General features: G+C 33.7%; 1 long non-coding RNA gene across 1 annotated transcript; it reads right to left on the bottom strand.

Moving 5' to 3' along the window:
* Window positions 1–37,515: 37,515 nt before the first annotated feature.
* On the bottom strand, window positions 37,516–39,570 carry LOC115832330. Its single transcript, XR_004027742.1, has 3 exons — window positions 39,547–39,570; window positions 39,354–39,439; window positions 37,516–38,032 (listed from the first exon to the last, which is right to left on the bottom strand). It is a non-coding gene; the product is annotated as an uncharacterized LOC115832330 (long non-coding RNA).
* Between the last annotated feature and the right edge of the window lie 32,519 nt (window positions 39,571–72,089).

A 72,089-nucleotide genomic window follows, 5' to 3' on the forward strand; every position in this document is an offset into this window, starting at 1 on the left:
AATTGTCCATTAAGAGACAACAGTGGGGTTTCTATTCTGGATGGAGGAGTGTATTGTCAGGGGAACAAAAGAGAAAGGGAAGAGTAGGATATTAAAGGGAAAAGAAACGATGAGGAGGGGAGGAAAGAGAGAGAGAGAAAGAGAAAGAGAGGGAGAGAGAGGAAGAGAGGCAGAGAATAGTCTAGAAAGGAAGAACAATGATGTTTAACAAACGACTATTGCACCTGCCAAGAGGAACCACACCTGTGGCAAGAGCCACACTAACAGATAATAAAGAAGCAAAATAACCTCAATGAGTTATACAGAAGAATAGCAGAAATACCTAGTAAAAAAGACATTTATTTTCTCTTTTCAGTGTGCACAAGTTCACCTGGGCATTCCTAAATTTTTTTTTTTTTTTATGGCTGGGGTAGAGTTGTGGTGAACTTAGTAGAAACCATAGATTTTGTATCAGCATGTTTTGGCTACAGTGAATTTGAGTGATTAAAATTACTCATATTCAAATTGTACACATAAGTGCAAACAGGTTCAGTGTGAGCTGCTTACCAACTTGTCTGAGTTCAAGGAAAGAGAACGCCTACATACAAGTTATAGGAAACAGATTCATTACTTACAGATGGGTATCAAGGGATACAAGAAGCCTAGGATTTGTGAACAGTTGGTCTCCATGGCTCAGAAAAGCCACCCAGGAGAGGAATGGAGCCCCACATATGCCCCACTTGCACAGCAGCTGAGGGCCCCTGGAAAGCAGCTGCTCTGGGTTTTATAACCTGGAAAACTTTCCTACTAGGCTAAAGCATTGAAGGACACCCTGTTTCTAGGAGGAACTAGAATAGTTCCAGCTAGTCTCTCCTTGTCTCAGGATGTTGCATTCCCACCACAATCTACAGTTATTCCTGAGAACTGCAAAGCAAGAAAGAGGAAAAAACTGGTTTGGTCTAAGGCCACACAGATAATTTTCCCATGACGAGAAATAAAGTTCTGAGAAGCATGGATTATACTTAATTCCTGAAGAAAAATAATACTCATTCTCTATCATTGAATATGGAATTGGAGCTCTGTGGGATAGGAGAATTGGCATAAACTAAGATTATTTATAAAAGCTCCAAAATGATTGTCTTAAAAAGGATCTAAGTGATTGTAGTAATAGTTTATCTATAGGCAGTCGTCAGCAAAGGCCCCAGATAGCATTTTCTCTAATAGTGTACTGAACAAAATACAAATTTATGGTCACAATAGTTTCTTATATTATTCTGGTTCTATATTAATATATTACCCAGAAAAGCTCATTTACAAAGATAGTCATATTTTTGGCATAGAAAGTATGTATAAGAGTTTCATAAGATACTTTGAAATGGCTCCAAGTTGGCTAAGAAAGCATCCCAAAATATAAATTATTCTCTCATGCATTTTGAGTTAAAATAAAAAAAAATACATGTAAAAATAACATATGGTGAGTAAAATGACTTGCTTTCACAATTAAGAGAAAATGCTATGCTTCAGTCTAAATCCATCCATAAAATTATAAGATACTTGCAAGCAATATACATATTTTTTTTCAACTTTGTGTTGCTCACAGCCTGGCATGGTAACTTCCTTGAATTAGAGGCTCCTTAAATGTGAGTCAGTTCTTTTTGCTGTCATTGATTTATGTCTTTCTCTCTCTCCATATATATATATATATGTATATATATGTAGATATATGTATATATATTATGTGATTATATACACACACATACATATATATGTGATGATTATATATATATACACACATAGGTATATGAATATCTATGGATATATATGTCTTTCTCTCTGCATATATATGTAAGTCTCTGATGGTGTCTTATGTTCATATATATATATATATCAGAGACTTACATATATATGCAGAGAGAAAGACATATATATCCATAGATATTCATATACATATGTGTGTACATATATATAATCATCACATATATATGTATGTGTGGGTATATAATCACCACACATATATATGTGTATATATATCTCCACACATATGTATATGACATATATTACATATATGTCTATATGTATACATACACGTATATATGTATAATTACATATGTATGTATAATTACTTATATACACATATATGTAACATGTGTATGTATATACATACACATATGTGTGTATATATATCTCCACACATGTATATGTATATGTGTATGTATATGTGTGTGTGTGTATATGTGTGTGTGTGTGTATACAGCCAAAATGCAAATAATAGACCAGAAAGGTGTGGCTTATAATGTATACATTGAAAAATTAAAAATTAAAAAAAAACCAACTGAGTGAAAAAAATTCTAAAATAATATGAACATTAGCATTGAGACTCAAATGATTTGAATGATTACAAAGCTACAGGTCTGTATTCTGTGTTTTCTTCTCTTCACAAAACATTCATCGGTGATTTTCTTGATAAACCAAGTGCTACATTGTTAAGAAAATAAATGATAAAAGACTCCGATGCTTTCTTATGTTCAAATCAATAATTCCCAAGGAGCGCACCATTGAAAACTAAAGCATCTGGAGCTATTTTTGTATATAGGCTAAAGAAAGGATATACATAGAGGCAAATGTAGAACCCAAGAGAATAGGGATCACTTATTTCCAGTGTTACAGTAAATCAAACTATGTGGGCCAAGCCACTCCCCACAGAGTGTGTTTTAATTGGAATCATGTTAAAAGTGTACTTTGGGGATATTTAACATCTTAAAGATATGTAGTCTTCCTATTCATGAACAAAAATGTGTCTGGTTTTAATGAAGCCCCTTTATCCCAACTCAATAATATTTTATATATTTTTAATATATACTTTTGGACTTAGTATATTTAATGTAATTTTAAGCATGCTGCCTGTTTCAATAGCACACCTAGCATATTTGACACTTTTCTAGAACCATTTTTAGCACTCCCTTCTATGTTAGAGAAATAATATATTTTAGTAATTTACTATGTTAAAATAATTTTCACATTTTCCAAATTTAAATAAAAATGTTTTCAAATAAGGATATATTTACAATGTTAAATCTATATTTTAGAAAATTTCATGATGTGGGGAAGATAAAGCTGAGAAATAATTTTAAAACTCTCTTCCAAACATTTAAAGACACTATGAATATTTGAGTTACCCATTTATTTGAACTTGCCTTTATGTATGTGAATCCTGTTTGGAATAAATCATTTTCACCACTCAGTCCCACCACTTAACAACTATGGAGCTGATACTAAAGCAGAGGAAGTGAAACTGTTATGGGTTTATTTACTTAAGCAGAAATATCTGAGTTGATAGTCTGACATCTTGAAACCAGAGGTCTTTTTAAATAGATGTATATCATAAATGCCCAGGAAGAAAATACAACAGCCCAGATTTTAAGAAAACGATAAAAATAATTCCCAGGTTAATTCAGAGCTTTATCATTTGATGAGGTAATTGATGAATCTAGCAAAATAAAGTAGTGTGATATTAATCCTACTGGAAGAAGGCACAATAATGTTAGAATAAATATTTTGAAAAGCACAACAAAAAGAAAACATTTAAACATATTTCAAGCATATATTTTAATAAAACTCTAGAAGTTCTAATAAAAATTGAAAAATTGAAAGTTCTAACAAAAATCCAACAGAGATGTTGGATTACCATCTAAGAAGGTGAATCAAATGACATACATAGACTGAGTATTCAGTATTTTATTCTTTTTACTTTTGTATATTTTTGAAAATTTCTAAGCAATAAAAATAAATGCCTATCCCTCTCCATTTGAAAGAAATATATTTACGTTAATTAATGCAACCCCCTCTTAGATTTACCCCTTAAAAGTAAACGTGCAAAATTACTTTTTAGATGAGTCATCTGATTGAATTGGAAACTTTTCCAGCATAGAAAGCCCGTGTTTATATATGTAGCTGCTAACCTTTAGCACACATTATTAAAGGAAACTCACCCTCTCTGAAACATCTTCTAAAATATGAAGTTACTCGACCAGGCGTGGTGGCTCACGTCTGTAATTCCAGCACTTTGGGAGGCCGAGGCGGGTGGATCACTTGAGGTCAAGATTTCCAGACCAGCCTGGCCAACATGGTAAAACCCCGTCTCTACTAAAAAATCAAAAATTATCTGGGCATGGTGGCACACCCCTGTAATCCCAGCTACTTGGGAGGCTAAAACACGAGAATCGCTTGAACCCAGGAAGTAGAGGTTGCAGTGAGCTGATATCACACCAGTGTACTCCAGCCTGGGCAACAGAGCAAGACTCCATCTCAAAAAAAAAAAAAAAAGCAAAATAAAATGTGAAGTTACTCTATTGGCACCATAGGAGATTATAAAATGACATCATGAATACAGGGGCTTTATTAAAACAGACATAATTCAAATATTCTTGTTCAAATGTTTTCAGTTGTGTTTTTCCAAAATATTTAATTCATGCAACGTTTTACGAAAAATATGTTGAAATATTCAACATGTACTTGAATGCTGTTATTGCAACAGATTTAAATTTTCTGACTCTTTCAATATTATTTCTTAACCCTTAGAATTACTTACTATTTGTTGCATCATGAGATACTCTTCATTATTATCATCATGGTTGTCTATATCTGGCTTAATTTGTCTACAATGAAAGTGTTTCACAGTACCAATTTTCTTTAATTTCAGTATAGAAATAATTTTTTTCTTATTATTATAGCATTAGTAATAATTTCTTGAATAAAAAGGGAAATGTTTCTTTATAAATAACTTGTATACATAAAAGGTGGGTTTGAAGATGCGACTGAGTTTCATTATCCTACCTCTCTCTTCTCTTTATGAGAGGTGACAGCCTGCTAGCAGCCCTCGCTCGCTCTCGGCGCTTCCTCGGCCTTGGCGCCCACTCTGGCCGGGCTTGAGGAGCCCCTTCAGCCCGCAGCTGCACTGTGGGAGCCCCTTTCTGGGCTGGCCCAGGCCGGAGCCGGCTCCCTCAGCTTGCCAGGAGGTATGGAGGGAGAGGCGAGGGCGGGCACTGGGGCTGTGCGCGGCGCTTGCGCGCCAACGCGAGTTCCGGGTGGGCGTGGGCTCCACCGGCTCCGCACTCGGAGCTGCGAGCTGGCGCCACTGGCCTCGGGCAGTGAGGGGCTTAGCACCCCGGCCAGCAGCTGCGGAGGGTGCGCCGGGTCCCCAGCAGTGCCGGCCCGACGGCGCTCGAATTCTCGCCGGGCCTCAGCTGCCTCCCTGCGGGGCAGGGCTTGGGACCTGCAGCCCGCCAGGCCTGAGTCCCCCTCCCCCACCGCTGTGGGCTGCTGCCCGGCGCGAGCCTCCCGAACCAGCACCGCCCCTGCTCCACGGGCCGGTCCTATCTACCACCCAAGGGCTGAGGAGTGCGAGTGCACAGCGCTGCCCTGGCAGGCAGCTCCCCCCTACCGCCCCGGTGTGGGATCCACTGGGTGAAGCCAGCTGGGCTCCTAAGTATAATGAGGACTTGGAGAACGTTTATGTCTAGCTAAGGGATTGTAAATACACCAAGCAGCACTCTGTATCTAGCTCAAGGTTTGTAAACATACCAGTCAGCACCTTGTGTCTAGCTCAGGGTTTGTGGATGCACCAATCGGCACTCTATCTAGCTCAGGGTTTGTAAATGCACCAATCAGCACTCTGTATCTAGCTAATCTAGTGGGGACTTGGAGAACTTTTGTGTCTAGCTCAGGGATTGTAAATGCACCAGTCAGCACCCTGTCGAAATGGAATAATCAGCGCTCTGTAAAATGGACCAATCAGCAGGATGTGGATGGGGCCAGATAAGGGAATAAAAGCAGGCTGCCTGAGGCAGCAGTGGCAAGTGGTTTGGGTCCCGTTCTATATTGTGGAAGCTTTGTTGTTTCACTCTTTACAATAAATCTTGCCGCTGCTCACTCTTTGGGTCCACACCGCTTTTATGAGCTGTAACACTCACTGCAAAGGTCTGCAGTTTCACTCCTGAGGCCAGGGAGACCACAAACCCACCAGGAGGAATGAACAACTCTGAATGGGAGGAGCGAAAAACTCCAGACCCGCCGCCTTAAGAGCTGTGACAGTCATAGCGAAGGTTAACAGCTTCACTCCTGAAGCCAGCGAGACCATGAACCTACCAGAAGGAAGAAACTCCGAACACATCCAAACATCAGAAGGAACAGAGTCCGGACACACCATCTTTAAGAACTGTAACACTCACCGCGAGGGTCCACAGCTTCATTCTTGAAGTCAGTGAGACCAAGAACCCAGCAATTCCAGACACATTTACTTCTAAGGCTCAGAATAAAATATAAACACAAATTTATTGATGGCTGGGTAGCACTCTAACACCTTTTGAAGGAATGCAGAGCTCAGCTCATGATGCATAAGCAAGACCTCCAGTAGCCTGTCCCTGGAAATCAAGATTGTGGGCTTTGTATAACAGACTGTAAGTTGAAGTAACCAATCAGCCACACACACAGAGATGCTGGAAGAGAGTGATAGAATGTCTGAACTTTCCTCAGAGTGGCAAATCGTGTTAGTATTTATCACAGAAGGTGGAACAAAAGTGTGTTACACACACGAAGCAGCATGAAAAAGTTTGGAACATGGATTTCTACCTTCAAGGCACAGTTAACAAAGCCACTTCATAAAATGTGCTGCCATTGAAATAACTTAATTGCAAAATTTCTGTTTCTCTTTGGTAATTCTAATTTTTGATTCCCTATGCAATACCTTTAATTTGCAGATACAGGCCCACGGAGTTCAAAATCACCTATTGCCTAACCACCCCCCCAACATAACAGTATTCCACAAGGTTCTCTTGAGCCCTAGATAATTTCCTGATTAATAATTCAAGTCACACTACAGCATCCTTTCCAAAACACTTTCCCTTCACATGTGCCCTTGTCAACAACAGCAAATCAACAATTCATTGAATGGCTATCAGACCCAGACAAATGTTCTAGGTACCTTGAAGAAGATGCTTAAAAACAAACAAACAACAGCAACAACAACCCAAAACAAACAAAAAAATCAAACATTTGGCCCTCATGGAGTTTATGTCATTGTAGGAGGAGATGACGAAAAGAGTCACTTTAGCAAAAAATTAAAGGAAGTGATAAATCACTGGAATAGCTAATGATGGGTACCCCAGGCAATTGTTCAAAGCTGTGGCATGACCACAGCAGCAGGGACAATGATGGCTGGGACAAAATGAAGAAGATAGAGAATAGTTGGAGAGAGATAATTAGTAATGTCTACTCAAATGCCATACCCTGTTTTACCTATCTAAATATTTGTTATACATGTCCCCTTTCCTAAATCTGTACAATCATTCTACATAAACTTTCATCATCTTTTGGTTATTACCATTGTGTCTTTGTTCTGAACCCAAGCCTTACTGCAATAAATCTTCCATTGGAAACTTGCTAGAGCCTTTTACATTTAAAAATTTTAAATCAACATTCATATTTGCTTCTACGGTTCTAGTCTTATTCTCTTAATTAATCTACAAAGATGAAGGTAGAAGACACTTTCAAATAACTATATCTGACTAATAGAAATGTCAGCTCAGAGAAAAACTTCAAGACTGCGTGTTATGGCCTCACCCTCTCTCTGCAGCCCTCTTCTGCTGTTGCTCAAGCTGCTCTACCTTTTTCTCACTATGCTTCAGCCACTCTTTTTTTCTTCAGGGCCTTAGACTTCCTCATCTCTTCTTCCATTCTCAAGCATGAGACGTTCTTTTGCATCATTCCCTCTGTTGAATGGCTTCTTTGCACTGTATTCTATTTTTTTTTCAAAGCACTGTTTAAAAGGCCACCTACTAAAGATATTTTTTCTGATTTCTTCTTCCTCTGTAATCTAAATTAGGTATATCCTATTCAAAAGGCCACCTACTAAAGATATTTTTTCTGATTTCTTCTTCCTCTGTAATCTAAATTAGGTATATCCTATTTCTTTTCAGAACACATTGTGTTTCTGTCACACAACTCACTTAGCAGAATTTGTAATTTTGCATTCATTTTTATTTGTAGGGTAACTGGCCACTAAAATATATGTCTTGAGGACACATCTTGAATATTTTCCTTACCCCTTTTTCTCCCAGTGCCTAACATAGTATATATACATGAAGTGCTCAATAAAAATTTGTGCAAGAATTACTGAATACTATATCACTAATAACATTTATTTCCTGATTACCTGATATGAGTAAGCAATGAGTCAGATACATAGATACAGATATAGAAAACAATTGCACAAATCATATATTAGAGTGCCAATGTTTAAATTCGTAAATTATAAAATTCTGAAATAGAATCTTAAAAATTTACCTAAATCATAAAATTAATAAGATTTAGGTACTATCTCGCTGGGCGTGGTGGCTCATGCCTGTGATGCCAGCACTTTGGGAGGCCGAGGCAGGCGGATCATGAGGTCAGGAGTTTGAGACCAGCCTGGCCAAGATGGTGAAACCCCGTCTCTACTAAAAAATACAAAAATTATCCAGGCGTAGTGGCAGACACCTGTAATCCCATCTACTCTGGAGGCTGAGGCAGGAGAATCCCTTGAACCCGAGAGGTGGAGTTTGCAGTGAGCCGAGATCACACCACTGCACCCTAGCCTGGGCCCTTGGTGACAGAGCAAAACTCCGTCTCAAAAAAAAAAAAAAAAAAAAAAGATTTAGGCACCATTTGAAAGTAGTAAGTCCCCTTCTATACCTTTTCCTCACATTTCTCTCATTTCTCTGTCATTCTCTAAAATCACAGTCTTTTTTCTTTTCATGGGATTGTAAGGATTTGTATTGATACCAAATTAATAGAAAAATTTTAAAACATACCTGTACTGTTTTTAATATTGTTCATATTTGATTTCATGCTAGTGTATTATTTTCTTAGTTCTCTGTTCAAAATTTAAAGTGAGTGAGGTCTCCTGGTTTCTCCCAAGAGACACATGTCACAGAAAACACCAGGAATCTCATATAAATAATTAAGTTGTCATTAAGATTTATTGGTTTCTTTAGTATCCTACCTATTGCTGACACTGACAACCTAGAGACAGGCTGCTTCTCCTAAAAATAATGACATAATTCTTTGCTTTCAAAACCCTTTAGGCTTATTTGACTGCAAAACTTTCCAAGACTTACTGGATATTGACAGTCCACACTACTGTATCTTTCTAAAATATACACTTTACTTAGTCCATCTTGTTTCCTCTAAGAGATCACTGTGCTTCCTTTTCAAAAAAAAAAGAAAATGTTTACATTTATTAAAATTGAAAGTTTATTTTTATGTAATTCTGTTCTTTAAGCACTCTATTGATCTTGTCTGAAAAGCCAATAATGGGCACTTTTGTTCCTTGTAGATTGATATGTCCTTGTCATTAATGGTGTGTTTTTTTCTTTTATAGAAAACAAAAGACATTTTAAACCTCCACTTTACGGCCTTCGTTTCTTGAATTTTCAGCTATACCACTACATTCACCTCTTTTACTCTTTATTTATTGAATCTTTTATCATTTTTAACATTTTACTCATTAGTCTTTTAACTATAAAACAATTAGCATTATCAATGAAACCAGTTTATTATCACTTTTTATGTTAGCTGTATTAAATGCCACAGTTTAAAATGTTTTAATATATATGCAGCTTCATAAGTAATAGCCAGGTCTGACTTGTAAATTTAGGCATCTTTGTTAAATTGAGGTTGTAGCCTTTGTCCTCATCATGTTTCAGAGGGTTCTGTTTGATGGAAATATACTTACTCTGGGGAAATGGTTGTTCTGAAGAAGTTCCCTGAGAGAAAGCATAATGATAAAAAAGTCATGGAATATGATGTCATTCTACATTACATGCTTCTTTTCGCTTGAAATGATTTGTCACTCTTCAGATGTGGACGAATACTGACTTAACTCCCAACATTCTTCAGGTATTCAAACACATCTTCTTCATGTTCGGATGCTTTACCATGGTAGCAGAGTACCTGGCATAGATTCTTCCATGTGTGTTTAGCACAGACCTAAAAAAAGAATAAGATTAAGGATGGCTAGGAACAAGAAAACACCATTGCATTGTGAACTAAGTATAGGGAACGGAGGCTTTAATCTATGACAGTCACTGTCATCTCTACTTATCCTAGAATGTGCCTTAAGCTGACTGCAAGGAAAGGAGTGAGATATTAATGTTATCTCCCCCCCCAAAAAAGTTGATAAAACCTTCTTATCTGATTGTCCATCTTGACCATTGTAATCCTTAATGCAGTAGTTAGGCAGAATTCAACTAGTCGAAATAGCTATTTGTAAGAAGGCCAAGAATTTAAAGCCAAATTTAGCAATTCTCAAGAGATGCTTAATTACTCACAGGTGATGTTTCTAGGCAACCACTTCACCTTCTGATTCCACTGCTTCACCTAAGTGTGGTGCTCAGTTTGCTCTATTGTTACTGAATGTTAAAAGAGATGGAGAAGTGCAGGATACAAAATTTATTTTAAACCATTTGAAAATAGAGAGTTAGAAAAACAGACTTTAAAATTCAATTCTGAATGGAAGATATGCAAGCACATTTTAAAAAACTTTTTCCCCATGGTTTAAGAAATTATTTTTAGTGAACAGAAATTTAGGATAAAATTTTAATAAGAATAGAAAGATTATTTGAAGCAAAGTGTTATGTGTGAAATCATAAATGCTTTAGAGCTGATGCTCCAGAGAGCAGGATCAAAAAGCTGTGCCACTGGACAGACACAGCAGTTCCCACAGTTTCAGGCCTCTGCTATTTCGATAGAATTGTCAAGGACAACATCTCCTAAAAAAAATTACTCAAACTTTCTGAAACAGAATTACTATTCCTACATTGCTTTTAATTTGCAATCATCAGTTCTTGACCTTAGATTTAGAACCTGGAAGTTTTCCTTCTAAGAACTTGTTATCTCTTGCTCGAATTATGAATAATTTACCCATGCCCATGCCCGTGATTTGAATTTTATAGGCTACATAATGTTTCAATACAATCTCTGGGCCATTTTAGCATGCCCTTTCACACACTAGCTTTCTATATTCTCATATCTGTAAAGGAATTAAAATCCATATTGATACTGTTCTTTGAAGTGGCCTAGATGTAATGGGCTTCCCCAATATTTGATACCAAGGGGAAGGTCCATCCTCACGCTCTGCTGGATTGATAACTGCACTTGAATCCACCTCTAAAGCCCTTCCCTTAGGATAGCTAGCTCAGAGAATATAAAAGTCAGTTTGTTGTTGTTGTTGTTCTTGTTGCTGGGTTTTTTTTTTTTTGGAATGAAGTACTTTAAAAATCTAATTTTTTTTTCTTTTGAGATAGAGTCTCGCTCTGTCGCCCAGGCTGGAGTGAAGTGACGCGATCTCGGCTCACTGCAAGCTCCGCCTCCCAGGTTCACACCATTCTCCTGCCTCAGTCTCCCGAGTAGCTGGGACTACAGGCGCCCATCGCCACGCCCAGCTAATTTTGTTTTTGCATTTTTAGTAAAGACGGGGTTTCACCGTGTTAGCCAGGATGGTCTCGATCTCCTGATAAAGGTCAGTTTTATACATGATGGGCATCTATCCTTTGTGCTAATAATATTCATATATTGCCAATATTAGTTCATTCATTCACTCATTAAGCCACTCAACAAATACTAAATATCTAGAGAATGCCAATGGCCATCAGCATTCCACTCAGAGTTTATTATCCTACAAAGAGTACATCTGCCTTTATGTATTATATCCTGGAAGAGAACGTGCCTACTCCTTTATTGTTGTTCTTTAGATTCTTAGTCTTTAACCAAGATGTAACAGTATTTTTCTGTGCTAACTAAAGCAACATATTGAATTGATGTAAAGGAGACTCTCTTTGAATTTCCAGCTAACTGACTTGCCAGATTATCTAGTGTTTCTATTTTATTGTAAAATATTCCATGCTATGTCCATCTCACACCAAAGGCTTATGGCTATTATTGTACTAGATGTATTCTGTATTTGTCCATTCTCACGCAGCTATGAAGAAATACCCAAGACTGGGTAATTGCTAAAGAAAAGAGGTTTAATTGACTCACAGTTCTGCATGGCTGGGAAGGCCTCAGGAAACTTACGATTATGGCAAAGGGGTAAACAAACACATCCTTCACATCCAGGTCATGCTTATGCAAAAGGCAGGCTCCCATGGTCTTGGAAAGCTCTGACCCTGTGGCTTTGTAGGGTACAGCCCCACTCCTGGCTGCTTTCATGGGCTGGCATTGAGTGTCTGTGGCTTTTCCAGGAACATGGTATAAGCTGTCAGTTGACCTACCTTCTAGGGTCTGGAGGACAATGGTCCTCTTCTCACAGGTCTACCAGGCAGTGCTCCAGTGGGGACTCTGTGTGGGGGCTCCGACTCCATATTTTCCTTCCACACTGCCCTAGCAAAGGTTCTCCATGTGGGCTCAGCCCCTGCAGCAAACTTCTGCCTGGAGTTCAGGAGTTTCCATATATCCTTTGAAATCCAGGTGGAGGTTCCCAAACCTCAATTCTTGACTTCTGTGCTCCTGTAGGCCCAACACCAGTTGTAAACCATCAAGGCTTGTGACTTGCACACTCTGAAGCAATGGCCTTAGCTGTCCATTGGCCTGTTTCAGCCACAGGTAGAGCTGAAGCAACTGGGACACAGGGCATCATGTCCTAAAGCTGCATAGAACAGGGGGTGCCTGGCCCAAAATATTATTTTTTCCTTTAAGGCTTCCAGCCCTGTGATGAGAGGTGCTGCCAAGAAAGTCTCTGACATGCCCTAGAGACAATTTCCCCATTTTTTGGTGATTAACATTGTACTCCTTGTTTCTTATGCAAATATCTGCATCTGGCTTGAATTTCACCCCATAAAATGGGGATTTCTTTTCTATCGCATCATCAGGCTGCAAATTTTCAAAACTGTTATGCTTTGCCTCCTCTTTAATGTTTTACCACTTAGAAATTTATTCTGCCAGATACCCTACATCACCTCTCTCTCGAGTTCAAACTTCCACAGATCTCTAGGGCATGTGCAAAATGCTGCCAGTCTTTTTGCTAAAGCATAACAATAATCACCTTTGCTCCAGTTTCCAACAAGTTCCTCATCTTTATCCAAGACCACGTCAACCTAGACTTCATTGTCCACATCACTATCGGCTTTTTGCTCAAAGCCATTCAACAAGTCTCTGGGATGCTCCCAACTTTCCCACCTCTTCCTGTCTTCTGAGCTCTCCAAGTCTCTAGGAAGTTCCAAACTTTCCCACATTTTCCTGTTTTCATCTGAGCCCTACAAACTCTTCCAACCTCTGCCTGTTACCCAGTTCCAAAGTTGCTTCCACATTTTTGGGTGTCTTCATAGAAGCACCCCACTCTCTGCAGTACCAATTTACTGTATTAGTCTATTCTCAAACTGCTATGGAGAAATGCCCAAGACTGGGTAATTTATAAAGAATGGAGGTTTAATTGACTCACAGTTCCACATGGCTGGGAAGGCCTCAGGAAACTTAATCATGGCAGATGGTGAAGCAAACACATTTATTCTTCACAAGGTGGCAGGAGAGAGGGGTGCTGAGCAAAGGTGGAAAGCCCCTTAAAAAACCGTCAGATCTTGTGAGTTCTCACTCACTATCATGAGAACAGCTTGAGGGTAACCGCCCCCGGGTCCCTCTCATAACATCTGGGGATTATGGGAACTACAATTCAAGATGAGATTTGGGTGGGGACACATTAAAATCATATGATATATCTACACACATCTACGGCTACTCATTGAGATGTATGTTTACTAAAAATCTCTTTTTATTCATAATCTATTTATATAATTTTCATTTGATATTGAAATTACAGAATAAGATCAAATATATTTAAAAGTAAGAATAAAAAGCATAAAAGCAAGAGTAGCCTTACCTATGGAAGAAATTTATGATTATGATGTCATGATTTAAGATAAGCCCTATAAATAATTTCACAACATCTATAAAAGACTAAAATTATCAACATCTTTAAAAAATTATCTTCAGAATTGTTTCTCAAATATTTCTGAATTTAAAACCCACAGTAAAGAAAAAGGTGCTGCTAATTTAACACAATAAAATCTTTGTCATTTGTGTGTTTCCTGCAAGTCTTATATTACTGTAATTCAAAGTATAATATTAATTTTTAAATTATTACATTAAAATTTTAAGTTCAATATCAAGAAAAACTATTTCTAAATAATTTTTAATTCATCTTGACTATAAAAATAACATCCCTGGAAGGTACAATACGTGGAGGAGTATATTTCAGACAATTTTAAGTAGACTTCTTTACCTGGTTAGAAAAGAAGGAAAAATAATGGTCAAATACATTTGAAAAATCTCACATGGGGCATTCTTCTCTTAGCTCTGCACCATACACATTAATTTTAGGAATAGTTCTAAAATAAAAAAAACTGTTTAACTAACTTTGTTTATAACTCCACATTCTCCATTATCTTTGACCATGGTTCCTGGTTCTACCTAGAAACTAATGTCCCATGAACAAGTGACTGTGAAACATAGTTTTAGAAATGCTGAGCTACAAAATACTTTATATAAATCTATAGATTTTAGTAGGCTGCATGAAACTCATCACTGCAGATCATGCCAGTTGCAGATGAAAATGTGTTACTAAAGTAATAATGTGAGAGTGACCATATGCAATTCAGAATACTCCTCACAAAATGAGAATTTCCAAACTTCCCAGATTTCTCTATTTATGTTCACAAGTATAGTGCACAGGACACATATTTTATTAAAGCTTGATTTAAAACATTTGGTCTTATATTTTATCTCTCAATTTTTGGTTTAAAAGATATGGTAAATATACCGGTAAGAATAGAGAAAAAAAAGATATGTGTGTATATATATATATACTTTGAATTCACCTTACAAAGAGTAAACTTGGAAAGATTTTATTGTAAAAAGCATGAAAATGAGTTAGGTTTTTTTCCTCCAGTGACATAGAATGCCTTAGGATTTAGAAAGGAGAGAGTAAAGGTAGATGAGGCTTTAGTGTATAAAGCACTAAGAGAAGTATGTGGTGTAGTGTGTTCAGACAGGGATCAGCCACATATATCAATCTTTGCACCCTTCTCTGCATGCAAATGTAATTAATAAGTGTAATGTGCACCAGAATAAAGGCATGTCTTTTACAACTATAAATATTATATTATCGGTATTCAACAAAGAGAATATAAATATGCCAACTCTTATGTCAGGCAGATCCAGGTTGATGTAAAGTGCTTGCCAGAATATGCATCCACTTGAACATAACTACAGCTGTTGTCACATAATTCATATTCTTAATGCAGGACTTGGCACAGGTAGAAGTTTTTTTGATGGGAGGGCATATCAGAGCTTGCATTCTAGGCAATAGTTTTTTGATGGATAGTATAAAATGGAACTACCTTTTGCATTATGGTGAACCATTTAAATGTCCAGGAATGGACAGTTACTATCATCAGTATACAGACCACATTGTAGATGTTTTTTACTTATTTGGCAGCAAGCCCAAATAATATGATTAATCATTATTACATACATTTTAGGTTAAAGCTAATTTTAAATGGAAAATATACACTCCCCTATCTTATTTTATATTATGTTATGGTATAATATTAATATACATTCACCATCTTAAATTCTACCTTAAAAATTGGTAAAAATAAATATGCATATATTTATATGTATATGTGTGCATATATATATACACGTACATATACCCACACACATATTCACATGATTCATGCCTTTTGCCTCACATTTAAGACTAACATTTGGGTAGATATTTTACAAACAATATTCACAATCGCCTACCATAAACTGTTAACACAGCTAAATTTAAGTTAAAAGTGATCTATATTGTAAAATCATCTATGTATAGGAAGCAACAGAAAGTCAAAGAACTACAGAGACTCTGAAACAGGAGAGGTGACTTGGATGTAAGGCAGTTTTAGAGGTCTTAGCAGAATGAGTCCATTGATTAAGCTTTAGTTTTGCATCACTGATATTAGTAATTTACTCTACATGTGTACATTTATCCAGTCTTCCTATCAATGATATATTCTCTTCTATGTTTATACACTTTTATTATTCATAGGCTGATATGGTTTGGCTCTGTGTCCTCATCCAAATCTATTCTTGAATTATAATCTTCATAATCCCTACTTATCAAGGACTGGACCTGGCAGGAGGTGATTGGATCGTGTGGGTGGTTTCTCCCATGCTGTTATCATGATAGTAAGTGAGTTCTCATGAGATCCGATGGTTTAGTAAAGGGCTCTTCCCCCTTCCCTCATTTGTTCCCTCTCATCTGCCACCAGGTAAGGTGTCTGTTTGCTTCTCTCTTGCCTTCCACCATGATATTAAGTTTCCTGAGACCTCCCCAGCTATGCAGAACTGTGAGTCAATTAAACCTCTTTCCTTAATAAATTATCTGGCCTCAGGTATGTCCTTACAGCCGTGTGAGAATGAACTAATACAGTAGGCACTTATTGTTTTACTTAGTCTCTGTTTCTTCATAACCTCAGTTAAAATTGCCACACCATAGCATCTTCTAGCTTATGCATGTTTTAGTTTCAACTTCTGCTAATGCCTGATTAACTTCGTATTTCTCCATTCTTTTTCCTGAGAATAAAAAACTATTATATTTCTGTTTATGTGTTCACAAAATACAATACCCTAATGATGGTGGCAGTGACCTGTCTGGAGCAGTTGCTGTGGGGATGCCAGCTCAGCAGAGGAGGCACAGCTGGGGTTGTGCACTCCACTGAGCCGGTAGGAGCCAGCAGGAGCTAGGAACACATGGGATCCCTGCCCCCTACAGAGTTGGCAGGGTGGGGGTCCCATGCTCCCAGGCACACCTGCAGCTACCTAGCTGTGGCTCTGGATCCAGGCATCCCTGAACTCTCAGGGGCCCAGGAAGCCCCTGCCCTCATAGCCCCAGAAGTCCCTGCTTCCACTCCCTGGGCTCTCTCTGCTCCTGGTGCCTGCTCCGATTTCAGAGCAAAGTTGTGGCCAAGCCAGGGCGCCGTTGTGACCCAGCCAGGTGTGCATGTACTCGGTGCAGTACTCACACACCAGCCCCCTGCTGTCTTGGCCGCTTCTGGATTTTGGGTGCCAATGAGCATGAGGGGGAGGCCAGGGGGCCCTGAGGGCAGCTTGGCATGGGCCTGCAGGCACCTCTCAACACAAACAGCCAGGGTGCCATGGACAGCATGTTGATGGCAGGGGGAAGACAGGTTCCTGGGTGGAAAGGGCCAGATCCCCAGTAAAACCTCATGTTGAAGCCAGGGATAGCCTGAAGACGGCAGGCTGGGCTGCCAGTTCCAGGTGGATTCTTTAGCCCAAAGTGAGAACTTACGGTGCTTTTTCCAGGGCCACCCATGGCCACCCATGGACCAATCAGCACACACTTTCTCCCTTCTGAAACCATAAAAACCCCAGACTCAGCCAGACTCAGACAGATGTTGGGTTGACCTGCCTGTGGAAGGTCTTATAGTGGACTTGTCCCTGCTGAGAGATGGACACCTGTTGGGACAACCTGTCTGTGGAAAGGAATTATCCACTTGGGTCTCCTGAAAGCTGTTCTGTTGCTCAATGAAGCTCCTCTCCATCTTGCTTACCCTCCAGTTGTTGTCCACATACCTCATGCTTCTAGGATGCAAGACAGAAACTTTGGACCTGCCAAATGGCAGGACCAAAACATCTGAAACACAAACAGGGCTAAAACATGCCCCCAGCTCACTGTGTCATGAGTGACAAAAGGGAGAGAAGAGCTGTGGCCATTCTGGGAGCCTAGACCTCGGGATTCTCCAAGCTAAGGCTGTGACATGCTGTAACACCCTCTTTGGGGTTCTGTGGTTCCTGGCATCACTGAGCTCTTGGACACTATCGTGTTTCCCTAGTCCAGCTGCTGGTGCCTGGAGCAAAAGCCACTCGTTGTAAGTCTGGTTCAGCTGCAGCATCACACGGAGCCAGCACCTGTGCCAATGCATGGCACTATCCACCCCACTGGAGCTGGCACACGTAACTGTGCACAGTGGCTGGACTCCACTATTACTCACTCACAAGCCCCTTACAGCTCTGCACCTGGATCACTTTTGGCAGGCAGGGGATCCCGGCCGGTAGCACTGCCCGAACGCAGCCTGCCAGGCCGAGTGGGTAAAACGAGACCAGCAGATGCAGGCAAAACTCTAGAGGAGGCATTGCCAGCCACAGTGGTTTCTAGCAGGTGAAGCAACACTGTCAGGATCCCGTGACACTAATACAGCTTGGGTCACCTGCATTTCCAATGTTCAGTCATATTTGATTGTGAAATGGGGTCATGAGGCCTGTACGCAATTACTCTAGATGAGGATCAACAATTGCACTGGTATCTCTGAGAAATCTTCATGATGTGTCAGGCTCCATAATTAGCAGGTGACCTATAAAATATAATTATTTTCTGCTATAATTATATTCTAAGTTAAGGTGTCTATATAGTATTTACTATCTAAAATGTGATGACTCTGTGTAACTACATGTTAGATACTACTGCCGTGAAATACACATTTCAGTCAAACATTTAAGTCCCTGTAGCACAGACAAAAGAATTTAAGTCTCCGTATGTATTTTCTTCTGAGATATTATTTTGTTATTACTACTGTAATATTTAAAATTCTTTATAGTAAATATGCTCTAGATGGAACAGAATTTTTATAAAGTCTGTGTAGATTAAAGGAATTATAAATAAGTGGTACCTGTATATGCGCCAACTTTATTTGTTTAAAGAAAGTACATCAATTATATTTGTAAGCTCTGTTGAGCTTTCCGTGATTTCATTTCCCCTCTCTTACCTATAGAGCGATCAATATTCTGAGTTTTTTATATATAACAAGTATTTTTTCTTGCTTATCTTCACAGTTTTATCACATATTTAATGTAAAATTACAATACAATGTATTTTAGGTTTTTGTTCTTTGTGAAATTGTAACCATATTACACAAATATTTTTAAGCTTGGCTTTTTGCACTTAGCATTAGGTGTCTGAAATATATTTATGTTGTTAAATGTAGTTGTAGTTAAATTTCTACTGCTGGTATTCCATGGAACAAATGCACCAAAAAATTTATTCATCTATTCTGATGTTGATAGACATTTTAGTAAATTTCTGTACTTTGCTATCACAAAAAGTGCTGCTATAAATAATTTTGTATATATCTTTTCATGGATTTTTGCAAGTTTTTCTCTAGGGTGTATATCTGTATATATATAACCTGAACTCTTTCAGATTACTTAAGACTTTTACTGGGAGTGGAATTGCTGTCTTAAGATATGAACATTGTGAACTTTACTATATAATGTGAATTTCTTTCCAAAAATGCTATGCTAATTTTTACTCATGCTATAGCCATAAGGCTTCCCGTTTTCTACTTTATTGTAAACACTTGATCATGTTGGGTTTTTATTTATGTATGTATTTATTTTTATGTATGTATGTATGTATTTATACTATGTATTTAGTCACCACTAAAATTGGTAAAAATAGTATTTTGTTTATTTTGTTTATGTTATTGTTGCAGTTATCTGATTACCAGTGTGACTGATAACCTTTATTTTTAGTGTTTTTTGCTGTTAGGTTTTTCTCAGAACTTTTATTTTTCCAATTTATTTGCCTTTGTTAATATTTGTTTAAAATATTTTCTAACATTTACTTATACCAATCTATTCTCAGCTCTATAACTAATTACTCCTTACCATCTGTGGTTTGTCCTTTCATGTTTTATGTAATACTTTAATAAACATTATTTCTTAATTTTAGTGAATTAACATGCATCAGCCTTTTTTTGTGATTTGCTCTCTCTGTTTCTTGCTTAACACTTGCTTTTTGAGATATCCTCTTACACCTGTCAGAATGGCTGCTATTAGAGTCAGAAAACCACAGACACTGGTGTGGACAGGGAAGAAAGGAAACACTTAGACACTGTTGGTGGATATGTAAATTAATTCCTTGAGGAACTACAATTTTAAAATATCTCAAAGCTAAAGGGAAATTTCTTATTTCCAATTTTGTTTTTTCTTTTGTTTTTTGGTAAGAAAATGCATCTCTAGTTGGACATTTAGCCTTGTAATACGAGTACAGTTTACATTCTGAGCTTTTTAACTACAGAGAAGAATTATTTATAATCAGGAGTTATTAAAATTTGATACTTAAACCTCTGACTAGCTTTAAAATATCTAATATTTTATTTATTAATTAAATCATTTATTACTCTTTGTCAGTTTTTTAATAAATATTTATTAGTATCTACTGTGTGCACAAGTTGTGTATTTACCAGGGAATCAATAGTAAAACAGATAGATATGTGTCTTTTCTTGTGTAGTTTATATTTCATCAAAAAGGTAGAATTTGAACAAGATTTTATTATGAGAATTGTGAGGGAAAAAATACATGGTATTAGTATATAATTTTTTATTTTATTTACAAATTATAAATATGGTCAATCCTTTCTTTTCCCTTATGACTAGGATAATGTTTTGTACATAGTAGTATTTATGTAACTATTTACTTAGACTAGGTTGGACTTACATCTCCCCATTTTATTTTTCTGCATAAGGGGTTTGAATATATTTATGGACATTTGATTGAAGACATATATGATAATTTTATTTTTCTAAATGTTTTTTTTTAGTAATTTTTAAGTGATTATCTTAAGGATACATCTTAATGGTTATTTTTATCTGTATTATCAAATGTAAATTTTGTAAATGTGGATGAAAACTTACTATAAAGTATTATAGTAGATCTACTAAGCTTTAATAGTTTTTCATAAAAACAATTATAAAATTAAAATAATTTCAAAGTTCTACTAACCTGCTAATATTTCACCAACCTTCATTTTGCCCCCCTCCTTATTATATTTTAATATTCTATTTCAATCTAATTTGAGAGAAGATAGGCTAAAATGATAGATGAATAGATAGAGAAATGTAAGTGTTGGGCCGGCACGGTGGCTCACGCCTGTAATACCAGCACTTTGGGAGGCTGAGGCAGTTGGATCATGAGGTCAGGAGTTCAAGACCAGCCTGGACAAGATGGTGAAACCCCATCTCTACTAAAAATACAAAAATTAGCTGGGTGCAGTGGCAGGCACCTGTAATCCCAGCTACTTGGGAGGCTGAGGCAGGAGAATTGCTTGAACCCAGGTGACAGAGGTTGCAGTGAGCTGAGATCATACCACTACACTCCAGCCTGGGCGACAGACTGAGACTCCATCTCAAAAAAATAAATACATAAATAAATAAATGTGTTTGCTACTCATCATCATCATCATCTTCATCGTCTTTATCATCATCCTATGTCATCTAGTTTGTATTCAGACATTACCTATTTTGTTTTTCATCTTAAATGTCATCATGGCAGGGACAGTAGAGACTATTGATTGTATAACACACACTAGCTCATATTTATTGATGGATTACTCTGTTCTAAGAGAACAATTCTAGGAACTTTCTTTATATTTATTTTATAATTTTATCTTCTAAGCATTAATATGTCTATGAAGGAACTGAGTTACTAAGACATTATGTAAACTCTCAAGGACACACAAGGAATGAGAAGTGAAACTAGGATGCAAAACTGGACAATATTACCAGGAAGCAATTTTATCCACATTCCTCTAGCCCATTGATTATTGGAGACACAGATACGTTTAGACATAGATAAACGTTTTGATGTTAGTTTATTTGTGGTCGTGTCATACTATAGGCTTATTCCTGGGGAAGAAAATAATCATCTCAATGATGAGATTGCATTTAATAGCAGATTATAAATTATTTCTCAATTAAGAAGATAAAATAAATCTAATGAGCACTGCCTAACTACTCACTGTGTGCCTCATAAATTATTGCCTATTGATTTCCTTAAAAATGTAAAAGCTCACAATCCACTGTCTAATTCTTTACTACAGAAAAGGGATTCATAAAGGTAGGGCAGGCAATGGGTTCACACATATCTAAAATAGAAGACAAATGTTGTTGCAGAACTAAAGCTGAATAAATAAGGACCCTTAGATAGCCGTTTCCCCCCATCCTCTAGTTTACCACCACCACCAATAACCACAAAAAGAACTCATCAGTGACATTAGTAGCTTAAGTGTTGAAATAATTCCTGTCCTTTGAGGTTACATCAGTGGTAGAAAATTCAATAATATCTTTTCAAACCTGTCAGTTAAAAGATAATTTTTCCTTCTGTGATGCCATGCCACTATTGTGACTATTTTTTTAATTGAAAATTATTATATCCTGCCTTGTTCTTTAGTTATCTACGCACATAGCTGCCTATCCTAATAAACTTTAAAATGGATGATATCTGAATGTATCTTGTGAATTTTGGGACCTAAAATTATACACAGAGTCCTTAGAAATCCTTAATGAAATGCACTAAATATCATTAAACATTGGGATAATATACTACAGCCATGTATTACACAAAGATATAATTTCCTTGGAAACTAGGCCAGAAAGGAAGTCTTTACAGGGCTTTTTCATGAAGCCAGCCATTTAAAGATTTCCCTTATAGCAACTACAAAATAGATAACTAAACAGCATGACTTTAAAACATGAAAAAACAATCTTAGCAAGATTTCCAGAAAATACATGTAATATATACTTCAGAAATGGTAATACACAAGTATGTTGTTTGTTTGTTTGTTTTATTTTTCAGCCCCAGGTTTTCAATGCTAAATGGAAAAGATTAAAACAACTGAAAATAGGCACTCTGTTTTTCTTCACTCATTTTTGTTACTGTTGTTTGGTTGATTGATTAAACCATTTTTAACTTCAGTAAATAACACATTCCATACGTTTTTGTACTTTTAAAATTACTGTGAAATTCTTCCAAATGATTGATGGTAATATGGCTGAGAAAACGATTTATGTGTATATTTTTAAGTAGGCATTTTTACTTGTTTATGTTTTCATGAAAAATAAAAGATAAAAATGTATGGCAAATTTTAATTTTAGAAATAGTTGTACAAACTATACAAGCATGAGAACATTTACAATGAAATGTAGTATGTTTTTTTTTTCTATTGTACTACATAAAGAATCAAAAGTCTGGTTCTACCACTTATTACCTATATTACCCTGTCCCTCAATCTCTTAATTTATACAATGAAGAAAATAAGAAGATAAAAATTTCCTTACATTCTTATACAAACTTAAATGAAAGTGTATCTGACTTTGATGATTAATTTATGAACAAAATGCACATATACTTATTTAACTTTCATGTTTTCACTGCATTAAACATATATACTCTCCAGGCACCTAATAGGCTAAATTCTACAGTAGCAATACCATGGCTAATATTTTTGTAAATGGTACATATATTTAAGTACATCATCTTGCATAAATATTTCACTTTTATTTTCTCAGGGTTTATTATATTTAAAATTATTTTATAAATATTATATTTATGAACCCTATATCACAATGGCTTGCCAATGGTCTGCCATTACAACTAAGGTACTACTTATTATTATCCTTTGAAGAATACCTGTTCATCATCTGCAAAATAAAACTTGTATTCAAACTGTGAGTTCAGGCATCTTATCCATTTAGTAGTCATGTTATTATTGAGTCATCCAGAAAGAATGGGAAATAAATAAGATACAAATATTTTTCTGCTTGCCAGTTTACTATAGCTATGTATTACAGTACATATATTTATATGTATAATAGTATGAAAAGTACTGTTATAAGAAGGTTATATAATAAGCTCTACTTAGTCTCTTTACAAAGCTATAAGGTGTGTTAGTCGGCCTGGGTGTCATAACATATTACCACATACTGAGAAGCTTATACAACAGATATTTATTTGCTCACAGTCCTGGAATCAAGAAGTCTATGAGCAAAGTGCAGCAAATTTGGTTTCTAATATGGTTTGGCTGTGTCCCCACACAAATTTCATCTTGAATTGTAGCTCCCATAATTCCCACATGTTGCAGGAGGGACCCAGCGGAAGATAATTGAATCATGTTGGTGAATCTTTCCCGTGTTCTTCTCCTGATAGTTGAAAAGTCTCACAAGATCTGATGGTTTTATAAATGGGAGTTCCCTTGCACAAGCTTTCTTTCCTGCTTCCATGTAAGACAGGACTTTGCTCCTCATTCACCTTCTGCCATAACTGTGAGGCCTCCCCAGCCATATGGAACTGTGAGTCAATTAAACCTCTTTCCTTTATAGATTGCCCAATTTGAGTATGCCTTTGTTCGCAACATGAGAACAGACTGATACAATACCCATTGATCTCGGGTAATAACTGGTTAAGGCAATTGTACTTTTGCTTTTGTATACTAACTTGGTGGATCAAAAAGACACAATTCCCTGGATCTCAGAAAGAGTCAGTAAACATGATAATATTTGATTATTTGTCATTTAGAAAGTCATTAGATGATTCCCATGCATCTAAATGTTACAACCTTGGCATTTTGGCTCAATAGTTGCTATACAAACAATTTGTAGCTTTTTGAAGAAAATGAATCCTGGCAACTGACTATAATAAATTTAGCTTCTAAAGGATTAAATGTAATGGTTACATTCTTGATGTATAAACTATTTGTATATTTTCTTTTTCTTTTACTTTACTTTTTTTTAAATTGTTTATACCAGGCAAACCTAATACGTTATTGTGAATTGTATTATCAAAGGATGATTTGGGCCATCCGGTTTTGTAGCAGATGGTAAATATTTAATAAGGGAATGCCCCACACAGTCTCTAGTTATTAAATATAAGCCATTACATGTTTTCAATATCCTCCATGCTTTTTCTTAGTGTTAGTGTCTAGGTAGTGTGCTGTGACACAGACAAAAAATTTTAATACTGTTATTTTCATGTAAAAGTCAGGAAGATGTATTCCAGGGTAAGAAAATTTCATTAGCTAAACAAGATATTAAATTCAGAGTGACTCGACTTAGAAATTGGATTTTTTTTCGCATGTTAAAAACTTGTTCAAATCTGATCCACTATTTAAAATGAATATGGCTGAGTTCCAAATTATTTTTTTCTTTACTGTCAGCTTATCTGGAACATCCTGACAATGGAGTGACCCAATTTATGAAAGCTCTATCAGTCTGAATAATAAATTATGATAAAACTTTTCTTAAGAGAAAAGTATATTTTAGCATTTAAATCTTCAGTACAATTAAGGGACACAATGGTTTATCTTGCTTTTAAGTTTTATTCTATTAATGAATTGACAAATGCTGATTAAACAAAAATTGGCCATGCTCCCAACTGTGCTTGATCACTGGAAGTAAGATTTTCCCATGAACAAATATCCATGAAGGGGGTGACTTCTGTCTACTGTCAAAAGATTTAGCATATATATATATATATATATATATATATATATATATATGTAATTTGGATGCTTTTGTACTGCAGTCAATACTATTAAAATGTTCTTAACTACCAGAAGCACTACAAGCAATAAACAATGTTTAATAAAAATGATAAGGTGACAAATTGGCTATTTCATAGTATATTGGGCAGAATATTAGAGGATATATGAAGATATCGAGTTAGGGCTTGGCCTTACTGAAGACTAGCCTTAGCATCTCGGTTAATCATTGTATGTGAGTGAATGTTTCCTTAGGTGGAAAATTATGGAGAAGACAAGATGAAATTTTATAATTCCTTTCATTTATTCTATAAGTATTTTTAAACTCATTGTTTCTATCAGGAAGAAGTTATGTGTTTCTAGTACAAATTTGTTTAATAAAATGCTATAAAATTGCTTTATTGTGGCCAAAATTAAGGATTTTTTGTTTTTGTTTTTGTTTTTGCTTGAGGAGTAGTGTGTTTCATGTTAATGTCACTCACTATATTTCTAACCTCAAAAAACGTGTATCTCTGACTTATTAAAAAATAAGTTGTATTCAAAGTTGCATTCCTGATGTTTAACTGTGGTGCTATGGAAACTGTGAAGTTTTTAAGCACAGCACCTGCAGATTCTCACTTTCATGAATAAAACCTAAAGGAAACTGTGTTCATTCTCGCATAAAGTGGCACTTCTGGGAGTATATACATCACTCTAATTTCACTCCTTAACCTAATAAATAGTACTCAAGAAAATATGTATCCAGCAAAAGTGTTTACTTTTCATATAATTACAGATTATTCTAAGTAATTTTATTTATTAATAATATAGAGGTAATATTTTATGACTTTCATTAGTATTTCAGAAGTTACCACTTCACATGAATTAAACTCCTCTTTGAGAATAAGGCATACTCATTCTAAAGTCTGAGAATAACGGGTTGTTTCACATATCACAAATTGATCATTCAAACCAACTTTTTAGGTCTTAGGAACTTGATAGTTATAACTTTGATTTATTATGTATTCATAATTTATTTGCTATGAGAAACAAATTAAGTTGGAATCAAAATGTTGTATGAAATGATGGAGATTCTATGTGAATAATACTGTGGAATAAACAGTTCTGAGATGTTTATTTAATTATTTTGCATATCTGTTCATTAAAAAATAAATCTTTTTACATGGTGTTCTTAAATTTTCCACATACCACAACAGGTGAATTCGCAATTTTCTTCCTTTGTTTTCTTTGTATGATATGTTGAATATGACTCTAAAGTAATATGTGAATATGTGCATAATAGATAAAATATAATCTGTAGATAACCTGCCTTGAAAAATTTAGCAAGTTCGGCATCAACTCCCAAATATTAATCCTATCAATTAATTGCACTTTAAAACTTTCTTTTGCTGAGTTTTATTTAAAATACAATAAATCACGGTGGAAATTTCAACACAGTATAATCTGACATAGATACCTTGCAAATTAAAGCAACATAAAGCTGGCCTAAAAATTATGATATTTCTCTTTGTCGCTGTGATTGACTATGACTTGGGGACAGTCTGTAGCAAAAGCAATAGAAACATCTCCAAGTGTCTGGTATTTAAATTTGTCCTTGAGATCAACCCTGTTATTTTTTGTAAACAAAAAACAAAATAGAAAATCTAGTCAGTCATGTAAGTAGTTAGTTGTTTTTAATTCTGTGAAGAAAGAAGGTAGTTTGATAGGAGTAGCGTTAAATCTGTAAATTGCTTTGGGTAGTATGGTCATTTTAATGGTACTAATTTTTCCAATCCATGAGCATGGAATGTTTTTCCATTTATTTACAGCAGAGTTTTGTAGTTCTCCTTGTAGAGGTATTTTACCTCCCTGGTTAGTTGTATTCCTAGGTATTTTATTTTCTTTGTGGCTATTGTAAATGGGATTGTGTTCTTCATTTGACTCTCAGCCTGACCATTATTGGCATATAGAAATACTACAGATTTCTGTACATGATTTTGTATCCTGATACCTTCCTACAATGGTTTATCAGCTCTGTTAGCATTTTTGGCAGTCTTTGGGGCTTTCTAGGTATAGAATCATATCATCAGTTAAGAGAGATATTTTGACTTCTTTTTTTCCTCTTTGGATGCTTTTAATTTTTTCTCTTGGCTGATTGCTCTGGTTAGGATTTCCAGGACTATGTTTAATAGGACTGGTAGACTGGACATCCTAAGTCATACAAGCAGCCATCAAACATATGAAAAATGCTCAACATCATTAATCATCAGACAAATGCAAATCAAATTCATGATGAGATACCATCCCACAACCAGTCAGAATGGCTATTATTAAAAAGTCAAAAAACAACATGTACTGGGGAGGCTGCATATACACTAGAAATACTAGACAGTCATAAACAAGAATAAAATCATATCCTTTGAAGCAACATGGATGGAGCAGGAGGCCATAATCCTAAGCAAATTATCACAGGAACAGGAAACCAAATGCCACATATTCTCACTTATAAGTAAGAGCTAAGCATTGAAGATACATGGACATATGTAATAGACACTGTGGAATACTAGACAAGGAGGTAGGAAGCGGGAAATGGGTTGAAAGATTATCTATGGTGTACTGTACTTACCATCTGGGTGGAATATACCCATGTAACAAACCTGCACATGTATCCCACTGAATCTAAAATAAAAGTTCAAATTAAAAAAAAAAACAAATAGAAATAAAACATACGACAATCAATTTAAGACTATGATTTCTGACAGCTATTGCAAAAAATAAAATTGCAGTGGAATTATTTCCATCATCATAAAAATTGTGCATATATTGCAGTTAGAGTATAAAGTGACAGTAAAAATTGTAAAAACAAAATGAAAATAGGTAGTTAATTAGGTATGTAGCTTCCCATAGCTCATTGTTCTATATTAATTTTCATTGTATCCTGGAGGAAGACCTCATCAATTTTTAATGTTATTTGAGACATCCTATTTTTGTGTCTCTCTCTGACTTTTATATATTTAAATTAGATTTTTTAAAGTTTCAGATATTTAATTTAAAAGATTGTCTTTATACAAATTACACTTATAATAAGAAAAGTTGTTTAATTTTACAATATGTTAAAATATTAAGCATTTTGAATTTATGCCAAAATTGGTGACCTGATTTCAGTGTGTTATTAGAAGCAAATAGATTTAACCTCTCCTAAAGCATAATATAAAACTTTTGATATTTTATATGCTCAAAATAAGTACAATAGTTATTTTTTTAAGATCTAAAAATACAGAACAAACAAGACAACTGGCCAGCATATCATGTAAAGTAGCAGTAAGTTTCAGCTTGTTAAAACTCTAATTACAACTTTTTGAGGCAGCAGTAGGTCTTATTTCATTCAGTACATTCGAAGGTGAGTGCTGGATATGCCAAAAAAAAAAAAGACTTATTGTAAGAAGTATAAGCAAAATGTGAGAAACATAGTTTTTAAACTTTGAAATAATATAGAAAAGTGATATTCACCTATTCATACATACCTTGCTAATTGTGCTGAGAAAAATAGTAAAGGAAATAACACAATACTGAAAAAACAAACATGCAAACTGAAGTTATTATCTCTTAATCTCTGGTTGGTTTAACTTCGGAATGTTAAAGGGTGGTTGGCATCTAAGAGAGTGTTAGAAAAATGAAAAAAATCAGTGTAAGATATTTCTAACAAATATATATTGGAAGTAGAGCAGAAAATTCATTTTTTTCTTCAGAAATTTAGTCTTCATTTACATGCATGAGTTTCACCATGGGACACATAAGGTATTGTCCAGAATAATAGGGAACTGTAAAGCATATAGAGAGGAGTTGAATTAAAGGCTACTAAATATAAGTATCTTGAATTATAAATAAGGGGAGGAGGAAAAAATAAGAAATTAAAAACTAAAATAGTTCTGTGAAAAAAATCATTTTGCAAAAATCCTGCTAATTGCAAAGGAAAAGAATTAGAAATTTCATTAGGACTAGAAAGAAGATGTAGAGGAAAAAAAAGAGCTTTAAAATGTTGTTTCATAGTGAGCCTCCCAAGTTTAAAGATAGAGGTGACATAGTACTCATGGAGTAGACCACTGATTTTAGAACAGAATTAATCAAATATGTTTTGCATAGAATTGTATTGACAAGGTGGAAAATAAGTAAAGACTTGAAGATCTAGTATTAAATCTTCTAATACTAGATCTTCATGTCATTACTTATTTCCTAGCTTGATAGTGGTATCACATGATAGTGGTATCACGCTGTTGTTTTAATTTTCTCTGATGACATATGATGTGGAACACTTTTCTGTATGCTTATTTTCCCTCTGTATATCTTCCTTTGTGAAGTATCTGTTAAGATCTTTGGTCCATTTACTTATTTGGAATGTTTGTTATCTTATTGTTGAGTTTTAAGAGCTTTTGTATATTTTAAACAAAAGTCTTTAAACAGATGTGTCTTTTGTGAATATTTTCTCTCAGCCTATGGCTTTTCTTCTCATTTTCTTAACATTGTCTTATGTATTTATTAAATTTGTACCTAAATATTTCATTTTTGGGAGGGGTTAATGCAAATGATACTTTTTTAATTTCAAATTACAATATTCTTTGGTGGTATATAGGGAAATGATTGACTTTTATATATTAACTTTGTATATTGCAACCTTGTTGTAACTGTTTATCAAACCAAGGACTTTTTTGACTCGAATTTTCTATACAGACAATTATATCCTCTACAAACAAAGACAGTTTTTATTTCTTTCTTTCCAATACATATGCCCTTTATTTACTTTTCTTGTCTTATTGCATTAACTAGGAATTCCATTATGATGAAAAGGAATGGTGAGAGGGGACATCCTAGCCTTGTTCCTGATCTGAGTAGGAAAAGTTCAAGTTTATCACCATTAAGTGTGATATTAACTGTAGGTTTGTTGTTGATATTCTTTATCAAGCTGAGGAGGTTATCTTCTATTTTTAGTTTTCTGAGAGGTTTTTTTTATCATTAATTAATGTTGGATTTTGTGAAATGCTTTTTCTGTATCTATTGATACTGATTTTCGCTATGATGTATCTGTTTGATATTTTTCCTTTTGTATTTTTCCTGCTTGAGATTTGCTGATCTTAAATTTGTGAGTTTATATTTTTATCATCTGTGAAAACTCTTAGCTATTATTTTCCAAATATTTTTTCTGCTCCATTCTCTCTAACTTCTCCTGGAACTCCAATTGTACATATGTTATGAGTAATATTTTATTGGCTATATAAATATATAAATTTGATACATATATATGTACACTAAAGGGCTTACTCCAAAATGTAATGTGAACTTTTGTACTCAGTGATAAGCAAAAGCAATCTAATCAAAAATTGACAAAATATTTGAAACAATATTTCACAAAATGATTAATAAATATTACATAGTATTGCATAATTATTACATAATTACCAACATAATTATCCTTCCAAAAATGCATATTAAAATTCCATATGATACTTAATTCATTAACAAAAATAATTCTATGTTTTGAGTTGGATATGGAGTTACTAGAACACTCAGATATTGCTGATGGAAATAAAAAATGTACAACTTTGGGGAACAATTTAACAGTTTTTCATACAGTTAGACACAAATATATTATAGGACTGAGTTATTCAAGTTCTAGATACTTGCCCAAGGAAAAACAGAACATCTACATACATAAAGATCTATACACTAAAGTTCCTAGTAGCTTTAATCATACTAACCCCTAAAACTAGAAACAACCATAATTTTCAATGGCTCAATGGATTACAAATTGTATATGTATAAAATGAAATACACCTCAGAAATAAAAATGTATAAACTACATGAATTAATCTCAAAAACATTATGATTAACAAAAAAACTAGATTCAAAAGAACATATGATTTACATAAAATTATAGATTAAACACAACTTATCTACAGTTACAGAAACTATATTTGTGGTTTTCATGAGTGGGGGATAGAAGAATGACAGCAAAAATAAACTTTTATGGTGATGGAAATGGTTGTGGTGGTATTTATATGGATATTTATATTTTTCAAAACACTCCTGTACAAATAAGGTAGTTGAATTATACTGATGTAAATTTTACATCGATAGGTATGAACAATAGGAGAATATATTTCTCTATCACCTGTACAGCTACACAAATCAGTCACAGCAGGGTTAGAAGGTTAGAGGGACTGAAATATTTCAAGACAGGAATATAGAAATGTGGTTCTAGACTTTATATGCTTATGACACTGAACACACACACACGCGCGCGCGCACACACACACACACACACATTAAAGCTCTTAGTGGTTTCTATTTACCCCCAGGCACAAAGGGCTTATCTCTTGTTAGCGTTAATATTTTGATTTTTTTCGTTTAATTAGGTAAATTACCTTTCTTTGCATTCTTAGGTAGACTGCTTTTTAAGAATACATGATGTTTAGCCAGGCACGGTGGCTCACGCCTGTAATCCCAGCACTTTGGGAAGCCAAGGCGGGCAGATAACGAGGTCAGGAGTTCGAGACCAGCTTGACCAACATGGTGAAACCCCATCTCTACTAAAAATACAAAAATTATCCGGGTGTGGTAGCGCATGCCTGTAATCCCAGCTACTCAGGAGGCTGAGGCAGGAGAATCCCTTGAACCCAGGAGGTGGAGGGTGTAATGAGCTGAGATTGTGCCATGGGCCACAGAGCGAGACTCCGTCTCAAAAAAAAAAAAAAAAAAAAAGAAAGAAGAAGAATATATGATTTTTGTAGTGTGCCCACCAATCCTATTTGTTACATGTTGACCAGCAGTCTCTTAAAGCTTTTGAGTTAATGAAAGGAGCCTCATAAATATTGCCTGTGCTATGTTCCCTTCTACTTCATAAGCATTTATTCTTATGTTTGAAACAGAACATTAAACATGCATGTATCTTAGCAGATAGTGTTTTGCACACTTCAGCTTTAATTTACATAAATAATATTGTGTAATAAATATTATTATAATTTTTCACAGAAACTTATGTTTTTCTAATTTTTCCTTTCTTTCTTCACTATTCACACAAAGCCAGGATTTCACAATTTGTTTTCTATAGAATAATAATTTCATGAATCTCTTTTAAAAATTGGTTCTTATAATAGTTTAGGAAACTATATATACTATACATTTCTATATTGAGGGTTTAGCCACAATACTAAATTATTAATTTAATGAAGTATTTCAAAACTCTAATTTACTTAGGAATGTCCATGTGTACATGAATAAAAAATTTTTTCTTCCCACATTTATAAAGTTTCCATAGAACAAAAATTAGAAAATATTTCTGTAGGTATGCATACAAACTTATGTGACCTAAATATATCTTGAACTTTAATACTTCACTATATGTTGTACCTTACTTTGAAAATATTGCCTCAGTAAACTGTTTTTGAAATTTTATCAACTCTTCCTGTGCACAGCCCATATCTCCTCTTTCCAAAGTAATCCAGATTTTAATATGTTGAAGTGTTACCCTCTTCTTGTACTCCCACTGCACTTGATATCTATACAATAATATGGAGGTTGTTTTGCTAACTAGAAGCTCATAAACCACACATAGGGCTCATCAAATTAGCAGTTTTGTGGTTAGATAAGGACACATTTATTTAGGGGGGATTCTCACATGCCAGTATCTCAAGGTTATTTGGGTACTTTCACAAGGTAGTTCTCCAAATTATTACCTCTGGGATATCTACTTTGCTTCATCTCTCAGGTCTAGAGATATCAAGATATACCAAACATCTTTTTATTCTTATTTCCATTTGTAATTGGTATTTATAAATGTAACTAGTCACACTCACAAATTTTGCAAAAAAATTAAACTCCTTGCATCTGACAGAGTTGAAGAAGGATTAATTCATTAGAGAATTCAAATCCATTCATGTTTATTAGGCTTTGAGAAATGTTTTTTCTTTCTTACTCTTGAATATAAAATTAAATAGAAAAGCCAATGATCATCAGCTATTTGTGAAAAGTTCCAATCACAAAGTACATAAAAACAAAAATAAACCAACAAAGAAAACAAGTTGAGTAGGATAAATTTTAAAAAGTAAAAAATAGCCTAATCGTCAAGAGAAAACGTTAAAACTAAACAAAATACTTAAAGTGATAAGGGAATATATTGTATTCATGACAACCGAGGTGAATGTTTAAAAAGAATCAATTAAAATACTCTAAAAAGTTAAATGATACTTTTTTAATTTCAAATTACAATATTCTTTGGTGGTATATAGGGAAATGATTGACTTTTATATATTAACTTTGTATATTGCAACCTTGTTGTAACTGTTTATCAAACTAAGGACTTTTTTGACTCGAATTTTCTATACAGACAATTATATCCTCTACAAACAAATAAATAAATAAATAAACAAATAAAAACTGTCTCTAAAAAAACCAAAAAAGAAAAAAAGATACCAATCAGTAGAAATGATTGGGAAGAATTAAAATCGAAAAAGACAAAGTGTAAGAAATTTACTGGATCAGTCCTAAAGTTACTGGAACAGAAAATTGGAAACAAACATGGAAAATATTAAACAAATAAAATGAAACTTCTTTTTTATCTGTTAAAGGAGTCTTCCGTGTGCTCAGAATAATGACTGGAAATTAGTATGAATGGAGACATCCATGTGCTCAGAACAATTACTATATAAAACCCTCATAAATATGCCATATCTTGAAATTTCAAAGGACGAGCAGAAAAAGTCCAGTAGCTTAATGTGTGTGGATGAGACGGAGGGTGCTCTTAATTGGGAAGAATTAAAATCTGATTTTAAAAACCAATTCCTGATGCTAGAAAACAATGGAGAAATTATTTTCAAGTTTCTGAGGACAAATTTGCTCTACATCATAATTCAATTACCAACCAGATCGCTAATCATTTTTGAGAATAGGATAAACATGTTTTCAGCCATAGAAGGAAAATAGAACTTCCACGCCTTCTTTGAGAAGCTCATACAAATGTACTTTAGCAACAGTAACATCAACACCCCCACAGCCATCACCACCACCATCAACAACTATAGGGCACAGAAAGAGAACAGAAGCCAGGAAATTGTGCAACCATCCTATGTTGAAATTGGAGGTCATTTGAAAATCATTCCTAAAATGCTAAGAGATTTAAAGGAAAGGGTGAGTATGAAATTGACATGTCCGGGAAGAAAAGAAACTATGAAGCAAGAAGAGGGTTTTGAAAAGTAGTAAAGCTAAGTGGTTCCTAAGATATGCAAGTAAAAATTAACATTGTATGTGAAACAATAACAGTATGGAATTTATATCATGGGATAATGTTTGGCATGACATTGACTAATAAATTCAAAGTCAGTGATATAAGCTCTAATTATCGACTCAAATTTTTGATAAAGCTTTTGTTAAACATTGTTGTGATAGATTTCTTGTATTTAATAGCTTTATTGAGGTATAACTGATATACAAAAACTGCACATATTTAATGTATAAAACTAATGAAGGTAGATATTATGCATAAACCCATGAAACCATCGCCACAATCAAGGTAATATACTTATTCATCACTTTCAAAAGTTTCCGTGTGCCTCTCCCTTTTTTTCGTGGTAAGAACATATCATAAAATCTTCCCTCTTAAAAATATTTAAAGTGAACAATACAGTATTGCTAACTATAGGCACCATGTTGTACTGCAGAGCTCTAGAATTTATTCATCTTGCATAATCGAAACTTTGTGCCCCTTGACCAACATCTCTTCATCTCTCCCTTCCTCCAGCCCCTGGAAACCATGATTCTATTCTCTCCTTCAATGAGTTTGGCTATTTTAGGTACCTCACATAAATGGAATAATTTAGAATTTGTTCCTATGTGACTGACTTATTTCACTTAGCATAATGTCTTCCAGGTTCATCATGTTGTCACTAATGGCAAGATTTCTTTTTTTTTTTTAATGGCTAAATACCATTCCATTGTATGTACAAAGCACATTTATTTATCCATTCATCTGCTGATGGACAGATACAGGACAGATAATCTTGTTTCTATACCTGGTCTATTGTGAATAATACTGCAATGAACATGAACATTACATCTCTTTGAAACGCTGATTTTATAGATTTTGTATATATACTTAGAAGTGAGATTGCTGAGTCACATAGTTCTATTTTAAAATTTTTTGAGGAATCTCTATACTATTTTCCTTAGCAGCTGCACCATTTTACATTTGTATCAACATTGTTGCAACGGTTCCAATTTCTCCACATCCTGGCCAATACTTGTTATCTTCTTTTAAAATTTGTTTTTTTATAATAGCCATTATGACAGGTGTGAGGTGATAGTTTATCAAGATTTTGATTTGTGTTTCCCTGATCATTAGTAACAATGAACACCTTTTCATATACCTGTTGGTCATTTGTATGTCTTTTTCAGAGAAATGTCTATTCAAGTCTTTTGTTCATTTTTTAATAAGGTTATTTTAAAAATTAAATTAGGTTTGATTTTGCTATTGCATTTTAGATGTTCCTTATATATAAGTTTTTTATATTAACCACTTGTCAGATACATTGTTTGCAAATAATTTTCTCCCATTCCATAGGTAACCTGTTTATTGTTTATTATTTTCCTTGTTGTACAGAAGTTTATTAGGATTTTACTTATTTTACTTGGCTTGGTTAATGAGACTCAAATTGAGACTTAAAGCCAGCAACAGAGTGCTTTCAAGTAACAAACGTTTTTTTGTCCAGACATTTCCAGGATTTAGTAAGAATAAATCAGTCCAAACCAGTTTTAATATCCAGAAACATCAACACAGCTGTCCATGTTTGAAAACATAAGGCTCAAGAAAAAGTGAATCCTCATGGTCTGGAATTACTCATTAAGGAGGTAATACAGCCGCTTTTTATGTTCTATTCCTCAAGAAGAGGGAGTGGGCTTCCTTTTCCTCAAAACCAAGGAATATGGGAGTGGTATAAGAGTGTCAAATCTTAGAGGAAATGAATACGTGATATCTAAAGTTGATAAAATACTGCTCAGCACGATATTTAAAAACTGGGGCAGAACTAATTGTAGAATGATTCAAAGGATGTAAGTGTTTGCCTGGTGTTAGGGATGTAGAACTGAGGAGTAGGACTGTGGGGAGGTAGATTTATATACTTGTTTTTCATTTATGCCTTTCAATATTGTTTATATTGTTTACCTATATGTATGCATATATATGCATTGTTTTGACAAAATATGAATTTTACATGTATATCTTTAAAAGAGTTGTATTTACGGAGTTTATGATAGAAGGATGAACTACTGATTAATGAGACGGAATCGTAGAGGTAAGCACATCCCTGAGAACGATTTTTTAGATTATGTTGACATACATTATTAGCTTTACAAAGTATAACTTCTGTTCCCAAGCTTTGCAGTGGCAGAAAGTAGACCTTCTTGGAATATCCATATATAATCTGACTGCAGAGGACTCATTTTGACCAAGTTTATAAAACAGTGTGGTGCCTAAAGCAAATAATAATGTAGTGTATATTTCAAGACAGCTAGAAGAAAATATTTTGAATGTTGTCACCACAAAGAAATGATAAATGCTTACAGTGATGGGTATGATAGTTACACCAATTTGATCATTATACGATGCATACATGCATTGAAACGTCACACTATATCCCATAATATGTACAATTACAATGTGTCAAATATAAATTTTAAAATTATTATTATTATTATTATTTTTTGAGACAAAGTCTCACTCTGTTGCCCAGGCTGGAGTGCAGTGGCGCCATCTTGGCTCACTGCAAGCTCCGCCTCCCAGGTTCATGCCATTCTGCCTCAGCCTCCCGTGTAGCTGAGACTACAGATGCCTGCAACCACGACCTGCTAATTTTCTGTATTTTTTAGTAGAGACGGCATTTCACCGTGTTAGCCAGGATGGTCTCTATCTCCTGACCTTGTGATCGGCCCACCTCAGCCTCCCAAAGTGCTGGGATTACAGGCGTGAGCCACCACACCCTGCCAAAAATTAATTTAAAAAACACAGTAGTTCATAGAGACAGTTGCCACATTTCACATTTTCTCATTGACAATTTAACAATATAATCAATCACCGTATTTGTCTATACATGTATAAACACAATATAGCCACATTCAGTTAGTATTTAATTTGAAATAATTGTATATTCACAAAATTCACAAGCATAGCCAAGAGCCGTATTTGAAGAGGAGACTGCAGAGAACGTTCTGTAGAAATAAAAGACCTCAAAAATGTCAATGTTAGTCAACCAAGAAAGGAAAAGATGAACAAAACTCTCTTAAATTGCTGTCTCATCTTCTATCAATCCAATTCAATGGATGAATCCTTCCCACTGTACTAAAATTTAGTTTCTGATTGGTACTTTGTTATTTTTTTATCATTTTAAACAATGCCAATTTAAATTATATGACACTGCAGTGTAAGTACCTGATGTGTCTAAATGATGAAATACCAATCCTTGCCAAAAATGATAGAACAGCACATACTCAGTATTAATTGTGACAGCTATTGCAGTTCCTAGATTACAAACAGCTTTTGCTTAGTTAAAAAGTGCACCAATCGAGTAGAGGTACATTTAAAGACCTGAATTTTCTTCATGATAATTTTTAAAAAGGTTTTTCACAACCTGAAAACATAAAAGATGTAATTTTCATTGTCTTTTTAAAACAATATTTTTCTTTTATCTTGGAATTTTTGTATTTTTGCACAATGGCTTTCATTAATACTTTAAATCTTATCTCTAAAAGAACTGACAATTGCACAATCTGAAAAAATACTATAATTTATGAAAAAACAAACAGGTATTTAATCACTGAATATCTAATAGATATTCCAGTGCCAAGCCATAAGCTGACAAAGTACATGTTTGTGACGATGTGGTACTTTGGTCTAACATGTAGCACTGTTAGATGGTAGATGATAGATAGATGCTATATTCATATGTTTTGTGACTACAATGAACAGAATTTGGTTTCAGTTAATACATTTTATAGTAGATAATTTAAGTTTCAATATTTCAAGCTAACATAGTATTATTAAATTTGTCTATTATATTAAAGCATAATTAAAATGAATATTTTGAATAATGAATAGAAAAAAAAGGAATTACTATTTAACTCAGCAGTATTGAGTGAATAAATACGGCCTGAAAAATGGGAGTCTTATTTTAAGGACTGCATAAAAGCAATTCTTAATATCTGTTAATATTAAGGGAATGTCCATGGAAATATAATAAGATACGTTTTAATACAAATGGCATTAACAAATGAGAAAAATAAATGCTAAAATTTCTGGCCTGATTTAATGTAGAAAAATAAAGTCTTGTAAATGACTATAATACTTGCCAATGTCATATATATACATGGGTCTCTGATGTTATTATCTAGTGCCCATTTATCTGGTTTAAATTTTGGCTGGGCTAGGTGGCTCACATCTGTAATCCCAGCACTTTGGGAGGCCGAGGAGGGCAGATCACGAGATCAGGAGTTTGAGACCAACCTGGCCAATATGGTGAAACCCCGTCTCTACTAAAAATACAAAAACTAGCCAGGCATGGTGGTGTGCGCCTGTAATCCCAGCTACTCAGGAGGCTGAGGCAGGAGAATTGCTTGAACCTGGGAGGCAGAGGTTGCAGTGAGCCGAGATCACGCCACTGCACTGGAGCCTGGGTAACAGAGTGAGAGTCTGTCTCAAGCAAACAAAAAACCTAAAGCTTTTTGTGCTCATATTTCTAGTTATAAAAATGATATATTTGTTATTTGAAAAGCAGTATATGAAAACTATGTATTTGAAAGTTTTCCAGTTTTTGGTAGTATGAAGTGTACCCTTTTATCTCTCACAGAACGCAAGTATAAAACCTTGACAGAATACGTGGCACAGCTATTTGAGGACTCTGAAGTGTAGACAGAAACAGACAGGTAAAGGTAGAACACTGTAAATTAACGTACATCCAGAACAGCAGTGAGTCTGCCAGTTTTGTATCCTTTAGTATCTCCTGGCCCAAACTTAATTCACTGGGGAATTTTACAGTGATCTGAGGAGCAAAACAAAACAAAACAAAACAAAACGTAAGGAAAAACTTAAAGCTCAGAGAGAGAAGGAAAATAATATTTTGTCCTTTATTTTTATTTTCTCTCATACTATAGGCTTCTAGGCAACCCTGCAGTGGTAGTAGTGGTGACAGCAGCAGCTGCAATGATGGCAGCCTGCAGGAGCCAAGAGTGTAAGAAATGGAAACCTCTCTCTTTATTTTCTCTGGAGCTATAGATTCAGACGGTGAGGCGAAAGTCTTGTTGTCTTTCTCTCTCTCTCATTCATATCATATCTATATCTATATGTCTATCTATAGCTAATCTATATGAATGTCTATATATCTATATTTACATATCTCCTTATTCTTTTTGGAAGCAGACATGGCTCAATTACAGAAGTGGTTGCATTCTGCCTGTAGGATAAAAAAAAAAAAAGAAAGAAAGGAAAAGCAAGAGAACAGTGGGGAAGATTGTAGAAAGGTGGCAGAGCTGGAAAAACCAATCCCATTGAGTAGTTTGTGAACTACTGGGCTCACCTTTGGCCTACGCATGTAAAAATCTAATTTTAATTAGCATGAAAAAGACATTAAGAACTGAGCTAATAGACCTCTTCCCAAGTTCTTCACTAAGCTTTGCTGCATATATGGCACATAATTGTATAGCAAAGCAATGGGTTTGAAAAATGAACTAACATTGGAACCATAGACCAGAGAATGAGAGTTAGATCTTGCAGCCTGAACCTACCCAGATAAATTTCATAATAAAACATGAATTTTAACATTCTTCACAGGACTTTGACAAGACCCAGTGTCACATAATGTAAAATTCAGAATGTCAAGATATAATCCAAACTTACTCAACGCATGATGAATTATGATATCAACTTGCCAGAAGAAAATGATCAAAAGATGATAGAGATGTAGGAATTATCTGACAAATACATTCAAATAAGCAAATAAAACACTTTTGAAACAAATGTTATAATATAAAGTGTAAAAAGCCTATAAAATATGAAGAAGAAAGGGTAATTTTAGAACTGAAAACCCCACTGAACAAACTCAATGGAAGAATACAGATAAGATAGGAAAAAGTGAGTAAACTTGAAGATAGATCAATAGCTTTTACCCAATCTGAACACGAGCCATAAAGAGACACAAAGAGAGAACAAACATTGAATAAATATAACAAACAGAGCTTTAGGGACTCGTGGAAAAAGGTCAAAAATTTGGAATTCCATAAGAACAGGGAAAGAGTATGATGCTGAAACAATAATAAAAGAAATAATAGATTGAAAGTCCTGCATTTGGTGAAAGACAGATCTATAGACTTATGAGGCTGAATGAACTCCAAGCAGAATGAACACAAATAAATATATGTTCAGATATATCATAAACAAACTGCTGTAAACTTAAAACAAATACATATCTTGAAAGGAGCCAGAGAAAAACAGTTCATTATTTATAGGGGAGCAATGATTTGAATGACCACAGGCTTCCCATTGAAAATCTTAGAGGCCAGAATAAATGGGCCCAGCATTTTCTGAGTATTGCAAGAAAAGAGCTATCCATTCAGAGTGTTAGTGAGTAAAAATATCCTTTATGTCAATGATGCAATAAAGACATTTTCATATGAAAGAAAACTAAAATAATTTTTAGGCTGCAAAATGCTTTAAAATAATTGCCCAAGAAAATTCTTCAGACAGAAGAAAAATTATACTGGAAGGAAACTTGCAAAATCCAGAATAAATTTGGAGAACCTAAAGTGTAAATATATGGTAAATATAATAGATATTTCCTCTCCTTTTGAGTTCTTTTAAATTTGCTTGCAAGTTGAAAACAAAAAAATATAGCACTGCCCAATGGGGGTTTCAATATGTACAGATGCAAAATATAAGACAACCAGGGTACAAAAGGAGGAAAGTAAAGTGGACTGTGTATGGTGGAAATACTTCTACATTCCAATGGAAGTGATAAAAATTTTAAATAAGCTGTGCAAAGCTATGAATGTTTTTTACAATTTCTAAAGAAAAAGATCTTCAGCAGGTGAATAGATGGAATGGGAAGACATCCATATGATGAACTACTAGTCATCAATACATGCAACAACTTGGATAGATCTCAAAGATATTCTGCTGAATGAAAGAAAACATTCTCAGAAGATTACAGGCTATGTGATTCGATACCAGTGATGTTCTTGGAAAAAAAATTATAATGAGAACAGATTAGTGGCTACCAGATATCACAGGAAGGTGTGACTACATAAGGATAGCATAAGGGAGTTTTTTGGGTGATGGAAATATTTTTTATCAATATTATATTGACATGTGTTAAAATTCATATAATTATATACCAAAAGTTCATCTTATTTAAAAAATAAGCCAAAAATAAAACAATTTATTTTAATTTAAACTTTTATTTTAGAGTCGGGGGTACATGTACAGGTTTATTAAATGGGTATACTGTGTGAGACTGAGGTTTGGGGTATTAATGATCCCATCATCCAGGTAAGTCAGCATAATACCCAATAGGTAGCTTGTCAATGCTCACACCACTCCCCACCTCCCTGCTTTAGTAGTCCCCAGTGTCAATTGTTCCCATCTTTATATCCAGGTGTATGCAATGTTTAGCTCCCACTTATAAATGAGAACATGTGGTACTTGGTTTTCTGTTTCATGTTAATTGGCTTAGGATAATGGCCTCCAGCCCCATCCATGTTGCTGCAAAGGATATTATTTTATTCTTGTTTATGCCTACTTAATATTCCATGATGTATGGGTAGCACATTTGCTTTATCCAGTCCACCATGGATGGGATCATAGGTTGATTGCATATCTTTGCTATTGTGACTAGTGCTGCAATGAACATAGGAGTGCATGGGACTTTTTAGAGAACGATTTATTTTCCTTCGGGTATATACCCAGTAATGGGATTGCTGGGTCAAATGGTAGCTCTGTGTTAAGCTCCTTCAGAAATCTCCAAACTGTTTTCCACAGTGGCTGAACTAATTTCCATTCCCACCAATAGTGCATAAGTGTTCCCTTTTCTCTGCAACCTAGCAGACATCTGTTATTTTTTGACTTTTTAATAATATATCGCTCCGTCGCCCTGGCTGGTGTGCAGTGGCACCATCTCAGCTCGCTGCAACCTCTGCTTCCTGGGTTCAAAGGATTCTCCTGCCTCAGCATCCCAAGTAGCTGAGATTACAGGTGTGCGCCACCAAGCCTGGCTAACTTTCTGTATTTTTAGTAGATACTCGGTTTCGCCATGTAGGCTAGGCTGATCCACCAGCCTCAGCCTCCCAAATTGCTTGGATTGCAGGCATGAGCCATTGCACTCCAACTATCCTGTGGTTTTGTTCTGCATTTGTCTGATGATTAGTGATGTTGAGCATTTTTTCATATATTTTTTTTTGGCTACTTGTATGGCTTCTTTTGAGAACTGTCTGTCCACATCTTTTGCCCACTTCTTAATGGGATTGTTTGTGTTTTGCTTCTTAAGTTCCTAATAGATTCTGGATATTAGACCTTTGTCAGATGCATAGTTTGTGAACATTTTCTCTCATCCGTAGCTTGTCTGTTTATTCTTTTGATAGTTTCTTTTGCTGTGCAGGAGCTCTTTAGTTTAATTAGGTCCCACTTGTCAATTTTTGTTTTTGTTGCAATTTCTTTTGGGGACTTAGATTTTTCACATTGCTGTCTCTGTACTTTGAGTTAGCAAAAATATAGTAGTATTTTCAATCAGCTATATGTTATTGATGTAATTTCAATATAAAAATCAATCACATCAAAGGTCCTATTTTATTAAAAAATATTTTTTCCTTTTACTTACTAAAATACATATATAATTTCAATCTATTTCACTGTTGATCACATGCATTTTTCCCTTTCACATTATTCCAAGAATAACTAGAACTATGTAGAAAGTGAAAATGTCATTTCTAATATCTCTAAATTACACTAAAAAATTCTTTGCCTATTAACCAAACTTGTCTATTTTCATGTACAAAATGTTGCAATTTGATCCAGTTTATTCTAAACAAATGGATCACATTAATATATAATCTGATGTTATTACAGGAAACTTGAATTTTAATGAGCCCTGCTTGATTTGGATGAGTGAAGACAGGCATAACACAATTGAGTCAATTAGCAAGAATTTTGTAATCAATGTTGATTAAGAAAATGGGATGATGGTATGTGCAGAATTTGGAGGCATTCCCTGGCTTGAACATTAATATAATGGGATAAACATTGGCATTTTAATGGTAACACATTGCTCTGAAATGAAATGATAGATGTTTTGATACATGCAAATATTAATCTGTATATATTTTATTACATATGACTGGAAATCCATTGAAAGCGATCTAAGAATGAAGAATAAGTTGTTCGGCTTTCATCTTCCAGTAAATCATAATTATTAAATCTGCTATTGCTAAATATGTAATAAAATAAATTTAGAATACAGATATATAATTATCCTTATTATACTTTTGTCCTATACATCACTAATGAGTATATATCCTGGCTTTGGAGTTTTGTTTATTTCATGTCATTTGCACATTATATGCAGTTGCTGTTCTGTCACTGTTGCAGGCCGTTTTTCCCATGGAGAAACCAATGCACTTAACTGACTTATGTTTATGGATAAAATATATGCACATGTCTTCTATCAGTTCTTTATAGCATCGATTGTTTTCTCCTTCGTATATTCACTTTCACTTTATTGGCTATATTGGAAATAATTGTATTTTGCTTTCTTTTAATGTTCTTTTAAATTATGGTTTCGTTAACCCATTATCCAATATCACTTAATATCCTTTTATTAATGATTTTGAAACACATGATTTCATGACATAGAGCTTAATATTGAATATAAATTTTCTTCAGTAATAAAGACTTTGAAATAATAAAAGCATTGTCTTTATAATTAGGACTCATGCCAGACCTGAGAGCAACAATTCATATTAATTAACATGACATAAAGATTTAAGAAATTAAAATATGTCAGGATTATGTTACTGAGAATGATGTAACAATTAAATATGTAAAATTAAAAATATGTATACATACCAGAATAGTATACTTATTCTGAAGGAAGAATGAATTTCTATTACATTTTGCAACTGAATAAACAACCTTCTCTTGAGTGATTGTGCCTGATCTGATTCCATTTTTCCATGTAATTTAGAGTTCATCAACAAAAGGACCTGAAAATCAATTAAAATATTATCTCAAATAATAATTAGAAATAATATAATATTAAAATATTATTTCTACTCATTATTTGAAATAACTTTTTCTTTCTCAAGTATTATAAAATATTATAAATACAATTTTGAATATAATTATGGGCATTCTTCACATTAATTTCCAGAGTGACACCAGTATTATTTTGTTGTACAAAATGAAAAACATTACATTTTCTCAGATGTTTATTGATATGATGATAATTTTTTCTACTCATTTAATTATTCATTAAGTGAAGAATTTTTGTGTCCATTGTTAAATTTAAATAATTTTTTTTGCAAAAAATATCAGAGTATCTAAATGCGCCTTTATTTCACATTTTTCCTAAGCTATTCTTGGAAAATCTCACCATATTATCAATGTTTATGTGAATGTTGGGTAGAATTATGATTTGTTTAAAAACGCTAAGAGTTTATAATAGATCATCTCGTCCAGCATTGTGATAGACACTGGAATTATTTTAGGAAAAAGGAGAACAATATTTCTAACATAGAGTAGAACATAGTCTCTAAGTAATTTGCATCATGCTGAGTATCACAAAAATGGAAGTATGGTGCTAGTATGAAAATATATAAAAAAGAAGTTGAATACTATTCAGTGAAAGCCTCTCTGAAGGATGTCTTATAGGCAGCATAAAGCTAGGTCTTGTTTTCTTATCCTGACTATAAATCTGACAATTTATGTGTTTAAACAGGTGTAGAGCATTCTTATTTAAAATGATAGCTCATGTGGCTGTATTAAAATATATCACTTCCTTATCTGTTTTTGCTTTATTTGTTCTTTCCTTTTTTTCCTGCTTCCCTTGAGTTTAACAAGCATGTTTTATGATTTGCATTATATCCAAATTACTCATAGCACCTTTGAAAAATGTTTTCCTTAGTTTTATTATATATGTTAAAATAATATGAGTTTACCTTCAGAGATTTTTTTTTTTTTTTTTTTTTTTGAGGCAGGGTCTTGCTCTTTCTCTCAGGCTATAGTGCAGTGGTGCTATCATGGTTCACTGCAGCCTCCAATTCCCTGGCTCAAATGATCCTCCCACCTCAACCTCCTGAGTAGCTGGGACTACAGGTATGTACCACCTCGCCTGGCTAATTTTTGTACTTTTTGTAGAGACGAGGTTTTGCTATGTTGGCTAGGCTACCTTCAGAGAATATAATACCACTTCACATATGTAAACATGTTATAACTATTATAATTTCCAATTCTTCCTCTCTAGGCCTTTACCATCATTGTCATGTATTTTATTTTATGTATATTATAAAGACAATAACTGTTACCATTCTGCTGTAAACACTGAATTATCTTTTAGAGTAATTAAAATCATAAAAATGGTTTTATTTCACCTTTATTTATTCCATTTTGTGTGCCTTTTAATTCTTAGTTTTGATCTCAGTTTCTGTGACCTATACCATATTTATTCTACTGGAAGAGCTTCCTTTAACATTTCTTGTAGAGTAGGTCAGCTGATAGTTCCTTCCCCCAGTTTTTGTTTATCTAAGTTTTATTTCTGTTTGACTTTTAAATATTATTTTTATAGAATATTCTTCAAATTTCTGCTTGACTCCGTTCCTTTGTAGATAGGAGTCTTTTTCTCTTATTATCTTCACGATTTCCTCTTTTACTTTGATTTTCAGAAATTTGAATATGATAGTTATGATTTCCTTTTTGATATTTATTCTGCTTTTTTGTTCTTTGAGTTTTGTGGGTTTGCAGTTTAATGTCTATCACAATTTTGAAAAATTTCCTGCTACTAATTCTTCAAATATTTCTTGTTTCCATTCTTCTTTCTTCTACTTTGGCTATACTGATTGCATTTATCTCAGACGATTTGATACTGTCACACATTTTTGTATATTATCTTCTGTTTTTCTTTTTTCTTTTTTTTCTCTTTGCATTTCTATTTGGGTAATCTCTATTGACCTGTCTTCAAGTTTAATAATTTTTTTTCTCTCTGCTCCATCAAGTCTACTGGTGAGCCTGTTGGAGGCTTTATTTCTATTATGGTGTTTTGATTTCTAACATTTCTACTTTCTTAATTTTTAATAATTTCCATTTCTCTGCTGGAAGTATCTATCTGATTGTGTATGATGTCACACTTTTCGATTAGAGCCTTTAACATATTTATCATTGTTGTTTTAAATTCTCTGTCTCATCATGCCAATATCTCTTTCATATCTGATTCTGGTCATCATGATAATTTTGTCTTTTCAGCCAATGTTTATTCTTACCTTTTTACATACTTCATAAATGTTTGTTTTAAGCAAGACATGTTGTGAAATATACAGAGGTAAGTAAGTTTGAAAGTGAGCACCCCTTTTCTTTTGTTAGATCTTAGTGTAAGGGTATTGCACAACTCCTTAGTCAGAGGTTGGACTTGGTATAAAGTTTTTATTGTAATGATTACTCTCAGTGTACTAGAAGATTCAAATTCTGCTAGTCATTTCTGGTGTTTAAAGTTTGGGCAAATTTGTGATTTCTCCTCTCTGGTTTATTTAGTTATCCTCATTTTTGACTTTAGGTGTTCTTTTTATGTTGTTTCCAAGAGACAATCTGTTTCTTGCTGCTTCCCCAGTTGTATTCCACTGTTACTTTTATTCAGTGCTTGCTTGAGTGATGGTGTGTGTGTGCATGTGTATGTGTGTGTGTGACATGATGGCAGGCATGTTATCTGATGTTTTGATTAATCTTCAATCTTAGTTAGGATTATAAAAGTGGGTGTCAGTGGTACAGCTCACAAAGGTGTTTCTTTCCCTCAATCAGAAGTAATGCTGAGCCTGACATCTATTATTATGCTTCACCTAAAAGTAGAGATTTTTGTTTGTTTGTTTTTGTTTTGTTTTTCTATCCACACCTCCCTCATTTGTACTCCTTTACTACCTTTGCTATCAGGCTACAAATTTTGTTACCCTTCCCTCTGTAGGGTAAGACTTTTAATTATCAGTAGAGACAGGTGAGATGGGTCTGGGTAGTTTTGGCAGGAGCTACTGCTCCCATTATCCAGCCAACACGATGGTGGAAGCTTTTACTTAATTCTCTCTGAGAGTGAATGGTGAGATATCTTGAGGAAAGTCTGTAAGATACTGCAAACCCCCTATGTCGGTGGCCCGCAGGGCATCTTTACACTTTCACATAACCTACATCTAGCATTTGGCCATTTGGTAACAATGTCTAGCTGGATCTTCCTATTGGCTTATATGGCATTAAACGGCATATGTTTCAGGTAAGCACAAGTTTGAGTAGTGTTTCTCCCTGTAAGCACTTACCTATTTCCAAGTTTTCAATTAGCTCTTCAAATTACAACTACAGACCTCTGATGGGCTGAAGAAACACCATTAACTGGCAGTTTTTCCAATGTTTTCTTCTGGTGGTATGAGCGAGAACAATGTTCTTTCTAGCTTTTCATTTTGAGCTGAAGCAAAATATGTATATTGTGGGAATTTTATTTCCTAATGTAATCATTTCCAACTGGACGTCAACTGTTCCCAAAAAACTTTTGAAGTGATAGAGAGGTTGTAAAAAAAAGTTCAATAACCTATAGTAATATTTACACTAGATGCACAGTGGTCCTTTCTAAACTTCATATGCAACTATTTAACCATAATTCCAATATATTGTCCTCAATAGGTATTGTTTATTAAAAAAGAACGTAATTCCCATTCATTAGAAAAACATATAATATGCTTTAGTTGTTATAATGAATAATGTGACATTTTTGTTATTTGTTTTTAATCTTGTTTCACATATTCAATCTTAGAAAAATAATTGAATACGGGAAAATTGTATCTGCTGTAGGTTAGATTTTATTAACATACCTTTAAACCTTTTAATCAATTTATATTTCATTTGAAAAAGCCAATAAATTAACTATAATCTACAGCTAATTTGCTTTTATTGAAATGCATATAACTATTATTGCAGCAAATATCAGTCCCATTGTTAGAATCATAATGAAGAAATTTCAAATTACTTAGAATTCTTATTAGATTGAATGTGAGACCATATGAGAATATGCTATAAAGTAAGATGATTTATTTTTAATTTAGCTTAATATGTTGCTAAACTTAAAGCACCAGGGCTTAACAATTAGTTTCAAAATTTTAAATATGCCTAAAAAGTTAAATTATATATAAAATCCTAGGAAAAATTTATTGTATACTAAGATACTCACTTATTTATAATTGTACTTAATTTAACATTGAGAAGCAAAGGAATTTATTAGCAATTCCATGGTAAATTGTGCAGTTTCCAAAGCTCAAGTGGTTTGGGTTCACATATTATATTTACCTCTCTATCTCTACCCCTATTCTTTACTATATCTATCTCTATACCAATGCCTATACCTATGGTATATCTAGCACTTAGCTACCCAAACATAGACAGGTTTCTTAAATATCCCTATCTCCATAAGGATAGTTAAATATCCCTCTCTCTATAGCTGTTTAATCTCTTTAGGGATATTTAAGAATCTTTTTCATGTTTGAGTAGCTATTAAGTGCTAGATATCTACTTTATAGTTTTGTGAGATTAAATAATTTAATTCATAATAAGCACTTATTAATGTCTTCATTAGACAACTATCATACTATTTTATTAGTCACAATTTCTCAACTCCTTAGTATATGTGAAGTTCTATGGGAAAGTATTCAGTATCAAAAACAAGAATTAGAAATAATTGTGTTTTGTTGATATGCAAAACATATGATATACACTTCATAAATTTTACCTTCTCTTTTCACAACCGTGATAGGCACCTTTGAGATGCCTAGTTGGAAGTAAGTGGTAGTGATTTGATTCAAACCTAGGTTCTCAAGAATTCAAAGATTTTTTTTAACATATCAGGTGGCTATGGGTGAAATGGTTGGTGTTGAACATCACTATTTTTTACCTTTTCTTCCTCAAAGAACTCAGCTACTGGAGTTCTATTAGTCTGCACATCTTACTGCAGGAGATTTGGCTGGTCTTTTATACGGCTTCACCATATTTCCAAGATTCAGTGACTATAATCTTACGCTTTTCTCTCTACAAAGTAAATTAAGTGGGCAGTTTTAGTTTCCAAAAAAATTACTGCTGTGAAGTACCTATCTATCTTGATTAAATACCTAAGTATGCATGCTTAGTAAAGTATGCAAATAATTATTTTGGCCCATGATTCTTTGTTTATATAACACCAGAATAGTTCTCTAAGTAATTAGCTACTGTATATTTGTTCATCCAAAGAAATTAATTGAGCAGTCACAATGCTGAGTGAGTTACACGTTGTTGATTATGGAGAGAAACTGATAAAAGAGAAAAAGAATGATGCATCAACATTTTAATTTTGTAGAGTTCAATGAGTGGAGCTTTCTTTTTGTTTTAAAATGCAAAAAAAGCACAGAAAAAATATCGAGCATGCACACAAACACAAATAGGGTTGAATATCTGATCTTTTTTTTTCTAATTACCAACACATTTGAAGAACCCCTTATTCCATAACTAGTCCCAAGAAATAGGTATTGTTTTCTTTAATTATTTCAAAATTTTAAATGTTTTTATATATTACGTATATACCATCCTAAACCTTGTTTAACTTTATGTTTTTGACAACTATCTTGATTGATATCCAGCCTTTGTTAATCTGTTGACGAGTATCTAAACCCTCAATTACTAAAACTTCTACTCTGGTTCCTTGAGATTGTATAGATTCAGCATCTTTCTCCTTTCTCCAACTTGGGCCCAGTCTCTGTACTATGGATTTTTATTTATTTGTTTGTTTACTTTTTCAGCTATAAATTTAAATTTAAACATAGCACATTTATTGTTTCTATATACTTAGAATGGTTTGCATGTGGGAGGAGGAATTTTATCTACAATAATTCCCCCTTACTGCTTGGAATTGGGCATCATTTAAAAATATTTACTGTAGCACTATTGGGGGATACTGAATAAATGCATGGTCTCTGAACACAAGGGGTAAAATTGGTAGCTACAAAGATAAGAATTATTTACATATATTTTCCTTTCCAAATAAATCCATTTCATGATTCTTAGAAATCAATATAGTATTAGTAGGAGAAAATATAGGGGAAATCAGAGACATTCTTAGGAAAAAGTATTGACTCAAACTCTGGAAGTGAAAGAAATTTGTTTTACTTATATATGTATATATTATACACCAAAATAGAACCTTAGCTTACTTTGTAATTTTCATATAGCAGAAAATATGAAGCTCAACATAGCATATTAAAAAATGTAAAAAGCATAAAGCCTCAACTAATGTGCTTAATGTTAGACTCAACGACAAATATTTTTATAAAAATGTTTAAATTTTAAAATGGGTTATATATTTACATCTTTTAGAAAATGCTGGCTATATAAGGTAAAAGAATATTAATTTTATACCTCAAGAGACATTCTTTTCATAATATGATAGATTCATAATTTAGAAATTGATTTGTAAAATAGAAGACACAGCTTCTATTTTGCACTTGGAATAATTTGCCATCTTGGATTCCATATTTTTAGCTTGGGCAATATATGAATATACTAAGTTTGATATATTATACATGCATATTTAAATTATGAAACTGAAGTGTGCATTCACCATAAAATATCCATTAAGAAGAATAAGAGGAAAGTATGTAATTCATTCTTCTTCACACTGAGCAATCTTTATCTTCATAATATTGACACTTTTTATTTGTAATGCATAAAACACTTTTATCCTGAATTTTATTTGTTATTACATAGTTTTCATATATATAATTTTGGTTTTTATATTCATTTTATTTTTTGATAAAAATTCACATAAAATTACTAGCTGAAATTTTATTATTTTATATGTGGGAGAACTTGAATTACTGAAATACTTTTCTGAAAATACTTTAGCAACTTATACTTTGACCAGCACTATAAAAGAAACAAATTTTGTTGCAGACTACATAAGTAAAATTTTATTTCATATTTCTTTGATTACTAGTAAGGTTGAACACTCCTCTCTCACTATCTCTCGCCTATACTATTTCCTTTCTTAGAAACACAGTGAGCTTCTAATTCATGTGATTATATAGGAAAGCTCTTTACTCACAGCTAATTTATATTCCTCAGGATGATCTTTACCTGTGAATTTGGTAATTTTGCTGTGTAATGAATTGTATGGTTATAAAATTCACATGTCAATCAAATGTACTAATTAAGAATGATATTCTCATATTTTGAAAAGAGTTCTCATGGGTCAACTAAGAATTTGCTTTAGCAGTTATTAATAATAAATATTCCCCTATGACACTGAAGATATCAAAATATTACACAATTTATATATATATATATATATATATATACATGACTGAAATAAAAGCTAACTTCATAGCTAGTTGTTCTTTATTGTAGGCTTTTAATAACTATTTCTTTACCTTGATATCATTAGTCTGTTCTATAGTCTCATATTATTATTATTGCTTTAAGCTAATGCCAACTATAGTTTTGATAATGGAAAATAAAAGGCAAAAATAAAAGAAAAGCACGGGCCTGTACATTAGTTCAAATTGTATTATTTCACCATTCTGCAAATTGTATGACAATCTATCTTCTCTAAGAAATTGCTACTAGGTGTTTACTAATTATTAGCATGAAAGTCACTATAATTTTTCAGGTTATAATTAGTTATGGTGACTGATTCAGTTCAAGGACTCAGCCATCAGCTGTCTAAGATTATAAACGCAAGATATTATTTGCTCTCTTCCAGTCAAGGCAATTCATTAGTTATGCTGTTTGACAGCAGCTGTACCCTTTGAGATGTGATTTATTCAGATTCCCTCAATATTACTGCGGAAGCATGGGGAGATAAGTGATTTGATGAGGCTGTGTATTTACTGTCAAATGGCATTATGTTTTGAATGTGCATTAACATTGATAGGAAGTTTGTGTTTTAAAAGCAAAGGATTAAGTCAAATGAAGAAAATTCCAGAAAATCCAAGTGTACACAATCATATCATCTATAAGCATACATTTTTTAAAATATTATAAAAATTATCAAAATTCCACTTTGCTAATTTGTTCATTTATTGTGAATAGTAGACACATTGTTTAAAATATAAACATAGAAGACACACTCGTTACAAATATAAGTTGTCAAATCTTTATCCACTGAAAATAACTGTAATTGTCCTATTTATATTGTAATGATTTAATTTATGTTTATTTTATAAAAGAATATATAAAAGAGAAATTGGACTTGGAATAAACTATGTATACAGTTACTTGAATTTAAAATATTCTCTTGAAGTTTGAATGAACAAATCACATGCTTACAGTGTTTTTCCAACATTTATCTATAAAGTAACTGAAGGAAAATATTACCAGAATATATATCCTACTAATATATGTGTATATATGTGTGTATGTATATAGATGATAGATAGATAGATAGATAGATAGATAGATAGATAGATAGATAGATATTCCAGTGGCTAGAGGCTTGAAACAAATGTATTGCAATGATTTTCCAAATTTTTTGTCATTGTACTCTTTTTCATCAATTTAGATTTTTAATTATATATATAGTTTATACATAATATATACGTATAGTTCTAAATATATGGATATGTATATATACACACATACATATACATATATACATATACATATACATATATATACATATACACATATACATATACATATACATATATATACATATACACATATACATATACATATACATATAAAGCTTACTTTGTTTAAGAGTGCTTCTGAGGTCCCCTTCTGCTTTTCTTCTTTCAGCTCCTCCCACCTGTGAGGTCCTGCTGAGTCTCTAATGCCTAAATATCTATGTGACTATGTTTTTTCAAAAAAAGAAAATTAAACACAATTTTATCGTCGTAAGAACACTTTACATAAGCTCTATCTTTTTAATAAACTTTAAGTGTACAATACATTATTGCTGATTATGAGTGCAATATTGTACAGCAGATCTTTTTTTAAACCATTGATCTAGCCTAGTGCTTATGTAACAAATGGAAATTTAGTGTTGGCTATTGCAGTCACATAGAACATGAAGCAGCCAGTGCTCAAATCTGAGCCTTTGGAGTCTGTGCTCAAAGCTCATGACATTCTTACAGGCTCCTTCAAGAAGAAAAGAAATGTTCCAATGACCATATATTCAGTGTCCCATGAAGGTATGCAAACTGAGGATTCAGCCATGGCTATAACTAAAAAATATAGCAGTTCTATGTAGAATAGTTATGAAAGTATGTTTCCCTTTATTTATTAAGTTTATTTAAAAATGATTTTCCTAGCATAATTCAGATTTTTTTTCTTTTCACAAGATAGACCACTGTCAGTTTCAAATGATCTGGAGAAATAAGCCAAATGACAAAAGGTGAGGGGCAGAGGAAGCAGGAAGAAGCAAAGAGAGATAAAGAGAATTGCTTAGGCTAGGACTTAGAGTTTGGCAATACCAACAGCAACCACCACAAGACCGAAATCCAAAGTAAACTTCTACAAACATTAGTTATAGACCTTTCTACATTCAAAGTGCTGAACTAAGAAATTTGAATGCAATATGGTCTTAAATGTGTACTTTCTGGAGGAGGAAACATACACAAATATTTACAATACAGTAAAATGAGAACCTAAAAGTTGGTAAGAGATATAGAAAATGGCAATTAATTCATCCTGAGGTTGGAAAGTAGGGCTGTTTTTGAACTAGGCCTTGAAGAAGGAATAAACATTCCATAAAGAGAATAAGGATCATTTTCAATTAAAAATTAAATATTTATCTTTCTAGAAGTCATAATTATAATAAAAGCTAACATGTAAATATTTAGTATGTGCCAAGCACATATATAAGTTACATTTTTAATCATTTGCGAAGGATTGTTTTTTTATTGACTGACTAACTCATATAAATTTTATTAACTCATTTAACCTCTCAACAACCCATGAGTTTGGAGTTTGGAGTGGTTATTACACCATTTTATAGACAAGGAAACTGACATAGAGTTGCTAAGTAATTTCCCCAGTACACCCATGACTAAGAAAATGGTAGAGCCAGTGAACACATCCAGTCAAAGTTACTCCACAGCTAACATTTTTAATAGTATTTTACTCCGCCTCCTTTAGGGTCATACATAAAACTATGACTGTTAATGAATATATATCATGTATACCTATCAATAGTAAGCAAAGAAAAATTTAAAACAGGGGTTTCTTAAGCCATCAACATGCTGTTATTCACAACTAGAAACTCAAGAATGTCAAATAAATTTTATGAAAAAAGTGGAACAAAATATTTTATAACCAAATTGCTTTCATATCCAAACACAGTATTTTGCAAGTTCACTCACTTAAAAAGTAGAAGGTCTTTAGTAGTTGCTTACATAAGATTAGTAAATCATCATAAGAAGAAGAGTAGAAAATGCAACTCGGTTATTATGCACAATTTGCTTTGATTGTATAGTTGAGCGAAAAACTTCCTCCCAAGTGAGTGATACATATATCATGTAAATATATGTATATTTTAAAACATAAACTTGAAAATTTGGAGTAACAACATTGAAAATAACACAAAGTATTTTAGTGGCGTGACAAAATTTTTCCCATCTGTGGATTAAATCTAAGAATTCTGGTAATCCTATTTTAAATTGATAATTTTAATTATCTAATGATAGTTCTAAATTCTAGAAGAGGAAAGGATCTTACAATAAACTGAGACCAGTGCTTTTTCCTCATAATTTGTTTGAGAAAGCATAGACACCATTCTTTGATTAGTACAAAATCCTTGAGTCTTTGTTGGGTATGGGCATAGAAGGTCATTACTCCCAAATTGTACCTAGTATCCTTCACTTTATTCATGGCGTATTTTAACAAACAAAAGTTCTTGATTTCAGCTGAATTACATGTATTTTAGTTTTCTCTTTGATTTATGCTCTTTGTGTCTTATTTAAAATACTTCTTTCTAACCAAGATCACAAAGATATTTTCCTAATGTATATCATAAGCATTATATGATTTTATATTTCTATTTAGATTTATGACCCATCTGGAATAAATTTTTGTATATGTAGTGAATTAATTGGAACAATACTAATAATTTTTTCCAAATGGATATCCAACTGATGTAGCACATTTTATTTTTAAGGATATTATTTAAATAATTCACGGTACTGCATAGGGATCTTTTTCTAAATCAGATGACTGAATACGAGTGGTCTGCTATGGGACAATTTATTTTGTTCCTCAAATCTATTTACTTATCATTGTGATAATACTACCCTTTAAAAATTTGTATAAACTTAAATTTTAATTCCTCCAAACTTGTTCTGCTTAAAGCTTATAATTTTCTGTGCTGAAATGTTGCTTAATGTTATAAACCAATTTATTGGTATTTTGTATTATTTTTAATGTTATTGTAAGCAATGTAAAATATTTACTATATTTATTGCTAATATATATGTTTAATTAAATTTATTTAATAATGACATTGAACTCAACAAAACTTCTGGGTTGTTAATTCTAACAGTGTATCTTTTAATTTCAGACATCTTCAACATATATAATCTTGTCATTTGCAAATAATGATAATCACATTTCTTATTTTTTTTTCCTGCTTGATTGCACTCTAAAGATCTTACACAAAATGTTTAAAATAATGAGTGATTATGGCAATCTATTCTTGTTCTGGCACTCAGAGAACAAATTTTTATTATTTCACAATGAATCATAATATTGTGGTATTATTTTAAGATACCCTTATCAGACTAAGGAATTATTATTCTATTCCTAGATTGCTCAGATTATTATTTTGTTTCATTTGATCATAAATATGTATTGATTGTATCAAATTCTGTTTATGCATTTATAGCAATGATTTTATATATATTATTTTAAATTTAAAAAAATTTTAAATGTTGTGGGTACATAGTAGATGTATATATTTATAGGGGAACATGAGATATTTTGATATAAGTATGTAATGTGTAGTAACTACATCATGGAGAATGGGGTATCTATCCCTTCAAGCATTTATCCTTTGTGTTACAAACAATCCAATTACACTTTTGTAGTTACTTTTAAATGCACAATTAAGTTATTATTAACTATAGTCATCCTGTTGTGCTATCACATAGTTGGCCTTATTCATTCTTTCTTACTATTTTTTTGTGTGTATCCTCATTAACTATTCCCACCTTCCTCCATCCTCTACCCTCAATACTTTTCTTAGCCTCTAGTAACCATCCTTTTACTCTCTATGTCCATGTGTTCAATTGTGTTGATTTTTAGAGCCCACAAATAACGTGAGAATATGCAATATTTGCCTTTCTGTGCCTGGCTTATTTCGCTAACATAATTATCTCCAGTTCCATACACGTTTCCTCAGTGTATATTCTTTACACCTTTGTAAAAATGTGTTCACTGGAGGTGTGCAGATTTGTTTCTGGGTTCTCTCTATTCAGTTACATTAGTCTATGTGTCTATTTTCATGCCAGTACCATCCTTGGTTCTCAGTTATTTTCCATTTGAATAGGCTTTCTACTCCTATCTCATTCTTCACCTCCACATTAAGGCCAATATCTGTTCAATTTGCCCTATTGGGCTATTTTTTTGACCCTGTAGGCCTGCTATATTTTTTAAATTATTTTTTCTTTTGTCTCCTCTGTATATTTTCAAATAACCTGTCTTTAAGCTTTCTCATTCTTTCTTCTGCATGATTAATTGTGCTATTAAAAGACTCTGATCCATTCTTCAGTATGCCAATTGCAATTTTCAGTTCCAGAATTTCTTTTTAATTCTTTTAAAATAAATTTTAAATTTCAATTATTCTTTATTTTTTAAATTAGGTAATTTCATCATTAAATTCATCTGATATAATTCAGAATTCCTTCTCTTTGTTATATTGAATTTCTCTGAATTTCTTCAACACGGCTAGTTTGAATTCTCTGTCTGAAAGGTCACATATCTTTGTCTCTCCGTGATTGGTCACAGGTGCCTTATTTAGTTTGTTTGGTAAGGTCATGTTTCTCTGGATGGTCTTGTAGCTATCGGTTGTTCATCTGTGTCTGGGCATTGAAGAGTTAGGTATTTATTGTAGTCTTCACAGTCTGGGCTTGTTTGTACCCATCCTTCTTGGGAAAGCTTTCCAGATATTCAAAAGGACTTGGGTGTTGTGATCTAAGCTGCATCTGTTTTAGGGTTCACCCCAATCTCAGTAACACTATGGTTCTTGCAGACTTGTAGAGGTACTGCCTTGATTGTTTTGGACAAGATCTAGAAGACTTGTCTGGATTACCAGGAAGAAACTTTTCTTCTCTTCCCTTACTTTTCCCAAACAGTCTCTCTCTGTCTGTGTGTGTGTGTGTGTGTGTGTGTTTTCTGAGCTACCTAAAGCTGGGGTTGGAGTGACACAAGCACCCCTGTGGTCACAACAACTATGACTGTCCTGGATCAGACCTGAGGCTAACATAGCACTAGGTCTTGCCCAAGGCTTACTATAATCACTACATTGCTACTACTGTCTGTGTGTGCTCAAGGCCCTGGGGCTCTACGATCAGCAGATGGCAAAGCCAGCCAGGCCTGTGTTCCTCCCTTCAGGGTGGTGAGTTACCCTAGTCCCTGTATGATTTGAGTCATCTGGGAGTCAGGGACTAGAGTCAAAAATCTTAGAAGTCTACTTTGTGTTCTATTGTATGTGGCTGAGCTGACGGTGAAACCACAAGACACTCTTCCCTCCACTTTTCAAAAGCAGAGGAGCCTCACCCTGCATCCTCTACCACCACAGGCTGTGAGGAGCACAGCCAGACTACTGCTGATGTTGCCTTAAGGCCCAAAGGTGCTTAAGTCAGCTTGTGATGATGCTGTCTGGCCTGGGAGTCACCCTTTAGGGCAGTGAGCTCCTCGCTGACCCATAGCATGTCCCTAAATTCTGTCCAAGAGTCAAGTCCTGGAATTGGGGATTTTAAGAGCCTACTTGTTGCTCTTCCCCTCTATGGCTGTGCTGGTACCTAAGGTGCAAGACAAAGTCTCCTTTACTTATCTCTCTGCTTTTCTCAAGCAAAAAGAATTTTGCCCCATTGTCACCACAGCTGTTAATGCACAGAGTCTCACCTGAAGCCAATAAGCCTCAGCAGCTCATCCGAGGCCCTCAATGTATTACCTAGGTATCATTGCTGGTTATTCAGGGCCCAAGACCTCTTCAGTTAGCAGGTGATGAATGCTGCCAGGACTAGTTCCTTCCCTTCAAGACAGCATCTTCCCTTCTCACCCAGGGTATGTCTAGAAATGTCATCCAGGAGCCAGGGCCTAGAAGGGGCCCTCATTACTCTGACCAGTGCCTTGTCTTGCTGTGGATTAGCTGGTATACAAGATGGAAGACAAAGTTCTCCCCCACTATTCCTTCTCTCTCCTCAAATGGAAGGAAAGGGTATTTTGAGCTGTGATCTGTGTAGACTGAGGTTAGGGAAGGAGTGATTCCAGCACTCCCTTAGCTGCCCCAGCTGGTGTCTCAGTAGGTTGTGTACCTTCTCTCCACCCCCAAGTCCACTGTCTCTCAGCCTGGTTCAGCACTAAAACTCATCAAGAGTTGCAGTCCTTATGGCCAAGACTGCCTTTAAAGTTAACTTAGAGACCCAGAGCACTGTAGCCCCCAGTAGTGAGGTTTGTAGGAACTCAAGTTTCAACTGCTAAGATTGGCAGTGATTCCCATCTGGCTAGGGCTAATTTTAAGTGTTCCTCTGTGGGCAGGCATCAGCTGAGTTTGGTCCAGTTTTCCTTTTTGCTCTAACAGGACAGCACTTAATTTAGTGCTTCACAATTTCTGTGTTCTTCCTGCTTCACTGCCCAGAGGAATTCGCCACACCATGTCCCTGCTGCCAGGAGGATAGAGAAGGATAGCATCTGTGAATCCAGACTGTTATTTATTTATTTATTTTACCGCTTCAGTACCTCTTACAATTATATGGAATTACCACAAGGTACAATGAGGGCTCACCTGACTTTTGGTTCTTATAAAGGTGTTTTGTGTGTGTGTCTGTGTAGATAGTTGTTAAATTGGTGTCCTTCGGTGGGGTAGGGTGGGAGTTGGTGGAGCTTTCTCTTTCACCATCTTGCTCTGCCTCTCGATTATATAGCTTTAAACATTATTTTAATGTCTAGAATTTGGTTGATTTTTGTATTGTTAAAGAAATGTTTCACTGGTGAAATAAACTCAATTTTGTAATTATGTAGAATACTTTAAAAATCTTTCTCTGTTAATTTTTTTTGTATTTTGCTTGAGATTTATTTCTTTTCCATTTGTAAGATAGATTGGCTTAGAATTTTCCTTTCTTGTAATGTCCTTTTCAAGTTTGCTATTTAGTGAATTCTGGCCATATATCATAAGTTTGAAAGTGTTCCTCTATTTACTTGTTTTCTGATAATTAGTGTAAGATCTGTGTTTCATTTTCAGAGAGACTAATCAATAAAGACTGGTGAGTCTGGTGTTTACTCTATGGGTAGATTTCAAATACTGATTCTCTTTCTTTAATGGCTACTGCATTACCCATTACTAGTACTTTTATTTTGTGTTAATCATACGCAATTTGCTGTGTTTCCTTTTGTCTTTCTTTCTCTTTATGCCTGTCTAGGTATTTTCTACCAACTAGTAATAGTAATTAGTTATAATACTTACTATAATAATTAGTAATTACTAATTAAGTATATTTTATAGTTTTGGAGTTTCTATTTGATTCTTCTGTATACTTTCTTGTTCGCTTGTGAAATGCTCCTTTTTATTTCTTTTCCTGAACACATTTATTCAGGTCACTTAAAAGTCATTGTAAACCACCTTCAGCAATTGGAGCACTGTTGATTGATTTCCATTTTTCCCTTGGTTCTGAATTTTGTATGATTATTGACTGGTGTACTTTATGTGTGAAAATATGAAGGCTTTGAATGAGTTTATAATTCCTTTCTGCCCAACAGTTTAGAACAGAGATCAATCCCTTGCTTTAATTAGAGATTGAGTGGGTTCTAGGGAATTTCCAGGTTTGTAAAACTTATTCTATATCTTGTTTTCCATATTTCTATATCCTGAGCTGCATTCTTAGGAAACAGCTCATTTTCAGAGTGAGAAAAAAAAAAACTGAGAAAGTCCCGCTCACCTTACTTTGGTTTTCTGCTCTCTGTGATCTTGGCTTCCTAAGCTATGGCTGCCTTTCTGGCTCTCCGATGCTTTTAAATAGACCTTTTGCTCACTCATTTACTTCCTACACAGCTTTTATATTCCATCAAAATCAAAACTTATTATTTTTTAGAAAGGTTTAGGTTCAGGGGCTAAATGTGCAGGTTTGTTATATAGATATGTTGAGTGATAGTGAGGTTTAGGCTTCTAGTGTGCCTATCAACGACATATTAAAAATTGCACCTAACAGTTGATTTTTTAATCCTCATTCCCTTCCCTCATCTGCCTTTTAGAGTCCCCAGTAGGTATCATTTCCATCTTTATGTCCATGTGTACACATTGTCTAGCTTCCACTTTTAACTGAGAAGGTGGAGTATTTAATTTTTTGTTTTTGAGTTATTTCATTTAGCTTAATGGCTCCAACTCTATCCACATTGCTGCAAAAGATATAAGTTTATTCCTCTTTAGGGCTGCATTGTATTCCATTGTGTATATATACAACATTTTCTTTATCCAATTTTTCATTGATGAAAACTTACATTAATTTCATGACTTTGCTAATGTAAACAGTGCTGAGATACACATACCAGTGAAGGCAAGTATTTTTTGATATGTGATTTCTGTTTCTTGGGTAAATACATTGTATTGGGATTGCTGGGTTAAATGGTAGTTCAATTTTTAGTTCTTGAGAAATCTCCATAATGTTTTCCAAAGAAGTTGTACTGATTTACATTCTTACCAATGTTCCCTTTCCTCCACATCCTCACCAATATCTGTCATTTTTTGACTTTTTAACAATAGCCATTCTAACCGGTGTAAGATAATATCTCATTATGGTTTTAATTTGCATTTCTTTGATGATTAGTGACTTAGGCAGTTTTTTATGTTTGTTGGCTGTTTGTGTGTCTTTTTTAAGCTTTGTTTTATATATGTGTGTATATATATATATTTGTCTTTGTAATACATTTTTATTTATATTTATTTATTTTTTATTATACTTTAAGTTCGGGGAATGTGCAGGATTGTTACATAGGTATACATGTGCCATGGTGGTTTGCTGCACCCATCAGCCCATCATCTACATTAGGTATTTCCCTTAATGCTATCCCTCCCCTTGTCCCCCACCCACCGACAGGCCCCAGTGTGTGATGTTCCCCTCCCTGTGCCCACATGATCTCATTTTTCATCTCCCACTTATGAGTGAGAGCATGGGGTGTTTGGTTTTCTGTTTCTGTGTTAGTTTGCTAAGAATGATGGTTTTCAGTTTCATCCATGTCCCTGCAAAGGACATGAACTCATTCTTTTTTATGGCTGCCTGGTATTCCATGGTGTGTATGTGACACATTTACTTTATCCAGTCTAGCACTGATGGGCATTTGGGTCAGGTCCAAGCCTTTGCTATTGTAAATAGTATTGCAGTAAACATACGTGTGCATGTGTCTTTACAGTAGAATGATTTATAATCCTTTAGGTATATACCCAGTAATGGGATTGCTGGGTCAAATGGTATTTCTGGTTCTAGATCCGTGAGGAATCGCCACACTGCCTTCCACAATGGTTGAACTAATTTACACTCCCACCAACACTGTAAAAGCATTCCTATTTCTCCACATCCTCTCCAACATCTGTTGTTTCCTGATTTTTTAATGATAGCCATTCTAACCGGCATGAGATGGTGTCACATTGTGGTTTTGATTTGCATTTCTCTAATGAGCAGTGATAATGAGCTTTTTTTCATATGTTTGTTGGCCATATAAATGTCTTCTTTTGAAAACTGTCTGTTCATATCCTTCGCCCACTTTTTGATGGGGTTGCTTTTTTTTCTTGTAAATTTGTTTAAGTTCTTTGTAGATTCTGGATGTTAGCCCTTTGTCAGATGGATAGATTGCAAAAAATTTCTCCCACTCTGTAGGTTGCATGTTCACGCTGATGATAGTTTCTTCTGCTGTGCAGAAGCTCTTTAGTTTAATTAGATTCTGTTTGTCAATTTTAGCTTTTGTTGCAATTGCTTTTGGTGTTTTAGTCATGAATTCCTTGCCCATGCCTATGTCCTGAAAGGTATTGCCTAGGTTTTCTTCTAGGGTTTTTATGATTTTAGGTCTTATCCTTAAGTCTTTAATCCATCTTGAATTAATTTTTGCATAAGGAGTAAGGAAGGCATCCAGTTTCAGTTTTCCGCATAGGGCTAGCCAGTTTTCCCAACACCATTTATTAAATAGGGAATCCTTTCCCCATTGCTTGTTTTTGTTGGGTTTGTAAAAGATCATATGGTTGTAGATAGACTTATAGCCAGACTAATAAAGAAGAAAAGAGAGAATAATCAAATATACACAATAAAAAATGTTAAAGGTGAGATAACCACTGATCCCACAGAAATACAAACTACTATCAGAGAATACTATAAACACCTCTACACAAATGAACTAGAAAATATAGAAAAAATCGATAAATTCCTGGACACATATACCCTCCCAAGACTAAACCAGGAAAAAGTCAAATCCCTGAATAGACCACTAACAAGCTCTGAATTTGAGGCAATAAATAACAGCCTACCAACCAAAAAGCCCAGGACCAGATGGATTCACAGCTGAATTCTACCAGAGGTACAAAGAGGAGCTGGTCCCATTCCTTCTGAAATTATTCCAAACAATAGAAAAAGAGGGACTCCTCCCTGACTCATTTTATGAGGCCAGCATCATCCTGGTACAAAAACCTGGCAGAGACACAACAAAAAAAGAAAATTTTGGGCCAATAGCCCTGATGAATATCCATGCAAAAATCCTCAATAAAATACTGGCAAACGAATTCAGCAGCACATTAAAAAGCTTATCCACCACAATCAAGTCGGCTTCATCCCTGGGATGCAAGGCTGGCTCAATGTATGCAAATCAATAAATGTCATCCATCATATAAATAAAACCAATGACAAAAAACACATGATTATCTTAATAGATGCAGAAAAGGCCGTCGATGAAATTCAACACCCTTTCATGCTAAAAACACTCAATAAACAAGTTATTGATGAAACATACCTCAAAATAATAAGAATTATTTATGACAAACCCATGGCCAATATCATACTGAATGGGCAAAAGCTGGAAACATTCCTTTTGAAAACTAGCACAAGACAAGGATGCCCTCTTTCATCACTCCTATTCAACATAGTATTGAAGTTCTGGCCAGCGCCATCAGGCAAGAGAAAGAAATAAATGGTATTCAAATAGGAAGAGAGACAATCAAATTGTTTCTGTTAGCAGATGACATGATTGTATATTCAGAAAACCCCATTGTCTCAGCCCCAAAACTCCATAAGCTGATAAGCAACTTCAGCAAAGTCTCAGTATGTCTTCTTTTGAGTAATGTCTGTTCATGAGTTCTAACTTCTCTCCGTCAGGTATAAAGTATAAAAATTATTAATATTTAAATATGCATTTTCTTCAATATATAGTTATATTTGTTCCCCCCAAAATTGTACATAAATCTAACTTTCTTATCAAACCCTTTGATCCAATTTATTTTTATTATTTATATATGTTTGTGAATGTAAATATTTTCAGAATGACATTAAATTTCATTCTTAAGTATTATGTAAGTAAATGTTCTACTTACTAATTACATTTTAAATCATTCATATTAAATTTTAGGATTGTGAAGTCATTTGTCAATATTTGTGTCAGAAAGTTTTGGAATCAATCACATAAAGCAAGAAGCTTAGATATAAAAGCATCTGAAATACGCTAAAATAATTACATACAATCATACACCACATAATGACATTTTGGCCAATGATGGACCACGTATCTGACAGTGGTTATATAAAATTATAATAGAACTAAAAAATTCATTTTTGCCTATTGACTTTGTAGCCATCACAATTCCATATCACAATTACTTTTTTTTCTAAATGTAGGATAGTTTAAGTTTTTAGTGTTTATAAAGTGTATAGTAGTATATAGTAATGTCCTAGGACTTCATATTCACTCACCACTCACTCACTGACTAATCCAGAGTCGCTTCCAGTCCTGCAAGCTTCGTTCACAGTAAATGCCCTATAGGTGTAAAATATTTTACATTTTATACCATATTTGCTCTTTTTCTATGTTTAAATACATTTAGATACACCAATATATACTATTGTGTTTTAATTGTCTGTAGTATTCAATACAATAACATGCTGTACAGATTTGTAGCCTAGGAGCAATAGGCTAGACCATATAGCCCAGGTGTGTAGTAAGCTATACCACCTAGATTGTGTAAGTACACTCTACAATGTTTGCATAGTAACAAAATTGCTTAATAATGGATTTTTCAGAATGTGTCCCCATTATTAAGTGATATATGAGTGTATATGCACTGAATCTCAAAGTAATGGATATAGTGTAAACTGGTTAAATGAGTAATGTATATTATCATTGCCATTAGCTATATCTGTATTACTGGACTAGGCCATTATATGGTAACCATATTACCTTTTAAAAACACAAATTATTTTCTTTGTAATTAAATTTGAGAGACAGAATGGACACATTCATAGCGAGTAAGATAAAGTTCTCTCAATCCTCAATAATTGATAGCATTTTTTAGTGTTTTCCATATTCCAGGTATTGTTTTCAGAGCTTTATGCAGGCTTATTAATTAATTCTTATAACAACACAAGGGGTTAGGTGATGTAATTACTTCATCTATGTCACAGGTGGTGCAATATAGGCATAAAGAGCTTAAATAGCCTGTCTGAAACCCAGTAGTAGCAAATTCAAAAGACAAAATTTTAACCTTGGGTTTCCCATGAAACAGACACTTAATCTACTTTCATGTTGCCTTCATTAAGGAGTTTAAAGATACACGTGACTACTCAGTAGGGAGTGACCAGGTAGATATCAGTGATAATAAAGGAAATAAAAAGAGGGGAATCATCATTGTTGAAGCCACAAATTAAGTCATAAACTACATTCAACTGAAAGCAAACAGGGAACGCTAGACTAAGGAAATTCAATAAACGTGAATGTTGTATCTCTAATGAGCAAATTAACCTGTGATTTTATCTTTTCATAACTTGTTTATGTTCTATCTTGGTCTAGTTTGTATAATTAAAATACTAGTGATTTTTACAGTTAGTTCAATATGAAGATAAAATGTATAAATCCTGTTTTGAGTGTGTGGCACATAGTAAGCACTCAATAAATAATTATTTAATTTCCTAGGTTATCCTAATAGTCTGCAACAATATACTGAGAGAAGCACTAACAAAACTGCATTTCTCTGTCATTCTATGCCAGCTGTAGTATGTAGGAAGCCTTGTCTCTCCCAAGTACCTTCTGTCTCTGGCAGCTCCATGTAAACTTCAGGAATGGTCAGTGCTGAGCTTTTACTTGCTGTATCCACCATCTCCACAGAGCAAGACCCAGTGACTTGCATTTCTTGCCTCCATGTCCATGGCTTATTTTCTCTCTACTCAGTTCTGTTATCCTACTTCATTCACCGATGTTGTAGACACTGTTCTGAATACTTTTGTTCTGAGCTGTGAGCTTAATCATTCCCATAGGAGTTCTCCTTTCTAGAAATGGTCATAATTGTCACAATAGTATATCACCTGTGGATTGGCTGAGGTATTATTAGAAACAACACAAACTTTACCTGGCTTACTTACATAAAGCATGGGAGTAAACAAACTAAATTTATTGGAAGTGCATTGGAACTATTACAGAATCAAAAAGAAACCTGGAGAAGCAGCGTTTGTAGAACATCAGCAGAAAATACAATGGTGATAGCACCACAGAAATAGGTTGTTGGTATGCCCTGCTCCACCACTGCATACTCATCATGCTCTCGCTGGACAATGAACTTTACCCCTGCTCTAAATTACACCTGGCTTTCCTGGTTTCTTTGAGTCACTCCTTCCACACTCTTAAGGTGAGAAGTCCCAACCTGCCAAGATTATCAATAATGTCTAAGCCTTAACTTTTAAGATAAAAGTTGAAATGCTATAGTTTACTTTAGTACCAAAATTTGAGAAGGATTCTATGTCTAACAAAGACTTATTCATGAAGTTTAATTGCTGCATTACTAAAATACCACAAATATGCTCTATACCTTCTCATTAAGCATAAATGCATACTGCATCAGAGGCCAGATTATAACATCTCCATTTACTCTGACAGGACCGTGCATTTTTTTTTTCTGTTAGAATTTGAGACATATATTCATGCCTCAACAACTACACCACTATAAAGGCAAACTAGCAGGTATTATTAGAGCCACCCCATTCAGTCTAAAGAAAAATACCAAAATGTCTAAGAACAAATTCTTATCTACAGGGCTGAACATGTCTTTAGAGGCATATTAAGTGGTAGCAAACATAATGAAGAAAATCATGGGCACTACCTTATAACTAACTGTATCTGCTCTAATGTACTCAAGACACTTATTTTTAAAAGACTAATTTTCTTTTATTTTTAACTCCCTTCTCTATAAGTTTTCCAATAGGTTATTCTACCTAAAATGTTTATGCTAATATGATAGTATTTATTGAATAGTCAGTATATGCCAGATATTGTTCTAAATCTTTCATTGGTATTAAATTTAATACCAAAAATAATCATCAATTCTTATTATCTCCATTTTACAGATTAGGGAACTGAGCTAAAGAGAACTTAATTTACACATGCATGGACATGATATATACAGAGAGAGGAACAGAGAGACAAAAAGAGATTAAGAGAAACTCAAACACAACTGTGTTTGTGATATAGGAAGGTTATAAAAGATTCTTGAGCTAAAATGACAGTTTGATATTGTCAAAGCCAAATTTGCTTTATAAAATACCAAATCATCTCTCTTAACAAACCACTGTGAAAAGGTAGACAGGAAATATCTGCATGTCACAGCACATCAATGTTCAATTGTCTCAACCATAAAAAATTTAATAAACACAACCAAAAAATGGCAGTCTGACACTTTTTGAGTTTTACAACACAGAAGTAATTCTGCACAGAATGAATTAGATTCAGGGAAACTTGTTATAGGAAATCATTGATTAATGGATTTTATACTAAGATGAGTGGTTTCTCTGGCTTTTCTCAGGATGATTCATCGGTTGGCTGCCCACATCAGGTATTTTGGAGCACAGTGTTCTCTCGTTGGAAATCATTCTTTTTGTGAAAGCAGAAATGATGGACACTTAGCAAACAGTTTAAAATTTGCCTCTGTGCTTGACAGTGAAATTGTGCTTGGTAGCAAGTTAAAAAAAATGGATGCAGTTGTCTCACTGGGATATTTGTCATTTCCTTGGAGTACACATTCCATGTATCTAGAGATCTCTCAGTAGAATGGCTGGATGATATACAGTTTACATATTGATAAGAAACTCATTTAATTTGTAATGTCTGTCATTCAAGTACTAAAATACAAGTTTGCTTAATTCAGTTTGTCTTAGTTTTTCAAAGAACAGGGAATCACTTGCTAAATAGTGTTTTGAAATATAAAACATAGAAGCAAATAGACAGCTAATACAAATTTAAACTATTATGATGTATATTAAAAATTGTATTTGGTAGAAATATGTTAAAATTAGTTTTCAATAAAAGTATTTGGTGATGTCATATTTACACTAGAGATAATGGTTATGTTTTCTATATGTTTCTATATTCATATGTTTCTATAAAAGAAATTATAAACTTATTCGTAAATAAAATATTTGTAAATTATTGTATTTTAGTTGAACTGTTAACCAATATATTTAAATAATTTATTGCAAAGCACCAAATGATATAATTTTTATTACATATCTAGAAAGATATGACTAAATGATAGTAACTTTTAGTCTAAGCGCTGCGCATGCCAATTATCTAATTTGGCTTTTATGTTGAATCTAAGCTCTAGCATTTTTAAGAAGCTACAAACCAAAAAATTACATGTATAATACTTACAGGAATCATTTATTACTTTCCAGATATTAAAATATTTTTAAAACAGTAGACAGATTCCAAATACATCATTGAGGCATTTGTTGTTACTAAAATAGGTTTGATGATAATAATATTAGATATTATGTATGCTGAGAAGTTATTATGTATACTAATTCAATATTTTATGCTATTAACTGAATGGTGATACCCATTAATGTATTAGAGTTCCAAAAACCTTGTTTACTCCAGATACAAATAACAAATAAATGCCAGTTATTCAGATAACTATGCTTTGTACTTTTCTAGCGATTATTATTACTGTACTTTAAGTAAAAATGAAAATGCTCAAATAAAAGATGGTCTGAAATTACACAACATTGTCATAGAAGGAATCAAACATACAGAAATATCCTAAGTAGCTTATTTCTAGCTTTAAATAATACCATACAACTTCCTTGTTAATAAATTATAAAGATAACATTTAAAAATACCTATATAGCTATCATAATTTTGAACACATATGGAAATAGTTCAAGAAAAATACTAACCTATGGACTCTACTGGAATAAAAACAATAATACAGTGTGATAAGTAGAGAGATTCTAGTATTGAAAGTTGAAAGTTGTCCAGTGATAGGAAACAAGCTAATATAATTCATTACAACAAATAAATTCAAAATATACCCTTGAAAACCAATCCTCAAAAAGTATTCCATGTTAAATCTTAATCAATTTTTTTTTCAAAAATCTAAATGTATTAGTCAGTGTATAAATTTTACTAAACAATTAATCCCCAAATATCATTTGCCTAAGACAAAAATGAATTACTCCACATTTAACATTCTCATTGAGATTAGTGTTGGAGGTAGGGTAGGACCAAGTCAGACTTCAACTTCACAAGATCAATTTCTGCATTCTTAGTGAAAAAATAGCTTATTATCACAGCTTTTATCTACGTTTTCAGAATTTCAAGAAAAATGTTAAGAAACTGAGAGGAAATAAAGAATAATAAGTATTTTAATAAAATTATCATCATTTGTGCATAATACAATTATTTCAAAATCTCCAGAAAAACAGAAACTAATAAAATTAACTTTAAAAAATTTAATTGATCAATTAAAACTGCATACTTATTTAAATGGCAATACTTCTGAAAAGGCGATCTCCAAAAGATCCATATGAAAAAAGATATAAAGTAAAAAAAAAATCTGCTCTATAGATGTATTGATTTTCATATTATATAATTTGAGTACAACATGATACTTTGATATACATATACATAGTGAAATAATTATTACTGTTAAGCAAATTAACATATACCTCTCCTCAAACATTTTCTCCATAATAAAAGCACTTGAAATTTGCTTTCTTAACAAATTCCCAGTGTATAAGATAGTATTTTATTAACTACAGTCCTCATGCTGTACATTAGATCTCTATACTTCTTCATTCTATATAACTGCAACTTTGTACTACAACTTTAACCTTACATCATCTATGGCCTGGTAACCACTCTTCTACTCTCTACTTCTTTGTATTAGACCTTTGTAGATTGCACATGTTAAGTGAGATTGTGCAGTAATTTTCTGTGTCTGGCTTATGTCACTTAGCAAATTGGTACAGCCATTATAGAAAATAGTACAGAGGTTCCTCAAAAAATTAAAAGTAATCCTTTTTCTAGGCATATATCCAAAGAAAACTAAATTATCACTATAGTTTCAAGGGATATTTATGCACTCATGTTTATTGCAGCATTATTCAAAATTGCCAAGACATAAAAATAACTTGTTTTCATCCATCAATGAATGGATAAAGGAACTGTGGTGTGTGTATGTGTATGTGTGTGTATTTAAAAATTGTATATTATTCAGCCTTAGAATAAAGGAAATTCTGCCATTTGCAACAAAATGGATGAAACTAGAAGACATTGTTGACTTTAGATTTGATGGAAAAAACATTGACTAAATGAACAAAATGAGCAATGTGCCTTGTTCTTGAATTGCAAATCTTAATAGTTCAATAAGTTCAACAATATTTTATAAATTCTATACATGCTTAAACACAACCCAAGGACAATAAAAAATTTTAGGTGGAGTGATAAGAATTTGACAATATTGGTTCAAAGATTATCTAGAAAAAAATAACAGGTAACTGTGAAATTCAATAATCCTGATGCAGCATTTACCCTGAAAATATAAAATTAGCAGAAGAAAATACAATTATATCAAAATATTGGTCTCATCTTATGGGATAAATGTCATCAAAATGTTACAAAAGGCAGAAAATATAAACAAAGAAGGGGATAGTATTGACCTTTTTTTTGTTTCGCTATTTTGCTAATATATATAAAAATGCTTGGTATTTTATTGACAACATGTTTGTATTTGTATTTTTGTGTGTATATATATTATATACATTTATGTATATGTGTATAGTCACAGTATCTGTATTTTATACACGTTTTACAAGTCAATAAGAATACACGAAAACTTGGTTTAAATTAGGCAAGAAACAAAAATGCCTATCTGCTGTTCATATATTTGTCATAGTAGGTAATAAATTTCCTTTTTGAAGTATCTTAATGTCATCTAGATCTGCAATCTCTCTATTCTTACAGCAAAAATAGTTTACAATACTTGAGAATGGCATTTTAAAGAAAAAAAATCAAATCATATTGATTTGTAAGCTATAATTTTCTAATTAACACAATTTTGGAGATTTTGGAGCCTAAAAATTTTTGCCTTTCAATATTTTAAAGAGTATTCCAAAGATACCGTCTATGTGTCAAGTCATTTTTCAAAAACTTTAATGTTGGCTGCAATTCCAGCAGAGTTATTTTGAGTTGCTCAAGCTCAGCATTTTCATACCCTCTGTCTTTCAGACAACATACGTAATTTGTGTTTTAAATACCACAGGGAAAAAAATTATGAAAACTAGAACGAACTAATATATACAGAAATGCATTGTTAATTTTATCTACAAACAGGCCACTCCATCTGTTCAAACATAATGCTCCAAACCAAGGAATATGTTCCAAACCAAAGAGCATGATATTTGACAGATGGAGAGGTCTGTAAGCCTGTCTGGAGCATGGAATACTATAGAGTTTGTCACAGGGTCCAATTTTCCACACTAAATGAAATCTAATAGAAATTTCTCCCTAATAAACATCAAAATCAGCACCAATTTTACCAATTGCTATGCACCGTAGACCAACTCATTTTATCTATTTTCTTTCCCATACAAAAGAAACTTGTGTCTACCTTCTGAGTTGATTTTCTACTTCCGTGGCTGTTTTCCTACATAAATAATTACAAATGTCAAAAGTATTTCATATATAACAAAAGGCACCAATGTGTCAAACTT

The sequence above is a fragment of the Nomascus leucogenys genome, chromosome 22a (assembly GCF_006542625.1).
Source record: "Nomascus leucogenys isolate Asia chromosome 22a, Asia_NLE_v1, whole genome shotgun sequence".
In the NCBI taxonomy this organism is placed as follows: domain Eukaryota; kingdom Metazoa; phylum Chordata; class Mammalia; order Primates; family Hylobatidae; genus Nomascus; species Nomascus leucogenys.